A 72,089-nucleotide genomic window follows, 5' to 3' on the forward strand; every position below is an offset into this window, starting at 1 on the left:
GTAAAGTTTCATTTCTAGGTCGGTCTTTTTTTTTTTTTTTTAGATGGGGAGGAGGGCTGAGGGAGGAGGGGACCATTGATCTGTTGAGAATCTGATGGCTGCTAAGGATCTGATCTCCCCAGGAAAAAATACAGAGACATACATTTTTACGCACAATTTCAGAGGGCATGGGATCTCTATTCTGTTTCATTCTATTTTTACTTCCCTGCCCAAGATAATTTATTGCTTTTGATCCCCTTTCTGCTTCTGGAAGAATAATGTCCACCCCAGATTGTGACTTGCATTAGATTGATCCAGTTTGGCTTTCAAAAAAAAAATCAATCTTTTCAGTCTCGTCCTCACCCACTCAGCCAGTGTCCATAGGCCTCTGTCCTTAGTCTATATCTTTCTCTCTAAAGTGACCTTCTAAAATTGCTCTTGCTTCCTTACTTGACATCTCTAAATCCTGGAATCCTCAGAGATGCTGCCAGATTGTTCTCACCGGCTCAACTCTGCAAGAAGAAGTCCCTGGCTCTTAGAGATTCAGTGCACCATCCCCAACTCCACCTTTACAATTGCTCTTATGGGGTGCACACAGTAATGACATGATAATGACAATTCCGCAGTCTTTTCTCACAAATTTTAAAGCACTCAAGGCCACTCTGTGTACATTTTAATACAATAATCATTAGTTCCTTGATAGAGAGCTCGACTCTTCACTTTTTTTACCAGTAGGGAACATTTTATCACAAGCCCAGATAAAGAAGATAAAGTATGTCTTAATGGCTCCCTTCATGCATTTATTTCATTAGAGATCACTCTATTTTTGGAGCTACCAATCACGCTATTTTCATAACTTAAAAATAAGCCAAATCAGTATATTTCTTATTTCACAAGTTTATGTTTTCCCACAAAAAGACAGTATGTGAGAGCTAAAGTTCTATATATTAAATATCAAAGCCCTTTTTCATTTTCTTATTTTTATTGAGAAATAATATAAAATTACATTGTATAAACATGCTTTTATACATGACCTGTATAGAGTACTTAATTATAAATTTAATTATAAATATAGCAGAAGTCTTGTTTTTCCAGAGGTGAAGTAATTTTGAACAGTTCTAATTAATTACTGACCTGAATTTCAGGCTATATGTAGTTTATTACCAAGCACATTTTTGTGATTATTTTCTTTGTACTTAAAGAATTGTCAGGAATAATGTCTCCTAAAGTACACACCAATACAAGATATGCTTTTATGTAGGACTATTTGAAGAACTCCCAAAGTCTTCTTCATTTGAATAAACAGTAAGAAAAAAAGATTGTTGACGAAACATTCTATGAATAACTTTATTCAAAATTCTGGGAAATTTAACAATGTTAGCTGCACTATTTCTCTTAGTGTGATGAATCTTAGCAGGGCAAAGAGATGAAAAAATGGAGACAATAGAGTTAGTATCGCCAACTTGCTAACACGTCTTTCAGTACATGATTCTCATTGACAAGGATGATATGAACATGATATTTACTAGTGACATTTTATTTAGAGTCCCTCTAAACATAACACCAAAGTTCTGAAGACAAAGTCATCTGGGGACTAGCACAGCACACCAAATCAAACCTCTGAGAAGATGGGGGTGCCTACCAGCATCCACACTCTCCCATGGGGCTTTGAATACACAGCTCTCATCAAAAGCTGCTCTACATTATTTACAATAGCCAAAACATGGAAACGACCTAAGTGTCCATGGATGGATGGATGAATAGATAAAGATGTGGTACACACACACACACACACACACACACACACCATTAATAATACCACTGGAATATTATTCAGTCATAAAAAATAAGAAAATCCTACCATTCACTATAGCATGGATAAAACTTGAAGGTCTTATGCTAAGTGAAATAAATCAGACAAAGAAAGACAAATGCTGTATGATCTCATTTATATATGGAATATAATTTTTAAAAACTCCTAGAAAAAGAGATCAGATTTGTGGTTACTGGAAGCAGGAGGTGGGGGAAGGGGGAATTGGAGAAAGGTGGTCAAAATGTACAACTTTCCAGTTATAAGATAAGTACTAGGGATGTAATGTACAACATGACCATAGCTAACACTGCTGTGTAATATATAAGAAAGTTGTTAAGAGAGTAGATCCTAAGAGTTCTTACCACGAAGAGAAATTATTATTTTTAATTGTATCCATCTGAGATGATGGATGTTAACTATATCTATTGTGATAATCATTTCACAATATGTGTAAATAAAACCATCATGCTGTATACCTTAAACTTATACAGTGATGTATGTCAATTATTTCTCAATATAGCTCGGGGGGAGGGGAAGCTGCTCTGATTCTGTGTTTACCTGCTTCCCTTTGCAACTGCTCAAAAACATGGAATTGAATGTATTTTATGTATTTTTGTGTCAACAGTGCCAGTTCTTTAATGGGTGATCAGTATATGCTTCCTGAATGTATTTGACATCAATTCCTGCTCTAGTCCTCATGATTGGGATTGGTATCTTTATAAAAAGAAACCCCAGAAAGCTAGCTCATGCCTTCTGCAATGTGAGGTTACAGCAAAAAAGATAGCCATCTAGGAAGTGGGCTCTCACCAGACACCATATCTGCTGACCCTTTGATCTTGGACTTCCCAGCTTCCAGAACTATGAGAAATAAATATTTGCTGTTCATAAGCCACCCAGTTTCTGGTATTTTGTTATAGTAGCCCACATGGACTAAGAAAGTGAAAATGTTCTTAGGACTTTAAATTAGGCTATTTTAATTAACTCTTGTATTAAAGAGTTAATATGCATTAAGTATGGTTGCTCAATACACATTGAATGCCAACCTGATCAAATATACGGCTGATCCCTTTGCTTAGATTTCTTCTGAGCAGCTTTGCCTTATTAACATCTACTCATCCTTCCATCTTAATTAAGACCTGGAGTCTCAACCAAGGTCAGGAGTCTCAACCAAGGTCAGGAGTCTCCCTGATCATCCTGGGCTAGGTTTTCCTCCAAGGTGTTCCTGTAGTTTCCTGTGTCTCTGCTTCTATAGCCAAGTGAAGAGATCAACAACCCACCCAACTGGTACCGAGATAACTTCAAAGTGAAAACATCTGAGCTATAGAAGGTTTGCAAATAATTCTTATCTGAACTTCCCTTATTTGACAAGAACAGATCTTTATGAGAGTCAACTGCCGCATTCTCTCCCTCCAGGAGGTTTCCAGGCAAGAAGCCACTGGTCTTGGGCACCAGAACATCCTCCACGCCCCCATAAAAAAAAAAAAATGTGTGTAAACTAGCCTCAGCAGAACCTTCCATCCTTTGAAGCCTTTAATTCCTTCTCCCCAACCCCAGCCTTTATTAAGCTGTTCTGGGAGCTACTATCTATATAGGGTACTCATGCATGCATAATAATCTCTTCTCCTGTTAATTTTTCTATTGTCAGTTAATGTTCAGGCCCCTGACCAGTCTGACCTAAGTTGGCAGAGTAGTTTTTCTTCCCAACACATGGCTCTGTTTATTGCGAATTGGTCTTCATGTGACTCCAAGCTTGCTGAAAGCAGAGACTGTGTCTCTCTTATACTCATGGAATCCCCCAGAAGTTTCCCTAAGCCCATGCTTTGGCTTGACTATTCTTTCACTTTGTTCATACGTGAACAACAAAATAATTGGATACAGAATCCATGTACTAGTCTTTTCTTCTCCCCAAAGCTAACTGGATACTTCTCAACTGAACTAGTTGCTTGATCCTTACTGGATATACCAATTATCCTCCTTATCCACATCCCCATCTACCGTCCAGATACATTTCATGTTTCTCTACTCTTCTCTGACCACTAGAAGACTGACGGCTGTGTTTTGCCTCTGTTGACACTTCTGCTGGCTGGCTCCTGGTTGAGTTCAGCCAGTGCGAGGTAATAGTAGGAGACCAGAGGGCAAGAGGGCAAAGAAAGATCACAGTTACCTTTTTTTCCCATTCCCCCTGCTCAGTGCAGCATCTCTGGTAGCTGCGTCCTTTTGCAATTTTACAACGCACACGCAAGTCCCTTTCTCCAGGATTTCAGCTCATTAAACTCTGCTAACTCCACTTTCTCCCCTCACTCCTTCAGTCCAAAAGGCATGGACATTTCCCCACTGTTGATAATTTTTCAGTGCCTCATCTTTTTTTTTATACCTATAACTCTCTCTGTAAGTAGTGCCTTTATTAAATTCTCTTCAATGAACCATCAGAAGTGGTTCTTATTTCCTGCAGGGATCATAACTGATACAGTTGATGGGTGGTTGTTGGTTTTAGTTTGTGTGTGGCTGGGAAAGGGAGTGATGTTGAAAATGTCTAGGATTTTTACATATTCTTAATAACTGAAAATAGTTAAGGGTTGTCGATTATTTTTTGTTATGGTGTTTGCCGAAGAGTACTTTTCATACTTTTGATGCTTAGATGTTTAGACTGAGTTTCTTTGAGTAAGCCAATTTGCTTCCATTAACTCTTGATCTTTGTTTCTGGTTCACATATTCAATTCTCTCCTCTGGGAATTCTATATTCCTTGGTTGGATCTCCATGATCTTTTCACATATTCTTTATTATTTCCCTCATCACTTTAATCTTATATCCATTTTTTCCATTCTGGGAGAGTTTTGAAAAATTTTTTCTACTTCACTAATTGGTTTTCTGCAATATTTCCCTTTTATTGGCTGCTACCATCTCTTTTAAATTTGGCAGTCATGTTTGTCAAATTTGAGCAATTCTTCGTTGCTTGAGATTTTCATAATTGTTTATTTGAATTATATAAACTTAATTTTCACTTGCATCTTAATAAGAAGACACACTAGATATTTTTCAAACTAGTTTACCAAAGATGGCAGTTCTCTGAACTAGATTACCCTCTACTTTTCTTTTTTAAAAATATATTTGTAGGCAATATATTTCTCTGTTCACTCATCTTTCAGAGGGTACTCTACATGCTTCCCAGTTTTTGCTTACAATTAAGTAAAACTTGTGTTAGATTCTATCAGAGATTGGTGTGAATTTTTGTCCAAATCCTTCTTTCAGAGGAGCTTCAGGGTCTGGATTGTAAAAGTAAAGAAAAAAAGCTTCAGAAGATATCAGCAGAATCCAGTAGGGAGAAAGTCAGAAATGACCTGGATCCTGAGTTGCTGCCAGAAACTATGTTTTATTAGTCTTTATTTCTAGCACAATAACTGATTTTAAAAAAGTTTTGATGGATGGATAAATGAATGAGCTCAAAGTTCAAGAGTTTTTAAAGCTGTTATTGAAATTTCCATATTAAAAAAAAACTTTTAAATATTCATTATTTTAACACACTGTCAACTTGACAAAATTGTAGGTTTAAAGAAAAGATTAATTTAATGTTGTTAAGTCCCAAAGTGTAATTTTTATTAAAATATCGTTGTTTTCTAAGTCCCGAATCAATATTCTTTCTCTACTTGGAGAGAACAAATATGGAGACGAGTCATCCGACTTGCAAATAGGCCTTGGGAGGCACGATGGTGTCAAGAAAAGAGCAAACTGATTTGTGAGAGTATACCAAAGTCCAATTTCCACCATTCTAGCCATATGATTTGGGTATGTCATTTGAGCAGAATCTGTTTTATCTGAAAAATCAATAAAGTACCTGAAATCATAATAACCACAACCAAGATTTGTGTAGCACTTTGTGGTTAAAATGTACTTTTGTTTCCTTTTTTGAAGTAAATAAGGCAGCTTTTTCAAAGAGTAAAGAATACAAAAGACTTAAAATGGGAGAAAAAACCCAAATGATTTCTGGCTGCAATAATTTCTGGCTGAACAAAAAGAAGTGAGTGTAAATAAGAAGCTGAACTTGAGAAAGTACTAAAGTCCTTGACTTTCGTAATAATTGAACACCAGCACAGTCTACCTAAGAAGATCAAGCAGGCTCTCTCTTCCAAAAGGGCATCAAAAAAAGAAAATACATGGAGTTTTCTATGAGGAAAATGTCTGTTGAACTGCCTTTTACTCTTCAAGGCCAAGGACAAATCACATTCCTGTGAGGTCTTTCCTAATCTTCTCCCATTATTCCAATTCTCACTTCAGGAACAATTAGTTATCTTTTCTTCTGTGTTTCCATAGCACTCTATATCCAATTCAAGGACTTCCGTCGCATATAAGTTTGTTTCTATCTCCTCTGACACACTATAAAATCTTCAAGACTAGGGACCCCATCTTATTTATTGTTGCATCTACCTCAGTTCCTAAAATGATGGTAATTTCAAGATTGTAACTGAGTAAAAGGTTTAAAGAATACATAATTTTCAGTGCACACCTCCCAAAGAGTAGATAAATAAATGAAGAAATACAGGAGTAGTGCCTGTTATTTTCTGTTTCTTTTAGGATCAATCAATATTCTTATATGGGACTTTTTAAAGAAACATTATTTATTTAAATTAGTTTCAAGTATACAGTACATTATATGGGCCTTTTTGATTGGTAAGTGATATTCTTTGTGATATGTAACCTACCGTAAAGATAGAGAACCAGACTTTCAAAAATGTCCCTTTGAGAAAGCATGCAGGCTTTCTCAAATGTTTCTCAAAACATTGTCAAGTCATCAGTCTGCTGATACTTACAGTCTCCTTCCAAACATAAAACTGCAAAAAGTACTAGTTATAGCATAGGCTGAAGGAAAATTGCCTGACACATTCTAGAGTATATCAGTCTTAAACTCAGGTGACAAAACTGATGGACCAAATTCCCAAAACACTGCAATAGCATCTTATCAATGTCATCAAGCAGAGGTGACACCCATTTTTCCACATGGCTTTAAAAGAGAAACAAGAGTAACAGTTTTGATTTGCAAGAGAAATACCGACAGGAAAAAAATAAAATAAAATAAAACCAGTGACAAGGGTGATATGCCATAAGAAGGATTTCGTGATTTCTAGATTATCCTCATTTAGAATAAACATACATAACTTTGTAAAATATTCCTGTGTAATAGTGATCCAGCACACTGGTTCTTCATGACTATTAGAGTAGATTAGTAGATTAGGGTTAAACAAAATTGTATGAAAAGGTTTCTGACCTTTGAAATTTAAGTATAGTTTTATGGTGAAATAAGAGTAATATCTCTGTATAATCTCTCTATAATCTCAAAAAAAGAAGTGATTCTTTATAGAATTATTAATTCACTAATTCAATAAATGTTATTGAGAACCTGTTAAGCGCTGTTCTAGATGCCGAAATTAAAATGATGAACAAAACATACAGAACCCTGCACTCATAGAACTTGAATTCTGGTAGATGAAGCTGATATTTTAGCAATGATTGTAGATTTTCTAATTTTTTTTTTTTAATTTCAGGATCTTGTGGAAATAGTCAACATTTTGAAGAAAAGATTTTCATATTATACAAAATAAAAGTCAATAAACAGGATAATTTGTTTTAGGAGAATGAGAGACTGAAAAATATTTAAAATACAACTGAATAATATTTTAATTATGTAATTTAACACAATAGTTAAGTTCATTCTGAAAATATGGGAGTCTGGGCTATGGTTAGCATATTGTATATTAAACCATATATCTCTTTCCTTGCACTCTCCTTCCATACCTGAAACTACAAAGAGTACCAGTTAGGTCCAAGAGTACAGCATAGGTCGAATGAAAATACACACACATGACATTATATATATATACCCAGAATGCAGCACAGAGAAACAAGAAGCTTAAAAATAAAAAAAGGAAGGTAAGATATCTGGAAAATAGAATAAGAAGGTCCAACTTGTATCTAATTAGGAACCCAGAGAGAGAGAGAGAGAACAAGCAATACTTGATGTGATAATGTTGGAGAAACTTCCAGATCTGATGAAAGACATAAACTCATAAAAATAGAAGCTATGATTTAACAGAATAACTAACTAACTAACTAAATCCATACCTAGAAGCATTGTAGTAGTGAAAGTATAAAACATGGTGGTGGTTAATTTTATGTGTCAACTTGACTGGGCAAAAAGATGCTCAGATAACTGGTAAAAAATTATTTCTAAGTGTGTTTGTGAAGATATTTCCTAAAGAGATTATTATTTGAATTTGTGAACTGAATAGAGTAGATGGCTCTCCCCAATGTGTTGGGGCAGCATCCAATCTGTTGAAGTCCGAAACAGATCAAAAAGGTGGAGGAAGGGCAAATCACTCTCCTTGAGCTGAGGCATCTGTTTTCTTTTGCCCTCAGACATTTGGTGCTCTTGGTTCTTAGGCCTTCAAATTTGAACCATCACTATACTCCATCCCTGGTTCTCAGGCCTTTTGACTAACACTAAATTACACCACTAACTTTTCTGGTTCTCCAGCTAGCAGATGGCAAGTCATGGGACTTTTGAGCCTGTATAATTACCTGAGAGTATATTTATGTATCCTATTGGTTCTGTTTCTCTGGAAAACCTGACTAATAGAAATGTCAAAGAAAAATAGACAGTCTTAAAAGTAACCTAAAAGAAGAGCTAAATCAGATAAATCACTTAAAAGAGAGTGACAACTAGACAAAGCAAACTTCACAACAGCAATAATGGAAGCCAGTGACAGTGTAATTTACCTTCAAATTGAATTGTGTACTCAACTAAATTATCTTTCAAGAAAGCTATCTTTCAAAAATAAAAGTGAAATAAATATATTTCCAGACAAACAAAAACTGAGAAAGTTATCACTAGCAGCCTTTCAGTAAAAGAACTTTAAAAATTCTAAACAATACCTAACACTTGTTATAGTATTCACTATATGCCAGGTTTCTTATATTTCTTAACTAATTGATCATTAAAATAATCCTATGTGGTAGGCACTATCACTATCCACATTTTATGGAGAGGTTAAGGGCCAAGTTCTCCCAGCTAGTAAATAAAAGCTCCAGGGTTTGAGCTCAGTTTACGTCTAAATGAAGATATGTTTCAGGGCAAAGGAAAATACTACCAGAAAGGTCTGAGATACAAGAATAAATAATAGACAAGAATAATACAAGAATAAATAAAAGAAATTGGGAAATATATTGGTCAATACAAATTAATATTGTCTGTATAAAATGATAATACTAATAATAATGCTGTCTAATCTTTGAGTTTGAAAATCATATAAAAATTGATTTAACATTGCATATAAATTCAGAGGAAGTAGAGTTAAAGTGTTATAAGGTCTTATTTGTTAAAGTGATAGTAAGACATTAATTATTTTAGACTTTGTTGATTTAAGAATAGATGTTAAAGGGGTATGCATAATATCGGAAAAAAATCTGCTGTTATCACTGTGAAGTTTGTCACCTGCACACAGTTGACATCAAGGTGGCAACTAAGAGCTGATATCTGATGCTATGCATGTACCTTGGTACAGAGTTGTGTCAATAGGTAAAAAAGTTAAGCCTTATTAAAGGTCTCCTTAATCACCAATCAAGGGAGCAAAACACACAATATAAGCCCCTTTTCTAATATGCCTGTTCACAGAGAGTACATTATACTAAATGTCACAAGGCATTTTGTAGGCAGTCATTCCATTAAACGAGGGGGGGTGGACAATAAAAAAAAGAAGGAGAAGGATCATAGAAAGAGGCAAATATATAACACAAAGTAAGGTGTTAGGAACAAGTCTAAACGTACCAGGTATTGCAATTATTGCAAATGGGTAACAACTTACCAGTTAAAAGACAAATATTTTCAGACCAGACATTTAAAATAAAAGTTACATGCTACTTATAAGAAACACAAGGTCATATAAGGATAAAAAAAGATATCCCAGCAAAATGCTACCAAAAGAAAACTGAGGTAATTATACCATATCTGGGGGTGGGGGGGAGTGTTAAACAATAAGCATTACTTAAAATAAGGTCACTATGTAATGTTAATAGAATCAGTTTTTTTCACTTAGTTTCTTTTTTTAAAGATTTTTTTATTAGTTTCAAGTATACAGTACATTTATATAGGTTAGACATTTATATAGTTTATGAAACCATCCCACTGATTACTTTACCTTCCCTCTAGCTCTCTACCTAGCCATTACATTGTTGTTGACTGCATTCTCCATGCCATACTCTCCATCCCCATGACCATCTATCAACTACTAATTTGTACTTCTTTAACCCTTCGCCACTTTTTCCTAGCACCACCCCCTTCCCTCTGGCCATCACCAGATTGTCCTCTATATTTGTGAGTCTGTTTTCGATTAGGATCAATTTAATTCACTAAAAAAGTATAGCAATTTTAAATTTAAATGCACTTAATAAAATAACTGTGAATTTTATAAGTCAAAAATTGGGAGTAAGCAGGGATTGACATCAGCAAGATGGCAGACTAGAAAGCCTTGGACTCTCTCATGGACATACCAATTCAATAGTGATATATGGATCAATTCCTTTTATGAGAAATCCAGAAACTAATTGAGAGACTTTTATACCCCCACGTGAGTGTATAACCAGTCACATTGAAACAGGTAAGAAAATTGGAGACAATCTCTCACCATAATCCCTACCCCCAACACAGTATCATATGATTGAGAGGAAAGCCCTAGCTCCCAGAGGAGGGAAAGAATTGGACCAAATATTTCTATTCCAAATTTCCTAGGTGCTGCTGAGAGGCTGGCTTACTCTAGACACCTAGGAGCCACTAATAACAGAGATGGTGGTTTGGACTAGTATGGAGGTTTGAGAAGCCCACAGAAGATCTGACTGGATTTACTGGTAAAGGTCTTCTCTTATAAGAGGCCAGTCCATGAGGCATAGGAAAGTTGGTGGGCTTTTTTCTAATGTATACACAGATACCAGCACAAAAAGTTAAGAAAAAGGAAGAAACAAGGAAATATGATCTAAACAAAGGAACAAGATTAAACTCCAGAAACAGAACCTATGAAATAAAGATATAAGAATTACCTGGCATAGAATTCAAAATAACCATCATAAAAATGCTCAACAAGTTCAGGAAGACAATGCATGAACAAAGTAAGAATTTAAATAATTAGAGAAAAAATTTTAAAAGAAACAAACAAATGCTAGAGTTGAAGAATATAACTGAACTGAAAAATTCAATAAAGGGATTCAACATCAGACAAAAACAAGCAGAAGAAAGAATTAATGAACTTAAAGACAGGTTATTTGAAATTATACAGTCAGAGGGTGGGAAAGGAAAGAAAAGAAAGAAAAAACATGAAGAAAGCCTAAGGGATGATGAGAAAATATCAAGCAGACCAATTCATGTGTTATGGGTATATCAGAAGAAAAATTGAGAGGAAAAAAAGCAGAGAGCTTATTCAAAGAAATAATGGCTTAATACTTTCTAAATCTGGGAAAAGAAATGGACAATCAGATCCAAGAAGTCTAAAGAAAAAGATGAATGAAAAAAGATGAATTCAAAGGATCCCACACCAAGATACATTATAATCGAATTGTCAAAAGTCGAAGACAAAGAGAGAATTTTGAAGGCAGCAAGAAAAAAGGAATTGTCACATACAAAGTTCCATAAGACTGTCATATTTTTTCAGTAGAAACTTTGAAAGCCAGGAGACAGTGAGATGATATATTCAAAGTGCTGAAAGAAAAAATTGACAACTTATAACACTATACTTGGAAAAACTGTCCAGAAATGAAAAGATAAAGACTTCCCCCAGACAAATAAAAGCTAAGAGAGTTCATTATCACTAGACCTGTCCTACAAGAAATGTTAAAGGGATTTCTTCAGGTTGAAATGAAAGGATGGTAAACAGCAACAAATTGCATAAAAAGTTATAAAACTCACTGGTAAAAGTAAATATAGAGACAAGTATAGAATACTGCATTAATATATTTATTACTGTATAAATTAAAGCAGTACACCCCCTTTATTTCTAGCATAAAAGGTATTAAAGATACTTATTTTAAAATTATATACTTATATATAATTTAATATAGAGAGATACTTTTACATGTCTTATATTAAAGATAAAAGTATTAAAAATAACTATAACTAATAGGTATGTTAATGGCTATCCAATATAAATATTTGTAAATTGTGACATCAATAACAAAATGTGGGGGGGAGAAGTAAAAGGGTAGAGTTTCGTATGTAACTGAAGTTATTATCATTTAAAAATAGACTGTTATAACGATAAGATATTTTATGTAAGCCCCATGATAACCACAAAGAACATATGTATAGAAGCTACACAAAAAGAAAACAAGAGAGGAATCAAAGCATATCAATATAAAAAAAAATCAATGGAATACAAAAGAAAACAGCAAGAGGAAAAGAGGACAAAAGAACTATAAGACAAACAGAAAATGACAAAAGGGCAATGGTAAATCCTTTCCTGTCAATAATTACTTCAAATGTAAATGGATTAAAATCCCCAGTCAAAAGACATGGAGTGGCTGAAAGGATTTAAAAAAAATAAAATCCAAGTATATCCTGCCTAAAAGAGACTCACTTTAGATTTAACGACATATATAGAATGAAAGTGAAGGGAAGGAAAAAGATATTCCATGCAAATGGTAACCAAAAGAAAAATTGTATAGACATAAAAATAAAATAAGGCTACAATTGCTAATAAGAAAAACTCCCTATGATCTATTATTAAATAAAAATGTAGTGAAGAGTTATATATAATAAAATGAAGATTGTATAAGAAATAAGATTATACATATATATGTATAAAATGTCTTTAGACAGGAGACAATAAATAATTATTGTTCCTAGAGATTGGTATTGTGTATAGAGCAAGGAAGAAAACTTTGTTTTTTCATTTTCACCCCAAACTTTTTCTGTCAGTATTTCTTTGGCAATTAAAAAATCCCAAAATAATTTTACCCAATAATAAAGATTATCTTTACATCAAAAAAATGAAGAAAGAGAAATAGGAGGAAGAAGAAAGAAAGAAAAAAAAACAAAGAGAAAAAGAACAAACAAAAATATAACAGGCTGTTGTGTTCGTAGCATAAGCATGTTGTATAATAATAACAATAATAATTTGACCATTTACAAATTTGTGGATAACAAGTAACTGCACCAAAGCACATGTCAATGATTTGACACATTGATGTCCTTTGTAGAATTTCTAAAAATTCCTGGCCTCTGAATACCTCTCAAATCAAACCTCTAGTAGGAATGATCAAGGGAAAAAGAAATAGAGCATAAATAAACAATGAAGTAATGAGCAGACTTAATACAAATATACTACAGATTAAAAAGATAAAGAACATATGGAAACTTTATGATATTAACAAGTTCTTATAAGAATATAACTTAACCAACTCAAGAAATGAGAAAGCCAGAAATGTCTGTAACCATTAAAGAAATTGAATCAGTAGTTTAAAATCTTCCTACACAGGGAACACCAAGCCCAGATGGTTTTGCAGGCAGTTTAAGAAACTCTCAAAAAACAAGACTATTTCAATCTTATGTAAAGCCTTTCAGAGACTAGAAAAAGAGGAAATTCTTCTCAACTGGTCCTATAAAGGTAGTAAATCTTGATTACTAAAGCAAGAGAAAGATGGTATATGGAAGGAAAGCTATAGGACAATCTTAGTTGTAAACATAGTTGCAAAATTTTAAGAAAATATTAGCAAATAAACTCAACAGTATATGAAAAAATACATGATGACCAAGTTGAGTCAAAAATGCAAGGGTAGTTTAACAAGAAAATATTTAAATGAAAATTATCAAATTATGGGATTAAAGAAAAAACATAATCCTCTCATTTGATAGAGAAAAAGCATTTGATAAATTTTAACACAATAAAGGGTATCTACCGAAAATATAGTAAATATCATTATTAATGGTGACAAGTCAGAAACAGTCTCTGTAAAATCAGGAACAAGCAAGCATGCCCATTTTCAACATTTCTATTCAACACTGAATTGGAAATCCTAGATAGTATAGTAACAGGAAAAAGAAATAAAAGCAGAATGACTGGAAATGAAAAAAACAAATCCATCCTTACGTGCTGGTATGACTGTCTACACAGAAAATCCAAAAGAAGCTACAGACAAATTACTAGACTAAATAAGAAGGCTTAGCAAAGTGACTGGATATGCAATCAATGTGTAAAATTAATTGCATTGCTATAAGTACATAGAAAAATGTTTTTTTGTTTGTTTGTTTTTAAAGAGACATTTATGGTGGCAATATAATGTATAAAACATCCAGGAAGTAATCTACTAAAAACGTATAAGGCTTAATGGTGACCTTTACTAAATACTGAAATACATTAAAGAAGACTTGAATAGAACTATGAGCATGTTGATAGAGAGAAAGATTCAATGTAATAAAGATGTTAATTATCCCTCATCTATGGATTCTATATAATTCCTTCAATATGTCAACAAGGTATATTTCAGAGAAAATTGACTAACTGATTCTAAAATTATATTGAAAAATGAAGAATAAAGAATAGCCAATAAATTCCTGTAGAAGAAGGATAAAATTAAAATTTTCATTTATTGAAAGACTGTAAAGAAAGGAAAAAGCCAAGCCACAAAATGGGAGAAGATACTTGTAACACGTGTAACCAATAACATATTATTATCTTGAATAAATTCCTGTTTCTCATTACAAATCGATAAGGAAAAAAACAAACAAACTATATTCTATATAAACAATAAAAATGAGCAAAAGACATGGACAGGAATTTCACAGAAGTAGGAATAGAAATGTAAATAAACACAAAAGCTGTTCAACCTCAATGGTAATCAAGAAAAGTCACATTAATATCAAAATGAAATACAACATTATATCTACTAAATTAAGAAAAAGGAGTCTGACAAAACCAAGTTTCGATGGTGATGTGAAGCAAGCAGAAGTATTCTACGCTAAACATAGGAGAGTAAAGTGTACAGGCATTTTTGGAAAATAATTTTGCATTTCAAATGTGAGTTGAATGTGCCCATACACTATAACCCAACATTTATATTCTTATGTATATTTATCTATGAGGAACTGTTGTTTCTTATCTGGAGACATGCACAAGAATGTTTATAGCAACAAGCATCCTTCAAAAGAAAATAGTTATATTAACTGTGGTATATTCACACAAAGATATAACATTCAGAACTAAAAATAAACATTAGCTATTAAAAAAAAAAAGCTAGATAAAACTTGTCTACATAATATTGGGTAAAACAGGCAATCTATAGTACAATATCTTTTTATAAACATTGGAAAAAGCATTTTAGATGGTAAATATGTGATAAAGTTTATTTAAAAAGAAAGAAAGCAGGCACAATAATATAAATTTAAGATCAGTTACTCTAATGGGAAGATGGCATATGGAAAAAGAAAGGAGTATGAATATATATTTTAAAAAATATTAGAAATTTACTGGCTCTTAAATTGGGTAGTTATGTTCATGAGAATTTATTTTCTTAATGTTTCATAGTTTACTTACATCACATATATTCTTTTTCTGTTACCAAGAGTGGGAAGCTGCATGAGGCCCAAACAAGAACTGATTCTCTGACAGTGGTCCAGGAGAGAGGTGCCCTGAGTAGCTGACAGAGCTACTCCATTCCATCAGTAGGTTCTTATGATGAAGATGGGTGTTGTTGGCTACCTTAGCTTCATGATACCTTCTGGTAAAATCACCAACCTTCCTTCCAATGTTCTCATGCCCCCTAACAACCTTCTGATAGTAATTTAACTTCCTTTGCACTGAGAGAGTGCAAAAGACTCATAAGTATGCAGGTCAGAAGACTCACAAGTATGCAGTTCTCACCATTTATTGTCATTTCAGTGTATACATATCAGTCTCTTATGAGTCTGGTTACCATAAGACAGCATCTCTTAGGGGATCTAGGCCAATTAAGGACTCAATGACATGATGGTGTTTCTCATCATGCAGAGCCAAGGTTCAGTCTACAATCCATAGAATCTCCATCAAGGTGCTGCCACCCTGAATATCCAGTCTCCTTCCACATTCATGGTTTTTTAACTTTCTCAGATGGAATCTTGACATTCACGCATAATATGAACTTGTTCATAACAACAATAAAAAGTTTTTCTTATGTGAGATAACAGAAAAAATATTTTCTTATGTTCCTGTGTAAGATATGTAATATCTTAACTTTGGGGAATAGATAGATATATGTTTTAATTCATTTACTTTTATTGTGCACCTACCGAGAAAGCTCTTACTCTAGTCTTTGAGGTTACGAGTTTCCTGCTCTCATATGAGAACTTGTGTTCTAGTGGAGTATAACAAATAAAAAGGAATTTTCTCTACATTAAAAAATGTGCTCAAAGATATAAGAAGAAAAAGATGGTTTAATATTTTTTAGAAGTATGATAAGATTAAGATGGACTTTAAGCAACCACAAAAGAAAATGTAACAAAGTAGCATAGTAAATTAGTAGCATTAATATATATAATTATATAAATATCCAGGGTATATTTTTAGGTGATGTATTTTCTTTGAAGCGAAATCAGATTGTATAATATTACCCATACTTGTAAAATACGCATATATAATTATGTATGTGGATAGAGCAACCAGTTTAGACAAATACACACAAAATATTAAAGATCATTTCTGGGTAATGGTATTATAAGTTACTTTTAATTTAATATTCATACTTGTCTATACTCTAAATTTTTACAATAAGCATTTATTACTTTACAATGAGAAAAAATATCTTTGGCCTATTTCCAATTGAAAACAATAGAAACAACAATAACAATGTTCTCTGCTTATTTATGAAGATTTTACTTCTGACCTACTTCTAGCAGGGGTGAGACTTTTCACTGATCCACACAGGCTCTTAACCCTGGGTGACCAGTGATACACATTCACTAGATATATAGTAGGCCTCAGGTCAGTCAGTGAGTATCTTCATGTTTTTAGACCTCTTCTCTGTGTTTCATGGTCACTAGGTTGACTGATCTGCTTTCTCCTAGGAACAGGGAGCTCTTCCTTCCACAAATTTCCTGTCCCTTTGGAGAGCACTTGGCAGAATTGTCCTGGCTGGGCTGGTTTTCTAGAGCAGCTCTAAGATTGCAGTAACACTCTACCATGGGGTCTGGGGCCTGGAGGATGAAGAGAGAAGTCTGAGAACCAAATCCACATGAGCCATCATGCCCCATCTGAATTAGGGAACGTGAACATCCCCTAGAACAGTGGGTTTATTCCCTGTCAGACACAAGTGCCTTTTTTAATAACAAATATTGCATAGTACAGTAGTTCCCCCTTTATCTAAGGGGGATATAGTCCAAGACCCACAGCTGGATCTCAGACCCACAGCCTGAAATCTCACATAGTACTAAACACTACATAGACTTTTTTTCCTGTACATACAAACCTATGATAAAGTTTAATTTATAAATTAGTCAAGGAAGAGATTAAGAATAATAACGAATAAAAAATTTAGAACAATTATAACAATATAGAGGCACACCTGGGAGATACTGTAGATTCCATTCCAGACCACTGTCATAAAGTGAGAATCACAAGGAACTGAGTTGAAATCTTTTTGTGGTGGAAGGTCTTACCTTCAAATCTGTAAAAAATGCAACACCTGTGAAGTACAATAAAGCAAAACACAATAAAATGAGGTATGCCTGTACAATAATAAAAGTTATGTAATTGTGGTCTCTCTCTTTCTCTCTCTTAAAATATCTTTTGGTACTATACTCACCCTTCTTGTGATGATGTGAGATGATGCCAGAATGATGAGGTGAAGTGAAGCGAATGACATAGGTGTTATGACCCAGAGTTAGGCTACTTTAAGGGTTTCTTGAGCACAAGGACTGGGATACCATAAAAATTGATCCGATAACTAAGATGGATACTAAGTCACTAATAGGCCAGGGCAGGGAGCCTTTACAGAGTGGATACACTGGATGATTCACGTCCTGGGCGGTGCGGAGCCGGCCTCTCCAGATTTCGTCACGCTACTCAGAATAGCATGCAATTTAAACTAATGAATTGTTTATTTCTGGAATTTTTCATTTAATATTTTCGGACAGCAGTTGACTGCAGGTAATTGAAATCGTAGAAAGTGAAACCAAGGATAAGGGGTGACTACTGTATAACCGTAACTAAAGTGAAATTAAATTCATACATAATATAATTTACTACACAAATTTTTTTCACACATTCTTAAAAAAAAAAAAATTAACATCATGCCCTAAAAAAAATATAAAAGGAACCAAAGGAAAGTATTTATATAATATCCATATATAACATTACGTATACGCTTGGGCATAGTGGTGGCGTAGTCAGATTATACATAGAATCACTGTGAATGCACTAGTTATAAATAGAGACCAATAAATACATGTTGGTTTAGGACTTAAATGCCACAGTGATGCAATTTTCCAGAGTATTTAACTCTCAATTTACATGGTGGTTGTATTCCTGGAAAATCCAAGGTTTATTAAAAATATAAAAAAGAAAAAAAAAACTTTGGATGGATTTACATGTAAAATGTAGTTAGGCTCTTGGCTCAGAATAATAAAGATTCTTCACCAATATAAATGCCCACCAAAACATTTGTAAGTTGTATGAGACACAGGACAATTTTCAATTGTGTGAGACTGCCCAATGCATTGCAGCATATCTAAGGTCCCAGCCCCTTATTCCGCCCTGTCAATCATGGTGGCAATAGACCACCCTTTCTATAATTTGCCTAAGCTCCCAGGGTAAATAATGATCGGCCATCTTTGAGCTAGTCCAATGCTGTCTTAGAGATGGGGCCAGACGGTTTTCACTTCACTCCAGAAATGTGTTTAATATGGGTTAATCATGTTAGTTTAAAGGGCTCAGTATGCACTTGGCATTTTCTTTCAACATTTGAGATACACAAAACTTACATTCCAAACTTCCATTTCTGGGAATTTGTCCTTTAATTCACTCAACCAATTATATATACAAACAATGTGTAAAAAGATTACAGCACAGTTAACAGCGAATGTCTCTAGGGAAAGAGTTGGAAGATGGGGAGTGAGGTGGGGTCTTTGATTTTTTACTTTCTATCACATAGTTTTTCATTATAATGAGCATATTTCACTTTTATTAAAATAGTAGTTTTTAAATGCTATTTTTACTCAAAAATGATAATAAAGGCTGAGAATGAAATGGTCAACTTGAGTATTGAACTCATGGTTTGCTTCAGTGACCTAATCAGTTGAGCACATTAGTCCCAACGTATTATTGTGATGTCAGTAAAAGATGTCTTGGCATTAAATTATCTTTGAATCATTTCTTAATCAAATAAAATTAAATATCTATACTTTGCCTCAGTGTGCTCTTTCAAGGTTATTCCTAGACCACTTTGTTTCTCTAAGGTCTTTAAGAACAGAAATGAATTAGTTAGGGGATGCCTAGCAGAAGATGCTAGGAATTCTCCGAAGTCAGACCCTGGGGGCTGCTGTGAAAGCTGAGCACTATTACTGTTTCATATTAGGCAAAGTGTCATATCATAAATTTCACATTTCATATCAAGTTTCTCATTTTAGTATTTAAGAGATTCTCAAAGATATAAATATTCTTGAGAAATCTTTCTTATTTTCTACTTTTCTCCTGCTTTTTTTTCCCTTCAGTTTATTTTTCCTTTCCTACATCTTCCACCCACCCATTCAATAAGCTCCTTATTAACAAAACATCTATTAAAGGGATAAAGAATTAGTGAAGGGGAAAGAAAGCCTTCCTCTAGAAGGTGACAGAGGAGAGAATATTTCAGAGTATGGAAGGTGTGGCCCTGACATTAGGATTCTCCTCATAATAGATCATGATAGAAAACTGCAGAACTGAAATTTCTTTTTAAAATGACATTTACTGATGGTTCATTTCCCCCCATATGTTCTTTAATAACTTTGACACTACAAAATTGTCATGATTTCTTTTTCTAGACTCCTGTGCTGAGTCCATACATGAGATCATATCTGGCAAATTTTAACAGCTTCTAAATTAACTTCTTGCATGGGATTTCTCCCCTTAAGTTGTTCATTTGATGCCTACAAACTACACACTACATAGCAGTGAAGTTACCCTTATTTTACTCAATACCTACTATAGGAAGAATACGAGTTATGCACTTAACACTCAGCAGCCAGTTTTGAGGAAAACGATATTTTTAAAGGAATAATACATCATGCACTTTCCTGATTTTTATGTGTAAGAAAACTATGTTTCCTTGAGTTGAAAAAGTAACCCCTAGTGGGCGACAATTTGTAGCATGCAGTAGTGATGACCGCAAGGGGATCAAATGATTTACCAGCTTCAGGAGACATATCATCATGCCACCAACTAAAATTCCTTTCAATATACATGATCATCCATTACATACATCCAGTATTCTTGCTTAAAAGTCTTCAACTTGGTTATTAGCGCACTACATCCTCTTCTCTGAGCCTTAGATACAAAATCGATTCCTTCAAAGCTCTCAGATTCGTAATTTGTTTATTGCTTTCTCTTGAAACTGAGCAGAATAATTAAAATAGTCTTTGTAATTTGATATGACCAAGAAAACAGTGGACAATTACATCAGATAAATTATTAATGGTAATACAATATTTGATTGAAATTTTCCTGAAGCTTTTTCCAATGTGTTTCTACCTGTATCATCTTATTAGACATCCTTAAAGACTGTGTAAAAGAAGTTAGACAGATTAGTGTTATTCCCATCTCACAGAATAGGAAAGTGAGGTCCAGAAATACTAAGTGATTGCCCGGGTCATCAGTGCCATAGTTGGGGGTTAAATCTGTATCCCCAGATGTTTTGTTCCCAAATCTCATCTACATCCTGTCTAAATCAATAGTTCTTTAAACAAAAATTAGAAAACAATATGATACTTTCAATTCTTCAATACTGTTGAAACAATAAAGTCTGAGCTGCATCTGTTTCTTTAACATGTTTTAGATACGGCAGACAAGACAATGAACTGACAGACTAATCATATATACCATTGGCTTCTGCCAATTCTCATTTTAACTGGCAGCTGTATTTCAAGGAAAAGCTAGTGAACTGCAGGAAGTAGATAATGGAGACTTCTTGAGGTATCAGTACATCCAGACCACTGTGTAAAGCATCTGTTTAAAATGGAAGTGACAGCAGAGAAGTCACAGCTGAGCCCTGAGAAACCCTCAAAATGTGAGCACCTTATTTATGAATCAGCTGCCCACTCTCTGGTTTGAGAATTAAAGAGTGTCCGGCCATACTGTGGTCCTCTCCAGACATTTAATACAGATGCAGCTACAGTGTAGCAGTAGTGGTAGGAGAAATAAAAACAACTATCATTAATTGAGAGCCTAAGTTCCAGGCACCAGGCTGGGAGTTTTGTGTCTATTATTTCATTTTTTTTCTTTTTTAAGTTCCTACCCGAAGTTCAAAAAACCATGAAGAACACTAGGAAGGCCAGCTAAGTGACTATTTAAGAAGTACACATGATTTAGTGTTATTTTTCTATTTTTGCCATATTTTGACATTATAATACTGCTACTGCTTGCATTATTTTTTAAATGAAATATTTAGACATGTAATTTTGTAGTCTTTTTAATTATAGAGTTCTGATGACTATTTTGCAAGAGTTTAATCAAGAGGGAACAAAAGCTTTCTTAACCTGTTTTCTCATTCTCCTTATTTGCACCGCATGCTTGTTTATTATCTGTGAGAACATACTCCTCATATAGTTTGAAATGAAAGGATGATCCATCTCCTCATTACCAGTCTTCTGCTTGGTGATGAGAAACAAAACAAAACATATGAACAAAGGAAAAATGCCTTCCTGTCATTTCTCAGCCTTCCTTGCTGCTGCTCAGCTGGGATGTTAAAGACTGGGATTTAATGAAAGAAGGTGAGAAGGTGAAGGAAAAGCCCTAATGAGCATGTGTTTGGTTATATGGAAAGATTACTGAGAAGCAGCAGTGATTTTCTTTGTATCTAACGTAATGCAGTGTCCCCTTAGTTCAAAGAAGTCCATCATCCCTCCTTCCTCGCCTATTCTTTCCCTACCCTGGAAACCAACTTCTCCACCTAAAATAGATTTTGTGACGTTTAATATCTGATGGTGGAGCAAACAAGAATGTTATTTCCCATCACTACCTTATAGCTCTTGAGAAACGTGCAGAAGTGGTGCAAGAGGTTCTTTTGGTTGCTTGCATCACTGGTAGAGGATCTCATGAGCAAGCATTTTAGATCTCAAGCTCAGGATAACAGAGCCCGAGCCTGCTCTGTGGGCTTACTGACACTTGCCCTTTAGACTGGGAATAAAGAAGCAAATTCCAATCTAGCAATGCAGAGCCACTGAAAAACAAAATGTTTTAATGCTTTAAAGGAGAGTCGACAACAGCTGTCAAAACTCTACAGCAATGCTCTGAATTAAAATGAAATCATGTAGTCATAATATCATTTGAAAATGTCTTTAATCAACGAGCGTTCAGCCCTGTAGCGTGAGCATCACACCTAAAATACCAAATAAAACATGAGAGCCAAAATCATATAGAACTCCCAAAACTCTAAAAGGCAGTGATGTTGTTGCTTTACTAGTTTCCAAATCAGAAAGTCATTCATTACTCATAATTCCCAACGGACCACTCCTGTGAGGAGTGGGAAAGAGGCATGATCAACTACAACAAATAAAAAAAAAAGAAAGCTTAAAGCACAGCTCTTTTCTGACCAACAGCTATCTCAAGGAGGCAGGACGTACTTCTTTAATGTCTATGTCCAGTATAATTGTTAACATTTTGGCAGGACCAGAGATCTTTCTTTTCAAGTTGAAATATGCAGCCTTAGCTATGCTCTCATCCTCTACGTTTCACTGAGTGAATAACCTAAATTACACAGAAGAGCAGTAAATTGGCTCATCATAGCCCTGTTCTAATTTTAAAAGAATAAAGAACCAAAAAACCCAGACAGCCTCACATGTAGCAGTTCAGGGACTAGTGAAGCCCATTAAGGGGCCGCCACAGTCTTTTCCCGGAAGGTCACAGGTTCAAATTCAACCTAGGTTTGTGGTGACCAAGGGCCATTCAATGTCTTTTGTTAAATGTATGTGTGCCTTCAGCATAATGTTCCTAATAGGGATGTTGACAGCTTGCATTTGTTATTCTTGCTGCCTCTCTCAGGAGTATACTGGAAGGCCAATCACATGTGGAAACTAAATCATTTCCTCCTATATAAAGGTGATCCTTGCAAAATGTAAACTCTGAGGCATTAAAGAGCATATTGCTTTCACTCTGTCTACTGTCCACCCCTCTTCCAGCTCTGAAGGAAAAGCATAGGAGTTCAATGACTGGCCTTCTAAAACCCTGATAAGCCCAGAACAGACTAAATTTTAAAGACCTTCAAGCATATCCACAAGAATAGCATTTTCCCATAATAACTCCCTCGGTTTCAACAAAGCATTCACTTGTGGTGATAAAATGCCAGGTCACAAGTCAAATTTTGACTCCATTAAAGAGCATTATCCTTGAGTTCTAAATGGAAATGTAATACAATTCACTAGCTGTCAGGCTCCAGCTTTACCCCAACCCTGAACAACAGAATAACGGGCTAAATAGTTACAGCTACTGTAGTCACTACTTGATTAGATTCTCAGTGACTGACTCCATCCACAGGTTACTTTGGGCAGTCACTCAACAAATGGACTTTAAACCATTTGGTTGTATGTGTGCCTTCCTGGATACTGTCTTAGAATTTTTCTTGGACTTTATAGAAATCAGTGAAGAAATCCACCATCCATCAAAAGAGATTTGGGGTGACTTAGAGACACTTAAGGTAATTAGATCGCTCCTCCATATGACAAAGCAAAAGTTGGTGTGGCTGAGTTGAGGTAGATTTCTGTGGAGTTCCTTCCAAGGTCGTAAATGGTTCCCACCTTTAGTTTTGATGTTAACCACCACCGGATAAGTTGAAGAGTGGGAGAATGCTCTTTAAGGGGCACCCCCAGAATGTGTCAGTGTTGTGTATCTGAGGGAGACTAAACACATCAGCCACCTCAAGAGCACAGATCACCTGGCTACAGGGAAGGGTGGCATAACCCTTGTGAGATCCTGTTGCCGAAAAGTCCTCCAGGAGGCCGGCTTCCCAGTTGCCTAAAAGATGTCTTCATCACAGCCAGAAGAGCTGCCTGCATCCATTTTTTATGTTACTAGTAACCATTTGAACTTGTGCTACTTGGAAGTGGCAGGACTTTGAAGTAACTTCTCGTGGAGTTACCAGATCACTTGGGAAATTAGAGTCTGTAAGGTAACAACAAGGAGGGCAAAACTTTGTGAACAGTTTCTCCTGTCAAGGGGATGAGGTAAAGGTAAAGGTAAAGTCTAACAACCATGACCCCTAAAAGAAAAACAAAAAAAAAAGAAAGAACAAATGCTGAAGCTTCTCTAGCTACCTTATAAATCACTAGATGAAGCTGTCTAGATATAAGCCGAATATGGCTTCTTTGGATGTGAGTAGAACCTGCTGGAGGCTTCATTCATTCCACTTTTACCCACCTACCTATCAATTATTCTTCCATCTGTTGAGGGTCTATAAGACCTTTATTTATAACCTACTCCATCTACCTACCTGGTATAAATGATGATTTCAGCTGTGGACTCTATCTCCAATGGCCATTTCTCTGATGGGAAAATGGGAATTACTTTTTCTAACCTAAAGCAGTCTAGGAGGACTTTCAAAGACGGAAGTAGCGCTCTGCAAGAAGCCTTTCTATGATTTGGTCTGATGTCTCCAAAAGGCACTTACAGCCTTCCCTCCGCCGGAGCTCTGTACCCACCAACCATGGGCTTCCCCCCCATCAATTTCCACTCTTCCTTGAGTGGCTCGTTTTTCAGGATCCTCAGCACGTAGTTCAAATATGGGGACCAGATCTGTTACAATTGCTGTTGAGCTCTGGGCTTAGGAGAGAGGAGAGTGGAGATCGGTACTGAAGGGGGTGCGGTATAAGGAGTGGGGCAGAATTTGCCGGTTATCTGGCGAGGTGTCATAAAACGAACGCCAAGGTGGCCATGGAGAGGAGAGCTGGGAACCGAACGAAGTGCCTTCCGCGGGGCTCTAGGGGCCAAAGTGACGTGGCTTCATCAGGTGGAAACCATGTAGCCCTCTCTCGACCCAACTCAGGAGGGAATAAAGATGTCTAAATAACCACGACCGCTGCCGCCACAACCTTGCCTGGACCCGGGGGGAGTGAGGGGGCGCGTTTTCTGCTGAAGCAGCGTCTGGGGCTTGTTTGTAGGTTCGCAATTCACCGTGATAAATGTAAAGGCCAATTAAGGTTTGATCCGTGCACACGGGAAGCAGACGGCGGCTGATAGTGGAACCAATTAACGAGCATGTCCCCTAATTTTTGCCGCGGCCGCCGGGCGCACCGCGGATCCCCAGGCGCCTACGGCGGCTGCCCCGGAGCCCCGCGCGTCCCACCTCCCGGCGCTGGAGGGGGTCATCCTCCTCCAGAGAGAAGGTGCGAGGAGCGGGGCCCCAGGGCGGCTGGGAGGGGGCGCGCCAGGCAGGAAGGCGCAGAGCCAGCCGCCTACAGAGCCCAACTGTTTGCAGCCGGGGCCGGGCGGGTGGGGCGCGACCCAGTGGTCCGCGGCGGGCGGGGACGGTGCCTGGAGAAGGGACCCGGAGCGAAGCCAGGCGGTGCCCTGAGGGTGGAGGGCAGGTGGCTCCGCGGCCGCCGCCAGGTAGCAAACCGCTCGAGGGCTGCGCGACACGGTCCCAAGGTTTCGTCCGGGCTCGACTCAATGCTGCCCGCCGCGGGGGCGGCCCCGGGAAGGGATATGGGACTCGAGGCCGCACCCCCAGGCCCGGGCCTCCTCTGCCTCTCTCCTGTCGTTCCCCTTTCCCCTCCGACTCAGCCCCGCTGCCCCAGATGTGACCTCCGCGCAAGGTGTCAGTGATGCGTTCAGCCAGGGTGCGCGTGATTAATGGCCTCGAGGTCGGGGGCGGCGCAGGCACGAGCCTCCACTTGGCTTGTCCAGGGCGTGAGGGTATCCAGGAGGAGAGACAGGTCATGGCTGTTGCGGAGGGTGAGGGTGGGGGTGCCGGGACCGCAGCAGCGGAGGAGGAAAAGGAGGAAGAGAAGTAGATGACGCGAACCGGAGTAACTCGTTCCCTCTGGCCCCGGGGCCTGCGCCGAGGCGGGCCCCCAGCGCCAGCAAAGTTTGAAGCCTCGGGCGCCGCGCTCCGCAGCGCGCAGGTCCCTCCCCGCGCAGTTCCCTCGGCGGGGTCTGTGCCGCCGCTGCTGCCAGGGCAGGACAAAGGCTCATTAACACGTGATGGGACCGCGCTTCATAAATGGGACTGGAGCGAGAGGGAGCCAGAGACAGAGCGCGAGCGGAGGCAGAGGCAGGGACTGCGCGAGCTGGGAAAGGCAGCGGGTGCCCTGGCAGGCAGAGACGGGCGGCCCCACGCCGGGCCAGGCGGGGCAAGCGGGAGGACCCACTGAAGAGCCTGGGAAGGGGCGAGGCTCGCGGGCGGCGGGAGCGGAGGGGGCGCTAGTCCCAGTCCTTCTCGCGGGCGGGCGCTGCAGGGAAGGGACACCAGCGCGCTAGTAGCGCGGACCGACTGACATACTGACCGACGGACGGAGGCACACCCCGCTACACCCCACCCCGTCTCGCCGGGATTCCAGCACCGGCGCCGCCTCCCTCCCGCTACTCCTGCTGCCACCCCTTCTTTCTCCACTTCTTTTCCGCCTCCGCCTCTTCCAGGCTCCCGCGGCGCCAGTGCCTTCCCCTGGCCCGGGCGGGGCGCCACGGCTCCCTGCAGAGCTATCCGTGGAGTCAAGGGGGACGTTTCGTTCTAGCAGAGAAGCAGCCCCTGCGCTTGGCGAGAGGTGCTAAGGGAGCTTCTCCCCCGAGGACCAGGGGATGCGAAGGGTAAGACCTGGCCGACTTGCGTTTGGAAATACTTTTTCCATCTCCCGCCCGCTCGGGTACTGACCAGTGTGGTCCCCAAGTGTCCATCGTGGAGTTCTTATTCCGTGTGAGCGAATCATGCGTTGATGTTGACTTAGCTGTGTAGCCCCAGCCTGTTAACTGTGTGGTCTGTCCTACTTCTGGAGGTTTCTACCATTTACTAGTCACTGAATATGTGTGCACCTGGCTCTCTGTATGCACCGATGTCTGTTTGTGGAAAATGTGTAACTGTGCGTGTTTGAAAAACAGGCGCTTGAGTTGGTGCTTAATAGCTATAAACCTTATCAGCAATTAAGTCTTCCCAGAGAAATACATGGATCTCTGCATCAGACCTTGAAACTGTCTAAAGTAAAATATTTAATGTCATGTAAAAAAATGTATATCAAGAAATAAACTTGATATAGAAAAATATAGCTACAGGAACCACTCTCCTTTGAGGAAAAATAAATGAGTGTATAACTAATATCTGCATTTGTATGTTGATAGAACCATTTAACTCAGGACTAGCCATTAGTTGAGAAAAATAAAGTCGATGTGTTTTTAAAAGACATTTATTGCTAAGGCTCACAGTCACAAATGGATCACTTCCTGAATGCAAATGTGTTTGCTGTGATAGACATAAGAAACTGTCATTTGGTCATTTGACAGTTTAAAAGGCACACGCATGTTTCCAATTTTAGTTTTAAATAGATGAGGAAAAAAATGTAGTTAGCTATTAATCATTTTGTCTTTCTTTTTTTCCAAATAAGTGCTACTCTTGCCTTTGTTGTTGATTTCTTTATATATTAAACGTCCTTGGGCATTTAATCCAATAAGAGATTAGAACAGATTTACTGGTTTTAAAGGTGGTGAAAGATATCTCTATGGGTCCCATAACTTCTCATTTTTATTACCAAGTTAATATCTTTTGAACAATGGGGAAATGCAATTTCTTTGCGGAAACTGAGTGGACATTGAGTATCAGTGGGGTGACCACTGCCATCAATCCTTTTTGCAGAATATTGAGAAGCTCAGAGCAACCAACCTTTAAGGTTCCCCTAGGACTTTATCTGATTTAAAGTGTTGCTTTCCTAATCCCACTCTACTGACAGTTTGCAAGGGAAGATACACCGATTGATTTTTCTCAGTCCCTTTTTTCCCTGTTACTCCTCCCCTTCCCCCCTCTGTAACTCAGTTTAGAGAAATTTTATCAAAATAAAAGGCCAAGTATAGTTTCTCAAGTGAGACAAATTATTTTCTGATTATATCCATACATGAACAGTATCCACGCACCTCCAGAATTTTAAACGTTTTATACTGCAGGCAGTTATTTGTAGCCACAACAGCAGTTACCATAGTTGGGCAAGAAGCTTGAGGATGGACATGGTTTTTTAAAAACTAATCCATTTTAGGTTATCAAAAGAACTTACTATAAAAGGACTCTTTCTGTTCCAAAGATGTCTCCACTTCAGATGAGGAGAAGTCTTGGCTGAGGTATGTATCAACTGTCTGATGGGGAGAGGTCTCATTGTGTTCCTAAGTCTCCATAGGGGTAAAATGATGCCACAGCGGGGAAATGCTCAGTTCTGACCTTTCAAAAATAAAATGACTATGCTTGCATACTCGTTGTTAGGCAGGCAAATTAAATAATCATACACCTCCCCCTAGTTTTAACAGATAGCATCAGTGTATGTACTCTCTCTATATAAAGACTGTTATGCTTAGTCCCTTCAATAAACCATAGGTGATAACATTTAATTTAGTGTGTGAAGTTTTCCATTCTGGTGAAAATTCAGTCTCATGTTGGAGTAGTGCTTGGCTTTGTTTGCTATCCACTGTTTTCTGTCTTTTTCTGTTACCCTTTTCCCAGTGGACTGTGTGCCTCCCTGTCTTGCCTGTGAGATTGTTCTTCTCTAATAAGCCTAGCTGCAGGATCAGTGTGTTCTTTTTGGCATTTCAAAATGTTAAAATAGTGAAATTGTTAAATGTTACCAAGATGAAACTGCTAGGAATGAAATTCTCCAGAAGAATCACTATATTTGTGGTATATTACAGTCTAATCCAAAAGAAAACTCCTTGAATCGGTTTACCTATTTTCTCAAGAAAGAAGCAGCTCCATTGATTAGCGTTGATAAGTATTTAGTATGCAGTGTCAGCTTATTAATTACTAAGGCAAAGCCTGAAAAACTCTTTCAAAACAATTGTGTGACATTCTTCTTTGCTTTGACTCAGGATTAACATTAACCACCAGGAAATTTAGAAAGGCTCCTTGGTTGTCTTGCATATTAGTGTTTGGAATTAGAATTGGAATACTTTGCTGTATAAGAATAAACCATTATGAAATGGAACTTATAATAATAGTTTATGGTTCACTATGCTTAACAAATGTTTCTTGCCCTCCAAAACAGTTGACCTAATAAAGAAGGGTATTATTTCCCATCATTAGCTCTCCAGGAATGCTGAAAAAAAAAATCATAAATTCGAAAATCCTTAACAACACATGATGAGTAAAACAAGATTTGGTTATAGCATCTTGAATTTGGTCAGTAAGATGGAGCCTTTACTTTAGGTTGCTGCCTGTTGTTCTAGGGCGTAATTATGTTAGCTCAGTTGCATGAAGAACACAGATGAGAGCTTTCATTCTTGCAAAAAGGGATGCCGTGTCTCCACAGCGTAAGTCTGTCTCTTCTATTTTTGTACTCATCATTTTCTAATTGAACCGACAAATTAGTTAGAATGAATCCAGCATTTGGGTTTAAATTATTTATCATTCTGCTTTTGACTCTGAAACAACCTGGACCCAATATTGTTTGAAAAATTGTGCTGAGGCCAGGTTTATTGTTTGCATATCTATAATTTGAGGGACCACAAGCTCTGCTGATTTTTTTTTTCTTGACTGGTAGAGAAGTTAAAGAATAAGAGCTGATCAAAACCAATTGATGTACTTTAACTACATATTTTTCACCCCTGAATCTCCAACTCTTTCCTAATCCGGTTCTATAACAATGTTAACTTTATATTATAACTACAGGAATGTTGTTTCTGAGGGGTGGGAGGATTCAACACTTTGCCACTGAATTGCTATTAAATGTTTTGATAACCATTTAATTAGATCAGATTAACTTCATAACATATTATAGATCAACTCATATTTCTCTCAGATATTTTCTGGACTAAAATAAAAAATAGCTGTCATCCAGAATATATATATAATGTGTATATATAGTCAAATTATATACTACATAATTTTAGATGACTAGATGTATAAATACTTTTATACACAGGTATGAACAAAGTTTTTCATAGATGTATATCATGTTCAAACATATAGGGACGTTGCCTTTATATATTTGAATGCACAATTAAGGTTTTAAATAAATACTACAGATTTGGGGAAATGTCCAAATTTAGGGTGGTTGTGTAGATGGACACTGAAGACTCAAAGCAAAAGGAAGTACCTATATTGAATCAAAACAAGGCTGTTATTTTCCACTATCCAGTGGAACTCTGTTCCAGTCCCATGTGTTCTAAGAATCTTGCAAAGATGCCAGAATGGGCATAACCACATTCGGTTATAGTTTTATCATAAACACTAATTAATGGGTTTAACACAATCTTGCTAATTGTTTGTTATTTGGGGGAAGAAAATTGAAGGAAAGTTGGAAGAAAACATACAAAGTTATTACTATATCACAATGCATATTAACATGGTCATACTTGTTACATACATATAACACATTATAATACTATCACAAGTAAGTTACAGCTATAGGAAATTTTTGAGGGATGGAAAGGGAGTGTTATGTTTAGTGGCTTTCCAGTACCTCTCTTGGTACTATGCAAGTGGTTTGATGTTAGGTGAATTTTTATCTCAAACAGGCCTGCATGGATAATAGGTATGTTTTGGATTTATCAGTAATAATAGATCAAAATTATTACATAAAGTAATCAGTGATTACCTCCAGTTCATAATATAAAATATTTACCAAAAGTTTTCCTGGGTCATATTTCTGCACTGAACAAGGTACCTCATAGAAAATAAAGTACTATATTTTATTATAATAGCTTTCCTAGGATAGCTGCAATTAACAAACATATTCTTGATCTAGTTTTCTTTGATATTTTCCATTAGATTATTAATGTATAAACTCTAATTTAAGTTTCATTTGGACAGGTTAATTGCATAACCTAGTGACCATGGAATTCTTGAGGTTCACAGTTGTGTTTGTATAGATTTTTGAGGGAAGAATTGTTTACTTACCAAACCTAAGCAAGTGGGCCTGGCAGAGTCATAGTAGTTGTTTCAGAATACTACGAATTCTATTTTAGACTCAGCTGGCAAAATTTTTGCACCTGCACCTTAGGAAAGCTTTCAAAGTTTTGCTTTGTTTGTTTGTTTTTTTTGTTTTCTTTTGTTTTTTGAGTATGAGAATTGGGACTGATTATGTGGGAATTGATATTTTGTAGCTAACTCTTTTTTTAACCCATTGTGCTATTGCATTATAGTCTGTATTTTTGAATAAGATTCCTAAGTAGATTTTGCATTTTTTGAATGCAACAAGGGATATAATTTCCATTTTTCCCTAACACAGACAGCGAATCATTTTTCCCTGAGTCCAAAATTTTATTATCTAATGTCTTAAATTTCCACTCTAACTTAATTGTTTAGAGTTTAGGTTCATTGAATAGAAATTTGATATCTTCGGTTTGATTTCTTACCACCATTATCAACGCTGAATAGCATTTTAAATTATATTTTAACACTTAGAGGTAAAGGGCAGTATAGTTTCCTAAATTTGACAGTGTAATATCTATTTTTTTAAATTCCTACTAGCGAATTCCATGCTATTGCTTTTTAAAGAAAAGCAGAGGCATTTTTCAAAGATGTGCCAGGCAATCTGTTATGGTAGTTGAGTATCCTGGCAAATGCTTTCACAGACTGTGTATGTCAGTAGTATATTTAAATATAATTAAAATAAAATACAATTAGGAAATAACGTTTGTCAAGTTTATGTTTAAATGGGAGAGTTCCCCTCTTTTCTTCATTTCTTCATTCATGTTTTTAGATTTTATATTTAGAGAGATAATTGGAATCAATATGAGTTCTATAAATTAAGTTATAAGGAGTTTCACATTTAAATTGGTGATAAATTCTATTATGCTCTTAAAAAACACAAGTTTCTGCTTTCACATATGGACATTTGTACTAGAATATTTTATAACATTGATTCTATTGGCCGAGAGGCTAAAAATGATGTCTTTTTTAATATAGCAAGTGAACCAAAATCGTAGGTAGTATGGCTTTATCACTCTTGCTTGCTTTTTAACTGAGCTATATTTAAAAATAAATCAACTTGATTTATTCTTTACAAGAAAGATTTAATTTAATGCCACCATGATCTGTGTATTTGGGATTATTCTGGTGTGGGTTGTTAATTGGACCAGATTTTTAACTCATTTTAATGCATTGATACCAGAATTTGTGTTTTCTACAGCTTTTCTGTAAGTTGGGGTGATCAAGTAATATGCATGGGGAGAAAAAGGAAAACTAAACAACTTAACACATAACCAAAGTAAGCAAAAGGTTGTCCAAAGAATTATTTGCATATGTGGGAATATGACTTTGAAAAATGTATAGCTACCTTTGGAAATTATATCTAAGTTCTTACAAATTTTTAAAAAAGATATCTTTCAATGATTTTAGTCAGCTAGGAAACTAATTAAGAGTAATCTATGATCTATTTTTATTGATGAAATAATTAGAAAGGGAACAATCTGCTTAGAGTCACATAATTTAGTGCTTTGGCATAAATTTCCATATATTTATAACTTTTAGGTAGTTTTGAAAGATACTTGCCATCTATAAGCAGTGTAAATTGCGTAATTACCAGGGTAATTTGCAGTGGATCTGCATTACCTGGGCCTACTGCAAAATTTCCATTTTAGTTTCTTGTTTTCTTGGTTCATCTCCTATGATACATTATTTTATGATTTTGAAGAAGGAAGAACAGAAACAAAAACATTTCCATTTTAAAAAACTGGAATGTTAACTACTTTTACTTTTTTCCTGTTCTTTTATGCTCAGTAACTACGAGTTCCCTCAGAATGGTGTTGAAAGAAATGGCTAACAGTCAGTCCCATGAAACTTTATGTAGATTTTATCAATAGGATTAGGAGAAAATGGTGTGGCGTTCTTAATTTATATCTGCACACTGGACACTTACGTATTATATTTTGAAGCCACTTTTCTTTGCTGGACAAAATATATAACAATAAGTTTTCTAAAAAAGTGCAGAGAAGCCCTGAATTGTAGGATGAAAAACCTTGAGAGGTTCTTCATTCCTTATGCTTATTTTCAGGCTAGACTACATTATTCTGTTCCAATCAAATAGAAATGGCTTAGTTTTAAAGCTCTTCTGTGAGAGACTAATTTATCATGAGCAGGCTCCCTTAGCAATCCATTTTAATGATCTAAAAACCTATACTCATAGAATAGTCTTTCTATCTAACTTCAATTCTTCTTAAAGGTTAATTCTATTCCCCACTCCCACACCCACCCAGTTAGTCTTTTTCATAGGTCTCCATAATCTTAACAATGATTCTTAAACTACAGTGTATTAGAATCTCCTGAAGGCCTTGGTAAAACACAGATGGACCCTAGCCTTAGAGTTTCTGTTTCTGTAGGACTGAGGTGGAACCTGAGAATTTGCATTTCTCTTAAGTTTTCAGGTGATGCTGAAGCTGCTGGAGACCACCCTTTGAGAACCACTGACTATAAAATAACTCTGCATGCACTTACAAACCACTGTGGGACCTCTCAAATTGTTCTTTAAGATGTACACTGGAATTTGTCAGTTCTTACCTATCTTATTTCCTAATTCTTTACCTTCACATCATTTTTTCTGCATATTTTCAGTTACTCAGCTCCATACAAAATTGCATAATTGCATCACACAAACCCTAGGAAGGATTTGACCTTGAATGAGTACAATAGAACTACCTCATGGTTTCAATGGCATAAAAATTCTGTACTTGCATCCAATTTGCATACTTTCTTCTTAATCATAACTACATTTCCAAAGCATATTTTTCATATTTACTGAAACCTAGTTCTTCAAGTTCTGTTTGTACATAATTACTTGCATCTTGAAAGCATATTTCTCTGTTTATATCTTGCATTGTTAGTACACACTGAAAATTTTTTAGTTAACGTTTCCACTAAAGTAGATGATACATAAGTACTTAGTTTTTAAAATCATGTCTGAACGGAACGCTGGACTTACACAATAATAAAAACTTTTAAAAATTATTTCAGGGAGAAAATGATAGGAAGAAAATTGAATTGTTTAGAAAGCTACTGTTATCCTCAGTTTGTATGAGTATTTGAACAAATATTCACTTCTCGTGAAATATTCCATTTTAGCCCCTGTAATAATAGAAAATAATTTTACATTCTTTTTCATCATAGAGTTATGACTTGTGTTGCTAATTTCATATTTGAAAATTGGAAAGCCAAATGTTTCATAAAATAGAAATTGGTTGCGTTTGTTACAGTTTGTTATTAGAATTGATTTTGGGCTCCTGAGACATTCCCTTCTTACTTTTAGCATCTCTTGGCGTAAACATATCATTCGTTTTCAGTAGGACTGCTTTCTTTTACTCATTCTTAATTACTTTCCTGAGGCAGAAGGCCAAATATTCACAATTAATTTTTATTAATGTATTAAATTTTCTCAACGTCCTTATGCTCCAGAAAAGCAATTTGAAATTTAGTTTTTGTAGGCAATAGTAATAACTCATTTTAACACTTCATAATATATTTTCTTATTTATGTTTTAATTAATTTAGTTGTAAAATACATAAAATGTTGTAGCAGGAGAAGTTGCTCAACCAAAGCAAGGACCATGTCCTGAATAGAAAAACAAGTCGCTTCCTAAGGGCTTATAAAAGCCACTCCATCTAGTGGTTGAATTTTCATATAACTTCTCTTGACAAGTTTTGAAAAGACACTTGCACATGGAGAAACTCATTTGGGTAAGATCAATGCATAATAGCATGTATTTGAGGGAAGGAAAAAGTCCATTATTATCGTAATTTCATACATCGTCTTTAAAGGTCTATCATCAGTGTATAACTAGGATTCGTTCAGGGTTGTGCATATCACAAAGATCTCTTTATATATCACTGTTATGTGGCTAAACATTGCAGTTCATAATATACACCTGGGCTAAACAAGGATGATAATAAAAAGTAAATATCAGATCTTTGCCCATAATCTTCATTTGCTGTCAGTATAACTACTATTTGATACTGAGCTAAAAGATCCTGGGATACATAATTGTTGATGCTGTTTATGTAACTTTTACATTTGTGTATTTTTCTAGATGAAATTTTGTATGAGACCAAGACTCAGGTTTAATTCTCTAATAATCAACTGACTTTATGCCAAGGAAAACTATCCACAGTTAAATGCCATTCTGCTAAGATAGATCTGCCATGTTGCCCAAGCACACCAACATTCATTTAGAAAACAGGTTTTGAATACCTACCCTGTGCCAGACAGAGGACATACAAGGCCATATAAGATAGGTCCCTACAGTAAAAGTGTTCATAATCTGAAGAGTTTAGAAACAAGAAATACTGCTACAGGATGACTCATCATTACTCCAGGAAGAAAACCTCACGGCATATATAGGAGGGGATTTATACAACCCAGTAGTCTCTGTTGATGAAATATCATGTGCCTATTTCATGTATTCATATCCAATTCTAATCTGTCATCTGTGGGAGGGGAAGGGCAGATGGATGGGCTTTATTTGATGGGGTGAGGTAGAATGGAGAATCATTCTCCTTCTTCCTTGACCCATAGCCCTTACACAGGTGCAGTACAGGGATATATAATGTCTACAGTGCTAGGCACAGGGTACACACACAATAAAAATGTGTTAAGTGAAACATCTGAGGGCCTATAACTTTATATCCACCAGCCACATTTCTGTAGTCACACAGCTCTGTGCCCTTTGGGCACCAAGAGTATTCAAGAGCACTCTCTCATTGGAGCCCACTTTGATTGACAGGATTTCTTCTGTCTTGATTCTAGCCAAGATCTTAGGAACTAGCCACCATCTTCTTCCCTCTGGGTCTAAGAAAATCACACTGCTCAAGGTGGGAAGTAGAGTAATTTCAAGTGAGTTTGAATTTCTTTATATAGAGAATGAATGTGTAAAGCTTTTATTTACTGACAACAGTCCTGTCTCATTCACACCTAGAGAAGATACCCTCTTCATTCCTCACTGGTGTTGTGGAAACTGTCATTACCATCCATAGTCCTTACAACTGACTAATGAAAAACAAAAAACACTACCTGATTAAAAAAATAGTCTCAATTTTATTTATTATTTGCCAACAGTCACTACAAATAAGGTGCTAATCCAGGATTAGGATTTATAGTTTATAGTTAATTGTAATACTTTGTCCCTAAAGACATGAAGCAAGGATGATTTGCAAGTACCATGAGCATCCTTTTTGCTGTTAACAGATCATTCCTCCAGACTTTAGTTGTTCACTGTGTAAAATTATCATGCATTATTTGTTACCTCTTTTTCCCCAAATCAACTCTTCCCCCTTCCTTAGAAGTGGAAGGACAAGTATCTTATTAAATGGCTCCTGGACCTTAAAGTTAAGAGCATGGACTTTGAGTCATGCAGACCTGGTTGAGGTTTCAGCCCTCCCCCATCTCGTTGGAGACCTTGGACAAAGCATTTTACCTCTTGATTTTCTCATATGTAGAATGGAGATTGTTATAGCATCTATTTCATGTAAATATTTAACAAAAATAATATATATGCCTAGCACAATGCCTGGTATGTAAAAATTCAAATGTTTCCTATTGAAATACTTGGGAATTAGAATTTTCTCTGTTGCACATTTAAAACACCCAAATTCTTTGAGATTTGAACTGGAGAATCAAGACTTTGTTTTTAGTTGGATTAAAAGAGAAAATACTCTTTATTGAAGAATGAACAAGGAAATTGAAAAGTATGCTTAACCATTGGACACCATGTGGCACACTGAAACTATTGCTGTCCTTTGTAATGAACGTAAAAATAACCTATTTAATGAGTTCTGCATATATTATGGATCAGAATAATATATTCCTTTTGACTTTTAAGGACCAAACCTCATATGCAAGATAAAGACAATCTTATGGAGTAGTTTATATATGACCAGGCTTCTACTGAGTTGAAAACTTGGCATGTTCTGTTTCAAGGGAAGGCTGCTTCAATTATGCTTGATTACTTTCTTTACAGATTATGCAGAAAAGGTATCGCTCTATCTGAAAAAACATCAGAACAACAGAACAAAACTAAATGGTAAATGGATTTACTTGTAAAGATCAGCGACTCATTTCATTTGTATCTCTAATTTGCCTTTGTGATAGGCTCTTTGCCATAGGCATCATCACTAACTAGTGAGTGTTAATTGTAGTTTAAAGGCATCATTTCTTGAACCCTGATATTCTTTAAGTTTTAGCAAGCTTTTAAATTTTAAATAAGTAAGCATACTTCAAGTTTAATTTGAAAAGAAATACAGCCTCATACGTATCTTAATGTCTGTTTAGTTCATATTAATTGATGTATTTTTATGAAAAACTAATATTCATTTTGTTAGTAAGAATAGACCAGAGAAAATAGTGCATTTAATAACTTCTATTCTATTTTACAAAATAAATGAAAAGCTAAAGCTTTGAGAACCAATCAAGCATTACCAGCATAATGGAATTTTCTTTTAAATGTGAGAAAAGGAGCTGACATTAATACAAAGAAGAAGGATTATGTATTTTTGCCTGAATTATCAGGATAATAAAGTCAATCCCTTATTTCTTTTTGCTATAGAAGATAATGCAAAAAGTTACCAAACTACTTTAATAATTCCAAAACTCTAATGACTAGGTAAGAGTTAGAAAAGACTCAATTGTCCACTCAACTGTAGCCGAAATATTATTGATCGAGTTATGTTGTTAGCTTATGAGATCTGCCATGTGTATGAGGACATGACTTAGACATAATACAATTATAAGAGTCAACTAATAAATTCCCTACTAACTTTAGAGAAATACATTAGCAAGTTATTTTTCTTGATCAAATTAGTAGAAACCAGACAAGTTCCCAGAAATGAAAGGAAAATAACAAACAAATACAGACACTGGCACCGTCATTCTTTTGGACCATCCACAAAGTGCTTCTATGAGGTGAGCCAAGCAGAACAACATAGAACTGACAAAGAAAGTAGGGAAAAAACAGGGTTAAGGCAGGGCCTGGGACTCTGGCATTTGCTACTCTGAACTCCTATCAATTTGGAATCTATGAGTTCGACATTTCTCTTTAAAGCATTTATAAACTTAGGATATTAGAGAAGGAGCCTGCCTTGTCGGCTGATACAGTCTGTGACTGACGCTTCCAGGGGGTTTTCTGCCTTCTTGGACAGGGCAACCTGCAGGAATCAAATACTGCCTACTGTCTGTTCCCCCAGAGATACTGTACAGGCCAGAATTGCAAGAATTTTTATTCCAGATAGAACAGTGTTAATATCTAAATTATTGAAATGTCTCTCTAAAACAAAGGTCTCCAGCTGGGCAATGAAGACTAAAATAACCTGCTATTAAATTATACCGATATAGAAAAGCTGCTATTTGAAGTCTTGTTTTGAAGATTTTCTCAATGCTCACCGTAATCAGAATACAGATGTTTTATACCCTTAATGGTTATAGAAACAAATATATAGACGCTGGGTAGACTTTAAAAAAACTCCATGTTGGTTCCATATCCATTAAATTTCTTTGATGATACCATAGCTTGCTAGCTGATGTATAAGTTTGGGGGTGGTAGACAGAGAGGCAGGTATGCGTATAGAGAGACAAAAAGAACAGGTACGCGACACATTAAAATATTTTTATTTTTATTAAGAAGGCATGATTTATAGCTTAAATTATTAGAATGTTTGTTATATGAAAGCAGAATTCTACGAAAATCCCCTTAAATGTCATTCAATCATTCTTTTACTATAACTGTAATAAAAACCAACTGCTTCTTTAATAGGTATATCTACGCATCTTGCTAGAAATTTCCAATTATGATTTTCCCAGTAGCAAACAAAAACAAAATTAATGGTAGCTGTATCCCCCAAAGCTTAAACTATATTACTAATGAACTCTCAGAGAAAACTCTCGATAAAAAAAAATAAGCAGGTGGAAATTACCGTAATAATCCAAATGTAGAAATAAAGGCAAGAATTACTGAAATGCAGAGAACGGTTTCCCTGCCATGATCCCATTAACTTAAAATAGCCTGTGCACTGTGGTACTTGGACATTACTGAGATCCTTGAACTGCACAAAATCCATGTATATTTTTTAACTGTATTCTTTAATTAAAGTTGGCTTATACTAGACAGAAATTACTTTATATCTCATAACCACATCATGCTCTGGCTCATATTTTAACAAGCTAGTTTATTTTAATGAAAATTCTTGATTGCATTAAGATGGGAAATTATGATCATGTATGTGGTGATCGTAATGTAGAGTAAATCATAGGCACATGAGTTTTGCATTATGGAAATAGTCTGTGGTCCTTTTTATTTTTTCCACTTCATAGCTCTTCCAAATACTAAAATTTAAGTCCTTGAGGGCATGCCAGTAGGCAGATCCACCTTGACGGGCTGGGATAGGAAATAGTGATTGAGTAGGAGGTAGTCTTAATTACTATGTCTTGACAAAATGCTTCAATTTGTGTTTGTAAGAAGCTAGAAGACTTGAATATACAATACAAAATGGCTCTATCCTTGTTACTGTTAATACTTAAAACAGTACATAAAGTCCAAAGGCAGAAACTCCGAAGTCTGAGAGACATCAGTTCAGCTACAAACTTTTCATATTCTAGACAATTTCTATCTAATGGCCTCTATTTCCTTGTCTGTGAAATGGGAATTATAAATAAGCACCTGATAGAGTTGTCATGACGATTTAATGATAGAATATATGTAGTCTCTCAAATGCCTGCAATATAACAAATGACATTCCTGCTCCCTCAACCATGTGTATATCTTCTATTTGCATCATGCTTTAAGTGCTGAGACAGAAATAAAAATCAAATAATGTAATGTAATGCCTATAATGTAATTAAGGCAATGAATTATCTTGATACATAATTGATAATATATGGCAAAGAGCCATAGTACTAAGAAATGATAATAATTAATATTTATTAAGAGGTCAATTTTGTGCCAGGCACTATGTTAAGCGCTTTTTTAAATATTTAATTTTCAGAATAATTCTATGAATTAGAGATCTTCTTCCTCTTCCTCTGCCTTCCCATTTTACAGATGAAATACTGAGATTTTGAAAGACTAACATGGGTCTGACGCTAATCTTGGTCTGCTAATTTCTAATTCAGTGTTCCCTCCGTTGCTAGTGCCTTGACTGGTTGGAATCAGTGGGGAAAAGAAGGAGATAGGAACATCCCTGTCTTAGGTTAGAGAGATGGTGTCTCATAAAGGATAAAAGCAGCTCCAGACCCGTAGTGTCCAATATGGCAGCTACTTGCCACATGTGCCTGTTAAGCACTTGAAATGTGGCTAGTTCCACATGTTGAAATGATGATATTTTGGAAACAGTGAGTTAAATAAAATATGCTATTAAAATTAATTTCTCCTTTTACATTTTCCTTTTTACCTAGAGACTGAGAACTAAAATTGCACATGTGGCTCGCATTACATTTTCATTGGCCAACACTGCTCTAGAACTAGAACATCTGCGTTCATTCTGGCTCTGCTACCTACTAGCTGCGTGAATGGCAAATCACTTACCCTCTTTGTGACTTTTGTCTATAAAATGGAGCTAATAGCAGCACTCACCTCACACGACCAATGTGAAAATAAACAATTTGATACATATAAGAATGCCACATGCACATCATAAGCTCTCCATAAGTGCTTAAAAAGGGAAAATCAGCAAGACTTAGTTGTCTATCTGATTATAGAGGCCAAGAAGGAGGAGGCGTTCTGGGGTAAGTCCAAAGTATGAGCTTGGACGAATAGAAAGATTATTCACAATAACATGAGAAATGTGAAAACTGTAATGACTGAAGGTAATTCATTGCAGCATTATTGGTAACAGCAGGAGATGATAAACAACCTAAACCTCCATCAGTAGGAGGCTGGTCACATTCATCTGAAGGCTACTTAAGGCAGCTGCCAAATGGAGGGAGGCTTTGTGGACTAATGTGGAATTGTCTTTTAAGTGGAAAAGCAAGGTACAGAACACTGTGTTTAAAAAGAAAGTAAAGGGGGAATGAATATACGTATTTACTTGAATATGCATGGAACACTTCTGGAAGGCACAATAAGAAACTTTTTGCTTCTGAGCAGGAAAGCTAGTTGGCTGGGACATCAGAATGAGAGAGATTGACTCTCCTGTACCTTTTTTATCTTTTGAATTTTTAATAGTTTGAATAATAATATAAATAATATAAATTTCAAATAAATTAGTTTTCAATTGGGAAGTGTGAAGGAAGAGTTAGTTACTTGAGAGAAGATGGGTTGGACTGGCTCTAGGTAGCAGCTTGTAAATGTTGGCCTCGAGCTTTGGTTTTCGAGTAAAATATCCATTGAATTAATTACCTTTCTCTCCTCGAATTTTAAGAAAAGGCCAGTAAATATTATTAAATTACTGCTTTTATATACCAGTTAATAAAATTCAACTGTCACCTATTAGGTTTATGTGACTATTTCTAAGAGTTCAGCTCTCTTCCTCATCTGCTATCATGTTGTCGGCTGGTGAATCATATAAGAAAAATAGACAATATAGAAATCATAAAAAAAAATCATAAAAAAATAGACAAAATAGAAATCCCATTCTAGTTATGGTAATAAATATATTAACTCAGGATTAAATGATAAGATGCCCTGTCTCCATCCACACTAATTCTACATACTCTTGGCATAAACATCATGGGGAAGCCACCTTTAACCCCATAGACTGGCTGCTGTCACAGCATCCCATATGTCCCCAATTGTAGCTGTCACCACACTTTCTCATAATTATGGGGTCAGCTGCCTGTCTCTGCCACACCGTACTTCATGTGGTCAAGAACTCTTTCTTGATGCAGTTGTGCCCCTGGTGCCTAGTACAGTGCCTGGAACATAGTGGGTGCTCCATAATTTGTTGAATGGACAAATAAATGAATTATTAATTCAGATAGGTAGGATCTCTATATTTAGCATGTTTAAATTTGTTCCAAGATAATGACTATCTTTTTTTTCCTTCTAGTACAGTATAATATTTTTAGAAACAACAAAAAGACCATAAATAAAATATTGGTTTTATTATTTAGTTATTATATTAAATAATTATATAATTACTTTAATTATTATAGATATCACTCAGCACTTCTAATATTTTTTATGAGCCAAAGACCCCAATAGCCACATTATAAACAAACATTTACAAACAGTAAAATTTTCTGGCTGTTGATTTTGAAACAAAACAAAATTGCTTAGCTTATAATTGAAGAGCCCTTACAATTCGGCCTCTCCTCTCAGTCGTCCTTATTTCCAGTGCCATCCACATAGATGATGAGGTCTGTCTCCTGTCTTCTAGCATGCTTGTGTCACCACACCACTGATGGGGACGCTGCCAAGAAGTACTGTCTGTCATCACTCCTTTCCAGTGATAAAGATCTTGGTCTTCCCATGAGCCTCAGTGCAAGTTTGTCCTTCATGACATGACATTTTTCTTGGTTGGTGTAGACATTTTAGAAGTTCATCTCAGCCATGGCTCAGATGCAGTCAACAAAATGAGTTAGTTGCTTAGTTAAAGAAAAGGCACCCGATGCCTTTTTGTTTCCTCTTGGTGAGGAAATTTGCCTGATGGAGCCAGGACTGGAAGCTGGATTTTCCCACCATGGCCACATGCTTCTTCTGGTTCTCTGCAGTCTCTTCTAACCCCCTATACAGTCAATACAGAGGCTGCACGACTCAATCCCTGACTCCACACTTTTTTGTTCTTTAGCTGTCTTGCAAGTTCAGTCTTACCTGTGTGACAAGGTGATAATGTCTTCAAGAGCAGAGATTGTGTGACATGTTGCTTCCCCTGTCCCCCACCAGTATGTGTGTGACAGTAGAAGCCAGGTGGTAAACACTTCCTGACATGACTGTGAAATGCACACTATACCCAAGACACATTCTTCACTTGACTAATGGACCCTAGAGGTCCATACAGGATTCATACAGTGACATATCTGAAGAGCTTAAATAAGGAAAGAAATGTGTTTCTGGTACGTGCCACATCACAAACTTTCGGGTGCCTTTTCTTTAACTAAGCAACTAACTCATTTTGTTGGCTGCATTTGACAAAGATTTTACCTGTGTTCAGAGACAGGAATGAAATAACATTACATTGTATTGTTATTTTTTAAATTCTCCTGGTTTTCTCACCATTCAGCTTATTTGTTTTCCCTCTGTTAGGATTCCCTGCTGCGGGTCTCTTTCTCAGTCATTTTGAGTTTGGCCTAATCGAAGACGGAGGTTATGAAGTCGATCCTAGATGGCCTTGCAGATACTACCTTCCGCACCATCACCACAGACCTCCTGTATGTGGGCTCAAATGACATTCAGTACGAAGATATCAAAGGCGACATGGCATCCAAATTAGGGTACTTCCCACAGAAATTTCCTCTGACTTCCTTTAGGGGAAGTCCTTTCCAAGAAAAGATGACTGCAGGAGACAACCCCCAGCTGGTCCCAGCAGACCAAGTGAACATGACTGAATTTTACAATAAGTCTCTTTCATCCTACAAAGAAAATGGAGAGAACATTCAGTGTGGGGAGAACTTCATGGACATGGAGTGCTTCATGATTCTGAACCCCAGCCAGCAACTGGCCATCGCCGTGCTGTCCCTCACACTGGGCACCTTCACGGTCCTGGAAAACCTGCTGGTGCTGTGTGTCATCCTCCACTCCCGCAGTCTCCGCTGCAGGCCTTCTTACCACTTCATCGGCAGCCTGGCAGTGGCAGACCTCCTGGGGAGTGTCATTTTTGTCTACAGCTTCGTTGACTTCCACGTGTTCCACCGCAAGGATAGCCCCAATGTGTTTCTGTTCAAATTGGGCGGTGTCACGGCCTCCTTCACGGCCTCGGTGGGCAGCCTGTTCCTCACAGCCATCGACAGATACATATCTATTCACAGGCCCCTGGCCTATAAGAGAATCGTCACTAGGCCCAAGGCCGTGGTAGCATTTTGCCTGATGTGGACCATAGCGATCGTGATTGCTGTGCTGCCTCTCCTGGGCTGGAACTGCAAGAAGCTGCAATCCGTTTGCTCAGATATTTTCCCACTCATTGACGAAACCTACCTGATGTTCTGGATCGGGGTCACCAGTGTGCTGCTGCTGTTTATCGTGTACGCCTACATGTACATTCTCTGGAAGGCTCACAGCCACGCGGTCCGCATGATTCAGCGCGGCACCCAGAAGAGCATCATCATCCACACATCAGAGGACGGCAAGGTACAGGTGACTCGGCCAGATCAAGCCCGCATGGACATTAGGCTGGCCAAGACCCTGGTCCTGATCCTTGTGGTTTTAATTATCTGCTGGGGCCCTCTGCTTGCGATCATGGTGTATGACGTCTTTGGGAAGATGAACAAGCTCATTAAGACAGTGTTTGCATTCTGCAGTATGCTCTGCCTCCTAAATTCCACCGTGAACCCCATCATCTATGCTTTGAGGAGCAAGGACCTGAGACATGCTTTCCGGAGTATGTTCCCCTCGTGTGAAGGCACCGCGCAGCCTCTTGATAACAGCATGGGGGATTCGGACTGCCTGCACAAACATGCAAACAATGCAGCCAGTGTTCACAGGGCTGCAGAGAGCTGCATCAAGAGCACGGTCAAGATCGCCAAGGTGACCATGTCTGTGTCCACAGACACGTCTGCCGAGGCTGTGTGAGCCTGACGCCTCCCTAGCAGGAAAAGAAGTTCATTTTTTTTTTTTTTTTTTTTTAAAGCTCAAAATCTAGAAGAGTCTTTCATATCATCGGTTATATTTTTTAAGTTTACTATGCGCACTGAAAAAGCGATTGTCACCATGATCAGTTATCTGTTCTCTAACACTTCAATAGTGTAGGTTCTCAAACTCAGTTCTCCAGGGGTTTACAGTGAAGAAAGCTTTTTGCTTAAGTGACTGGAAGGTCCTTCAAAGTCTCAACGAAACAGGAGGGAAACCTTTGGCTACATAATTTTAAGTCTAAGTACCAATAGAAAAATGCCATCAAGTGAGTAATGCCTTTGTAACCACAACTTTCATTATAATGTGAAATGTGTTTATCCATCAGTATCAGAGATGTCCATTTTCACATCAGTTATAGTACTGAAGTAGAGCTGTTTTATAGAATGTATTGTGTCCCGTAAAATGTGTATCAGTGTTTACTATGTGTTGTTTATATTTGTCTAGTTCAGTAAAACTGAAAAGTAGAATTTTATGGAAACAATGAATATAAGCAGTGGACATATGCCAATGAGACCACTTTTTTAAAAAGTATTGCCCATGATATAACTTTAGAAACCTTAATATTTTTTCAAACATCTCTATTTAAATTTGACATTGGAAATAACCGTAAAGGTTTATTTTTCTGTTAATACAACATGAAGAATTTGAAGACTATTCAAAGTATTGAGCAGAATTCATTGACACTTAAAAATTTATTAGCTCTGCATTTTCATATGAGGACATTTATTATCTTCTGGACTATAGCTGTTCTCTTGGGTGATGGATTGCAATTAGAATAAAAGAGAGAAGGCATATTGACTTTTTTGACTGACATCTCTGACTTTCTTTAGTCTTTAGCTATTACTGGACCTCTTAAGACAGCATGTGTCAATCTTAATGTATATTGTTATCACTGTGCAATTGCTGTTTACTTGAAGAGTATTGTATTTCTATATTCCAGGTTTAAGTAGATTTCATGCCTGGGTGGCCAAACAACAGTCTTCATTTTTTTCTTAATTGAAAAGAAATATTGTCTGGATCAGTAAAATTATACTGTGAGTGTGAATATAAATGTGTGTATGTGCGTATTTCTATTCTGTAACTGTTACAGTAATGTCATAAAGTGAGAAAACTGTGACCAAGTGTAAACTGTACCACTTGCTGCACTCTTGTACATGAATTCAGTTTCTAAAATTGAGTTCATCCAAAATCTTGTTGATAAAAATACTGACCATAAACATTCAGAACCCCCACCCACCTTTAAGAGATTGGGACAAGTGTTACGAAATCGACCTTTAGGTATTCCACAAGACCAATGTTTAGCAAGGAAAAATCAGTAATGAACATTTAAGTGAAGGTCTGTATTTACAGTGTAAATGTCAGGAAATGAGAGTGTTTTGGCTTCTGAGCACCTAATCTCAATCAAGCCCATGGAACTATAAGTCCTTATAGGAAAGTGATTCTAAAACACCTTCAGTGGTAACATTTTTCAGTTATATTTGTAGGCAGTGTGATCCTAGTTTAAGGAGCAGTATACACCGCCTGCGGAAATAGGATGACCAGGTCTGGCCCATGTGGCTAAGGAGGCCTATCAGACAGAAAAGGGCAGTGAGGAGCTGACACACTCGTGATTGAAGCCTGGATGACATATGGCTGCCTCTGTGCTTCACTCAGATGCCCCTGGGGACAACCCATCACCAGCTTTGTCTGGATAGGTTTGAGCTAAGGAATAGACCTCACCTCCGCTCCTGGTTATTAAGATCTGCTAAAGCATGACAATGAGCAGGGCTTTCTTTCCTCTTACACCCTAGTCTCTTACTCCTTAATGGTGCCATGGGTGCTCTGAATTAGGCCCTTTCCTAGTAAGCATTGATGTTGCTTAAGAAACTATTTGGCTCTAACAAACTTTACTTAAAATCTTCTCCTTATGCAGATAGAACATGGCTCCTGCAGGATCCAGAGGCCTGCATTACATGAAATGAAGTGGAGAGCTATTGTTTTTCTGGTGATTTTTAGGTGTTAAATACTTACACAGCCTGTTGGGGTCTTCTTGCAGCATATGTTCTAAGGCTGAATGTAGCCTGTGGACCAAGCTGGGATACTTTTAATCATTTGTCTATACAGCTGGAATCCACCTGCTGGATCTCTTACTTTACCTCTCTGTGGTATGCAGATGAGGGCTCAGGGTGCTAGAGGATTAATAAGATCTCTTCAGAAAAAGGAGAAGAGATTATTTATTTAAAACAACAACAACAACAACAACAACTCACCACAACCTAGTTTCCATTTAAGAAAGGCCACTCTTGTCCCGCATTATTTTGACTATTAATCCACATGTCCCAGAGCTCTCCAGGCAGTACCAACTTTCTTCTTATAGCTATGAAGACCTGGTGAAGATGAAGTTCTAGTTATTGGTAGAAAAACTCCAGGATTCATATTTGAAACTGTATTTGTGTGTATGCAATGTAGATTTTATAGTGTATTGTGCTTTCAGGATCTAAATCATATATAATAAATTAAGGGACCATGGGGCTGATAGCACTAGACTTGGTGCTTAATGATATTCTAAGAAATATCTGTGAAATATTATGTATATGTTACACTACATTTTACAACATTTAAATTAGTTTGATTCACTTTGACACTTTTAACATTTCTTAACCCATTACTCAAATGTTCTCCCCGTGAATATAATCATTAGTTACCACTTATTAGTATGATTCCTTAATTAGACCATTAATTTAAATATAACTTAGATTTCAGTAAGTTTTATGAAGTTTCACTCCAAAATTATCTACTTTCCTCTGAGGGTAATATATTTGTCCTGACATTCATTTCACCATCACATATGTCTTCAGAAAGGGCCAAATTTCCAACCTGCTCAATTTCTTCAGAGTAATGATAAACATGTCAGTCCTAGACCCACAGTTTTATTTTGACAAAGAGGGAAGTTTCCAAGAACCTCTAATCTTCCATTACATATGAAATATATGTAAAAGACACATGGATCTGGGAGAAGCTGCAGACATATGTCTACATTTGAGATGATTCCCAAGTCTCCCCATCACTTTGAGTCAAGTCTATCTGGCATTTAAGTGTCGAGGAATTTTGGCCTCCTAAACTCACACTGCAGGAAATAGGGCCAACTGCCAGATGAGAGTCAGGCCCTGGATGAGTATTATCCTAGTTATTGGCCTGTCGATTAACTTCTGCCATTCCACATCTGTAAAAGAGACCACCAATATCATGCACAAAATTAGATTTCTCACAATCTAACTGTATATTTGTATGATATGTTAAAATCTCCTAAATGCTGGGCAATGGCTATTAACAATTGTCTTGCACTGGCCTTCTGATGAAATGTTAACAATGTCTGTTGTAATATATACAAAACATTTTACCTACTGATTTGGGCTGAATGTATGTAAATAGGTTTTAAAAAAAGTCAGATGTTTAAGCAGTGGCCTATAAATCAGTAATTTTCAGCTAGAAGAGTTTCTTTACATGGCTGTGGCATTCTAAAAGCTATCTTCACATAAACTTAGTGTGCTAGGCCTGCTGGGGTTTGAAGTCCCCAAGAAAGGAAGCCTTTTCTTGTAATAATATAAATCAAGATACTGGACTATCTGGATTCTTACTTCCAATGTTTCAAGTGGAAAACATAACTCTTCATTGTCTGTAAATCTAACATTATTACTTTTCCTCTTAGAAGATTATTGTATTGTTAGATGTTCGTTGAGCTGGTAACATCCTTGCAACTGCTGCAATATCTTCATTAGTAATCTGTATAATACTTTGTACACAAGTACTAGTAAGATTGTTATTCAATGTAGCTTCAGTCATTAAATTACTATAGCAAAGTAGTACTTCCGTAATATTTACAATGTATTAAGCCCTCACTATATTTTATTTATTTCAATGATGTAATTAAATTGTTATTTACAAAATCATTTGTTATAAGTTGTTGATTACAAAAAAAAAAAAGAATCCCATCATGTCTATTGTCCAAAGTTACCTGGAATCAAATAAAAATTCTAGATTATCATGAAGAACATAAAATACCTTTGAATTCTGCCTTATTTCACAGTCTGATGTTAAAACATTCAGGACTTAAGTTCTAAAAGATTGTTAAACAACTGATTATCAGCTCCTAAAAAAGAATGACAACTTTATTTGATTGGATTAATATATTCTTTTTTAACATAGGAAAAATATGTAAAAAGATATCATTTACATAATAAACGGAAAACCTGCTATGCCTTTTTAAAGCATTATTTCATTAAAGAGTTTAGTGATTTTACAGTAAATTAAACATAGCTTCTAAAAACACAATTTTTATTTGAACAATAAGAGAAAAATGTTTTAAAATTGTATAATGAAGTAAAAAAATTACAATTATAAAATGTTTGCAATCAATTTTGAAAGAAAGTCTTAAATTTTAAAATAATGAATTAACAAATATTTTAAAATAGATTTTTTAATAACTAATTAAAATTCATCATTCTGCCTCTTTTAGTAAACACTGTGGTTAACCGCATAAGCTGAATGTCTCTAACAAAAAGCAAATAATGTGTTCTTAGTTCTTAAATTTTATACTGGGGCTAGATGGGAATAAGATATTCATTTCAGTATCTTCAAATAGCATCTTGAAACTCAAAAACTGATCCCCAATCAATAATACGTGTTGCCATCTATAATGAAATATACATTTAGAGTGATGTGGAAACAAAAAACCAATTAAGGAATGCAAGAAGCTCCACAGTCTCCATAGATGGTTCAAACTGGAAAAACTATACTTTCACTTCTAGACTAACCTGTGGTCAGAATTTCACCTGGATTAGAGGTGATAACGTGGAGTTCTTGGCTCCACTGGAATATAGGAAGTAAACAATACATATCATCATTGTTTCTAAACTCTCTATTCCTGGAATGCTGGTAAGGAAAATTTGGAGTGTACATATTTGATTAGCTTAGGGGGTAATGAAATGTGGAATGTGCGTGTCTCTGAACATCTCGGAAGTACAGGTCATTGGACTGCTACTTACTGTCTTAACCACTTCAGAAGTTTCTGGGTAAGGTTAAATAATGAATATATAGGATTACAGGATACATAGTTCCCTATGACATACCCAAAGGAAAATGGTAGGAAGGAATGACAAATGGGGTAATTTAAAATAAGATTCTGGGCTTCCCAGTATTAATTACGGTACATTGTTTATTGCTTTCAGCATGGGTGCTCAAATATTTGTAGAGTAAATTAAAAATTTTTCTCTTAACACTGGAAAATAGATGACTAATGCAGCACTTAAGTTAATAATGATAATAATAATAGAATTCCTAATATCTTTAGGTAAGTATGATCCACTTAAAAATGTTCTAATGTTCCTTATCTAATATACAATCTTTTTGGCTAACATCAGAATCATTACAAATGTTAATGATACCCAGCTTTGACTTACAGAGGCTGCTATTGTGCTGGAAAGAATGCTGGAGAAGAAATGATTAGGCCCAGCATATAGTTCTGGATCAGTCACTTTCTAGATGTTTGGCCTTGGACAAGCTATAACTTCTGATTTGGTTTTCTCATCAGCAAAAATGTCAGCTCTGAAAGTATCAGTAGCATCAGATGATATAAAATGTTTTGAAGAGCTTTGAAAACTGTGGAGGACTATACCAGTGTAAAATATTAGAATTAATTCATGTTCAGATGATTCATTTTTTCTTAATTATTCAGTTAATGTCTATACCAACCCTCTAGCTAATAATTAGGAACAAAAAAGATACAGTTTGTTGTGCCTATTGAGTGGCAGGCATTACATCCGCACTTTATATTGGCAGTGTACATATATGTATATTATTTAATCCTCAAGCAACCCTATGATGTATGTATTTATTAACTTCATGTTATAGGTGAGACAAAAGTTCAGTGAGCCTCATAGTTATGGTTAGAATTCAGGCCTTCTTGATTCCGAAGCCCATATTATTCTTATTAAACCACAATGACTCCGGTCATTCATTCTTTATTCATTTAATGCCATATATCCCACATGTATTTGTTGGAAACTTCCCATGTGCTAGGAAATGCAAAGATGAAGAACTTACCAGAATGCCTAGTAAAAATAATGCCCAGAGTTCTAGTGTTTTGTAGTATATGTCCACATATGTAGGTCCAAGAGGTCAAATATCTTTCCCAAGTTTACATAGACTGTTAGCAGAAGGTTGAATCTCTGGAGTTCAAATGCAGGTCCTTTGGCTCTAAATGTTGGATGTTTCCAACACACCACATTGCAAGGGAGCATGGGGTGTGATGAGATGCATGGCTTCAACCAGGTACTTGCATTTTCCTTTCTTCATTCTCCAGAGGACAGCAATTTGAAAACTTTATCAAATGTATTCTGGATGTCAGAATAAATTAAATTCGTGTTCTTTATTACTTACCTAGTATGAATCATCACTTACCATGGGCTAAAAGAGTGGCTGAGGAGAACTTTGATTTATTTTATCCTCAGAGCTAGGTTCTACAAATATATTCCTGAATCTACCTATAGTAGTTTCTCCAGCTCTTTGGCCACTTCCTACAACAAAGTTTTAATTTAATTTTTTTTAAATTTAAAAATGTTGCTTTTTATTAAGTTGTATGTAGAACAAGACACGTAGGAAACAATACTAGTCAATGAGATGTAACTTGTTAAAATTGTAAAATACAATTTAGCAAGTATTTACTGAGAACCTACCTTGTTTTTGGCACTGATAATGATGATTAACATTTATTTCATTTATTCTGAGATGTGTTATCTCATTTAAGCCTCTCAACCAGACTGTGAAGTATTATTATTGCCTTTTGATGGACAGTAAGCTGCCCAAAGTCACATGACTAGTAAGTGGCAGAGTTCAGATTTGCTCTTAGCCACTACATTGCTGAGTTGATAGCCACAACCGATTTCTATTTAGCAAACTGTACTGTGCATTTATTCTATTCAATTCAAGCAACATTTATTGAGCATACACCGTAAGTCATCAAATTACTTAAGATCTAATGAAAGAAGGTGATACTTAAATAGATCATCTCAGTGCAATGTATTTATGCTAAAATAGAGAAGGCCATAGGAAACCAGGAAGGGCACAAGTAACTGACTTAGGAAGAAGAGGGGATACCTGAACTGAGTATTGAAGACCAAGTAGGAGCCATCCAGAAAAAGAAGAAAGGGGAAAATTAGATGTTATAGAAAGGAAAATAATAGTGGAGAGTGGGAGACAGGTGAGAGATTGAAGAGAGTGTGATGTGTACAGAGAATGACACAAAGCCTCATGTGGCTGGGACATGGTACCTATGAGAAAATGATGAGAATGAGGGCCAGGACTCAGATCCCCGAGGGCCATAGATACCAAGGAGATTCATTGTTCTTGGTGCACCTCATTTATGATTTGCAGAAGCCTGAACAGATTTATATTAATCAAAAAGATCAAAGTTCATGGGTAGGGGGAGAGAGTTGAGGTCTAAAGTCCTATCAGATGCCAAAGAGGTTTCTGCCAGAAATGCAAAAATTATTAATCAACAACCAAGTTTGAATTACCAATAAAGCTCATTCATAGCTGTACCAGTACTTAATCTGTTCCAATCTCATTAAAACGATTCTTTGATGTTGATTTGCACAAGATCCTTTTGAAAAAAATAACCCTTACAATGAGAACTTTCCAACTATGCATTTATCACAGATCCACTTTTCTGTGGCTAATGAAAATTCAAACATAGCATTGTTCCCTGAACTAAGTTATAAAAGGCTTAGTTAGGGGAACATGCAACTATTGAAATAAAATGGGTAACTTTTTTCTTCAATATGAAATGACCGAAGTCTTTCCTACAGCTTCACGTAAATGTGACCACACAATATTCACTCTTTTTTTTTGATATCTGGCTTCTTTCATTCAGCATGATTTTGAGATTTATTCATGTTGCCTGTATTAGTTAATTCATTTTTGAGGTAGATTTCCATTGTATAGATACAATACAATTTGTTTAACCATTCATGTGTTGGGTATTTACTGTTCTCCCAGCTTTTTGGCTACAAATTTACATGCATAAAAAAAAAAGAAAAAAGAAAAAACAAAATTTGGATAGCATTTTCCCTAGTTCTGCTAATTCAAACAGATTTTTACAAAGCATTGTACACATATGTAAAAGTATTCCTGCTTGGCCCAGTAGAGCACCCAGGGCTGGTGTGGGGAGCTCCATGTCCTGTTTCCTCATTAGCTGGCCACTTATTTCTCCACTTGATGACATTACTGTCACTGCTAGAAAGAACATTATTCACTAGGAACTGAAGGACATCAATTAGCTCCTAAAACAGAGCAGTCATCAGTCACACAGTGTTCCTGGTCATTGTTCACCTGGTCTGGGGCAAACCCTCCAATCTCAGGATGACAACGACAGTATTGAACGCCAGCCCTGGGGGCTTCAGCCCTCTGCTCTCTTGCCCCCTTTGTAAATAGATTATTGCTGCTCCTACTGTCTGATTTGCCTGAATGGATATAGAAATTCTTCAGGGAACAGAGATAAGGACTAAGGAGGAGAGTCTTTAAAAACTGTCCAAATCAACCCAACTCTACACCTGACCCAAGTGTAATTATTTCATACATATTGACTAACACAGATTGTTTTTCAATTAGGAGGTTGAGTCTTAAAGGTAAGGAAATAATTGAAAGCATCTTTGAGTTATGCTGTGAGTGAGGGAGTAAAGCTTTAAAATATTCTGACATTAATCTTTTCCCAAATTAATTGCATATTTCACAGTTTTTTAAAAAAATTTCACCATACATATATTCACAAAATCTACTCAAAAAATTTTTTGTGTCTGTTTAAGGGTGGGGGAGGTCTGCCATACATTTTTGTTATAGCTTTTATTACCTGCATTTACAAACCTAACAATAATTTTTCTGCTTTGTGCCTCATTCAAATATCCAATTATTCTAGAAAGGGACAGAAACCCCTTAGCTGTTCAGTTCAGCCTCTGATTGATTGTCTTGTTAAATCCCAATCTTTCTAACCTGGATGGCTATGAGCAATTTGTCTTACTCAGTCATCCAATGCAAATATTTTCAGGGATTAATCCCTTCCCATTGGTTGAGGAATTAAAGATGGAAAACCTTAGAAAATGCCCTCCGTTTCCTAACGCAGGGAAAACTCCTACATGTTTCAGCATTATTCACTAAATTTAGATAAATCCAAATATTCCATTGGATTTTTCAGAATAGGTCACGCTTACTGCAAAATGCCAACTGTCTCCTGGGGACAGCCTCCAGAGAGAGACAAGTGAGATAGTGCATGTGGCTATCACAGCAAGTGTGGCTCATCAAAGCTCTTGGCACAAGTTGCCCTTTCTAGAGACCCTTCCAAGAAGATGGGGACACATTTGTTTTCCCTAGCGTCCCTGTTTCAAGCCTGCTTGGTTGGGTCCCCAGCTCTCATAACCATTGTGATGTCCAAGTGGAAGGAGAAAAGCGGAGTTGACATGTGAGGGAGGACTGTCGGACAGTGTTTCCTTTAGCAACAATTCTGATAGTCCCAACGAATGAAAGCTTTTTGTTCTAATCACATTATGTCCAAGCAGAGGGAAATAGGAAAAGAAATATTGATTCTTAGAAAACTGATTATGAAAGTAAATTCTTTAACAAAGTGACCTCAGGAGATGCTTGCAGTAGAACAGGAGGTTTTTAAGGCTTCGTGTGCATATTAATAGACCACTCTTGGTAGTTTGACGCTAGAAACAAACAATTCTGTGGTTAACTGCAGCACCCACCGATAGAATCAGCTTCTATGGCTCTCCTTTTCTAAAAGGCACATACCTAGCTTTCTTAAGATTGAAGGACAATGAAAAGCTCTTCCAGCTCCTCTTCTAAAAATGATTATGCATGTAACCCAGATATGACTTCTCATCTTAGATGCAAAGATGAGAATAAAAACCAAAGCCAGGGAATAGTCATGAACCAAGGGACTTGGCAAAAAGGCTTAGTGCTATTATTCTCATTGCTGTCATCTCTGACAGTAAATAGTACAAACCAGTCTAAAAGCAAGCTCTTTCCTTTGTGTCCAGGGCTAGAATATTCAGAGTATACATAATGGATGTCAGGCAGTGGGCCAAGAGAAAGTAAAACTGTAGGCAAAATCAGCTTTACTATGCTTTAAACACTTAAAATTTCTTTGGCTTATTTTTCATGGCACTATATGTTTGTGCTGGAACTCTGAAGCCATCTGCACAAATGACAGCGAAGACAGAGCCATCATCTGGAAAATGGGAGCTAAAAACACTAGCTTTTGTCTAGGGATAAAAGAGCAAAGATGAGGTATAAACAGCAGAAAAGAATATTAAATTTATACATGAAAATGAGTTTATTCCAGCTTTTTAGGTCTAAATGAAAATTCTGCAGGCAAATTATTAAAGTATTTGCAAAGATACTAGATTTAGAAACTTGAAATAAAAACAAATAGTTCTTTCTTACCCAAATATACGTGAACATAATAACCAATAGATTTAGCTTTATATAAAGCAGAAACTTCTAAATCTGGCTATGTGAACTAATCCATTTGTTTTTCTGCTATAAACAGAGAATGAGTATTAAAAACTTGTAGAACTCTAATCAGGTGTGGCTCATTAAAAACCTTATGTCCAATTTATAATAAACAGTTCCTAACTTTGAAAATGGAATCAGCCAGATAGCTTCTAATCTTCCCATGAGAGAATAAGTCGGTTAATCTTCCAGGTAGTCAATGAAAAGCATCTTGGCAGACTTAGCTCTACAGGTGATTTAAGACAACTTGATATATTCAAATTCAAATTCATAAAAAAGACAAATGGTGAAGGAATTATTTCCTTGCAAAAATACTTTGCACCTGCAAAAGAGCTCATAGAAGGATGTGCCTTCAGTTGTCAGCTCCTCTGGTGAATTTCAAATGTAGCTAAATGTTCATAAGTCCAATTTATAAGAAATTTTCAAAATAGCTCTATGGTTCAAAGTGAGACGTTCCAATAGTTTAAAACTTTCCACCCATCCTACCCTCTAACCCTATACTAGCGTTTCTTGCTTTCTTCTGTATTCTGTAACCTGGAATTGTTTGCCATGGATAGAGATGGTGAACTAACATGTTCAGTTCTTCAAAGCATAGGACTCCTCTGCAAATTTGAAACTGTGTTATGGATATAGGCAAACCTCATCTATTCACAGTAGTGGTGAATGGAATAAAGTGAGCAATGAAATCCATAAATAATCCCCAGATGTCCAAATCCTTGATAGGCAAATATGAAACATTCGGTAAAGATTTTTCCATTGATGCTAACAAGTGGGAGAGGAGGCTGATTAAAATTGGATGCCTTCTCTCACTGACCTCTGTCTGTTGATAGAAACAACAGGCAGGCAAATGGTGAGAGAGCAAGTAGCACAAGGCCTAGGAGCAGAGACACTCAGCAGACTGCATAATTAACTCCTGAATAGCAAGGAGAAGATTGTAAGCAAAGCAGAAGCAAGCCAGAGGGGACTTTACTTCCATTTAGCAATGATTTCATCCATGTTCAGTGGTGCCGAGAAAACTAAACTCCTCAGCCTGCACGGTACTCTGGATTCTCTCCCAAGACTCCCAGAATGGCCTACAGCATCGGTCCGCCTTCTCGTGCAGTGGCTCTCTAAAACTGCAGAGACTCAGTGAAGCTGCGGTGCTGCAGTGGAAAGGATGCCAAGCCCAGTTCAAGGCCAGACTTGTAGCTGAGTTTGATCTTGGCTGTGCTTTGTCACTGTCCCCTCAACCCCGCTTCCTCTCCCTCCATATATGAGGCCCTACCTAACAATCCTTCTCCGGGCTGCTTAGCAGGGCCAATGGGCTAGAATTGTAGTTAAATGAGATCACTTCTGTGGCCACATCGTAAGTCTATAAATTGCTTATTGATGTAAGGTTTTATTTGTGAGGGTTTAGAAAATGAGATAGCAGTGCAAGTAATGTCAGATGGACTGTGTCTTCCCACGAACCTCCAACAGGGCTCGGTTCCTTTATTCTATTCCATCTTCTCTTACCTTCTTCCAGGAGCACTGACAGCCTGAAGGGGAGTGTGATATTTGCAGCCAGCATTGAAAAGAAAAGTGGCTAACCTCTGCTGTATAGCTGAATTGCATGGAGAATTCTTTTTAAAATATGATTCTGTCTTCTATGATCAATTTCAGTGCCACCTAGCTCTTCCCAGAGCCTCCTGGGTGACCCAGTAGCAGTCAATCTCTGTGCACAGAATTCATATATAAAGGCAAACTCTTTGCAATAGATATTACTTTTTCCCAAAGATAATATATATGCAAAAAAAACCTGAAGGTGCTAAAAATGGGGGCGGGAGAAGGATGATTCCCAGAGGATTTAGGAGTATACTTGAAACTTCTCCATGTAACTTATATCGTTATTTCAGTATTGATTTGAGATCTAATTTTGGGCATCAATTTTGGGACTATAGATTGAAAACTTTGCCTTTCAAAACAGGATTGTACTATGTTTCCCACCTCTCAAATATCGCGTTATGATGTTCTGGTATAATTGCTTAATTGCTACATTATCCTTGACTTTTTAGCTAGGCTTAAGAACTGTACAAAGATGAAATTATTTTATTCTGTCCCTTTCTTAATGGGAGTTGGTATGAATCAACTAGAATTTGATTATTCTTTGATTAATATCTTAGTCAGGCAACGAACACTTGTGTAAATCTATGGCCTATGCTGGGAGGACTACTCAAAGCACCTTGGAGTTTATATGGTTCTGTGATGATTCTTAGTACATAAGTGATCCTCTGCAGTTGAGGGTATATAATTCCTTTAGGTTTGGAATATCCTTTAGGTTCTTGCCAACATTCACTTCTCCTTCCAAAAATGACTATTTTTTACCAAGTCTCATGAGATAAGAAGTCACTTGGAAAGGTGTTAGGATAGAGAGGTGTAGGTGACAGGAGACCTCCTGCTAAGAAACAGTATTGATTCTGTGCATTTCACAGCACATGGGATTAGTCTGCACGGCAGAGAAAGAGAAGCTGTGATTTCCCCAATTAGAAATGAATTTAGATTAACAACATATGGAACTTATCAGTCATTTATACCTTAGTGTAAATGTTTTCAAATAATAGCTTCAGCTATATGTATTTTTTAAAAAACTTCTATTTCACTTCCTACGTGCTGAGCACTGTACTAAATGTGTCCTAAATCAGTATTAGCTGACCTAATAATAAGAGTACCTCACTACAATACTCAGGACAATTCTTCCCCAACTTTTAAAAAAATGTCACAGCACACACAGAAAATAATACTATACTAGAGTAAACTTCTGAAGCTGCTCATAACTAGAAATTACTACCCTCAGACCCCATCTAGCCACCCTAAGTACTGAAGAAAGAAATCATTTAACATACCTGTAACCTATATCTGACACATTTGGCTGCTAACATCTGACTTAAGGAAGCTAGCAATTACATAAGATATGGAATTTGGGAGCATAAAGTATTTGGAGGTAGTTGGAAGGCTTTGAACAACCATAGGGTAGCCAGAAGTCTTGGATTCTTTTAATCTGCCTGAATATGAAATGAGGAATTTTCTTCATCAGTTGTTAGAGTGTCACGAGTCACATTTAAAAGCCATATGATTCTGGTACTTAGGGAAGAGAGCCTATAATTTATGAAACTATATAAAACTTATGTTTTAAATAATATATGTCTACTATGTAGTTCTGATCTATTGTCAGCCTCCCCTTCGGACCATCAGCTCTTGTGGTAATTCTCCTGGGCACATCTTGATCTCATTTGTGAAGACGCCAGTAGGCTGTTTTCATAGCCTCAGTCTAAAGCCTTTTAAACTTCCAGAATTCCATCAATGAAATAAGTGCTTATTCTTCACCAGGAACTTCAATTTCTAAATGAACATTGTAGTGAGTTATTGTTTCTCAATAAAAACGGTTGAAAGATGATTTTAATGAGCTGCAATATGAGAAATTCTCTATTCTCTTAAAGTTAGTAATATGCTGTCATTCAAATATATGTCATTTTCTTCCACGTGAAAGTGTTTTCCAATGATTTATTAGTTTCACTCAATCGAATGCTTTGCCCTTTGATCTCCACAGTTCTTATTATAGGCACATTCTTCTATTTCTCAATAATAACTAGTGTTATATCAGAATATTTCATACCTGTTTTAATTGATTTAATTATTTGATCCAAGAAGCCAGAAGTCATTTACAAACAAATTGCTTTTTAAAAACCCATTAGGCAATAACCATTACCTGCCATTTACAGATATAGATACTGCTATTTACAGATGTAGATACCAGAATCACCTGAGAATTTCTCTGCTTTAAGGTCATGTACAAATATATAGTAGATCTGGGAATTAAAATCTTTTAGCCACTGTAATATCCTCCTTAAATGACAAAGGGATAGTGAGGTGGGGAAAGCGAGTGGAGACTAGTGGGAAGAGAAATAGTCCAATGGAATACTTCCAAATTAAAACAAAAGCCCCTCAATCTCACTGAATGCATATCTGAAATTGCAGAATTACTGAAGTTAAGTGCGAAGTTTAGAAAATAGAGGCTCCTCCAACTTTGATAGGTTAGACAGCAAAAGGCTGGTATGTCCTTTTGTACATACATCCAGAGACTGACTAACAGGCAATTGAGTTTATGGACATTTAGCTGATTAAGAATAGAGGTTTTGTAAGTGTCTATCAATAGACAAATGGATAAAGAAGTCGTGGCACATCTATATAATGGACTATTACTCAAACATAAAAAAGAATGAAATCTTGCCTTTTGCAGCAATGTGGATGGACCTAGAGGGCATTAAGCTAAGTGAAATAAATCAAAGGCAAATACCATATGATTTCACTTATGTGTGGAATCTTTAAAAAATGAACTAACAAAACAGAAATTCATAAATACAGAGTGCATTTTGATGGTAACCAGATGGAAAGGGGTTGGGGGATAGGTGAAATGGGAAAGGGATTAAGAGGTACAAATTGTAAGTTATAAAAACAGTCACAGGGATGTGAAGTACAGCATAGGGAATATAATCAATAATCAATAATACTGTAATAACTATGTATGGTGTCAGATGGGATTTACTGGGGTGATCACTTTGTAAGTTATATAAATGTCTAATCACTATTTTGTACACCTGAAACTAATATAATATTGTATGTCAACTGTAATTGAAAAAAATTTTAAATTAATTTAAAAAAGAAAGAGTAAAGCACCTGGAATCAGAGTGCCTGGGTTCAAACTCCAGCTTACCACTTCGTGACATTAGGTAAGTTACTTAACCTCTCTTTACTTCCAGTTTTCTCTATTTGTACCATTTTGAGAGTTCATAAGAAACTATGTATGTATAAAGGGCAATAGGTTAACCATTTGAACTCTAAAAACTAATCATTCTCATCTTTTCGTATTATCTTTGACATCTGTTCCCAAAATAGCCAGTTCCCTAAACTGAAAATCAGTTGAGGTGCCTTCTACCTTGATGACTTCCACCTGTGTCATAGGTGTTTCTTGGCTTTCGGACAACCAACCAACCCCTGCCCTTGTTTTCCCCAACGTGATCTAACCTTGGGCAAATACCAAGGATAACCTTGGACCTATGGACTCGCCACTACTCATGGCAAAATGTCATCAGGACCATTTTTTTTCAGACAAGGCAACCCTTCGTTGACCTCACAGATTGCAAGGAACTTGTCAGCTTATGATTCCCCTCTCCCCATTTTTTTTAGGCCTACAGCACCTGGTCTTTCTAGGTGGTCTCCCATCCAAGTACTAACCAGGCCCGACCCTGCTTAGCTTCCGAAGATTGGATGGGATCGGGTTTGTTCAGGGTAGCATGGCCATAGACCATCAGGACCATTTTTATAGTGGTTTCATTCCAAAACAAACTCCAGGCATGCTTACTGAATTTACATTAGAATATTAGTTTCAATATTTTGGCCACACACACAAAAGGTTTTTCAATCACATCCTTGTTCTTTATCGAAAGAAAATGTCAATGTCTCTACTTGGGAATTTACTCTAGGACCATATTCGAATGCTGCCAAACAGCCAGTCCCACCCCTACTTCTTGGCTTTAAAATGACCTGGAATCCAATCTATCCCTCCACTTCTGCCCGCCCATCAAAATGCCTTTAGTCTCTAGTGCAGAACACCAAGAGAAGCCTCCTTATATTTGATATCAACTATTTTCTTCCGCTATAGATATGTAGACGTTTAAAAAAACACTATACCCTTATTGAAGGAATGAATCTCCCCTTCTCTTTCTCCACCCTTCCCCCAGCCCAATGCTGAGTAACATGTTGCTTTTAGAGACACTACCATTAAGGGAGAGGTGTGTATTCTTGGCATACAAATGCATTCCTCTTTGTCCTTTATAAATAGTGATTATGCCTAGTTAAAAGCAGCACTATTAATGCTATTCTATAGGTACAGTATGGGTTGACCTGGTTACCTAATGACCGTAGATAACAAGATATCCATATGAAAACTTCCTCCAAATGCTAACCGACCACCTCACAAACAAATTTAGGGCATGAATATTACCTCTAGGTTAGATTCAACCTCAAAGATGCTGTGTTGACTCCCAGTGAGGTCAGCAGCTTGACTTTCCCTTGAGGTGGGGTGTCCCAGAGGCAGACCAAGAACATATCACCTGTCTATCTCTCAACAAACTGTGAAATAAAACTGTCCATTTGCTCTGGCCTGACCTAGACTTGCAGTAGCCCTGGGCAGGCTAATTATTTGGCATCCCTTGGAATACATTTTCATTAAATATGTCTTCAACATATATTAAGATAAAGGTTGAATGTCAGTCAGGAGGAGGGTCAAAAAGGAAGGCCACAGTAGTATTGTCCCAATTTATATGCTCAATCACAAAATTAAAAGCCCAGCAATTAACCGAATCTATCTTCTTTAGAAGGTACTTTATGATTGACCACTTAGGTACTTTAAGTAGCATAAAGTGGTTGGACAGTGAGCACAATCCACAGAATCATACAGACTATAATTAACTATTGATTTCTTTCTTAAGATTTTACCAAGATTTAATTTAAAAAACCAGGAGGTTTTTTAAACCTAAATTAGTCCTCTGAAAAACTCATTAAAAACTGAAGGCATACTAATAGTACCTGGAGCTAAGTAATTTTCAATAGCTCCATTCCAGGTGCTGTTAGGGTACTTACAACTACAGTGAAAAGCTCTCTCCATTAAACTTAAAGAAATAAAAGCCTAGTGCTGTGATTCTCAAACTTTAGCTTATATCACATTCATCTGCATTATTTGTTAAGGCACAGATTGCTGGGCCCCATCTAGAGTTTTCAACTAAGCAGATCTGAATAGAATCTGAGAAAAGCAGTTCTAGAAAGTTCCCAGGTGATGCTAATTAAGACAATGCATTTTTCACTGCCTCCCCTGAATATTTGTCTTCCCCTTTAGAATATACGTTTCTTGAGGGAAGTAACTGAGTCTGTCTTGTTCATTACAATAACCCTACTTCTTTACACAGTGTCTCAGACATTCGTTGACTGAATTAATACTGTAATATTTATTACTTTGCTGTTTGCTTTCTTCTCTTTCAAAATCTTCTCTATCTTAAAAAGAATAGTAATTACAATAAGGGCTAATGTTCATTAAGTGCTTAAAACATACTAGAAACTGCCTAGAAACTGTGCCTAGAAAGTGTTGATGTGCATAATTTCATTGAATTATCACAATACTCCTCTAAAGATTTTGTATTATTCTTTCCTATTTTACAATTGAAGAAACTGAGATATAGAGAGATTAAGTAACTTGCAACAGGTTACATTACCAATAAATTGCAGACCCAATATTTAAACCAGGAAGTCTGACTTCAGGTTTCTAACTACTATATCACTGTGCTTTTCTTATGTAAAAATTATCATATGATATTCATGATCTACCCCGCCTACTCTCTGCCCTTTCCTTCACCTTCACACCCAGTGGCCCAGGCATACTGTGTAGTTTTACCATGCACCTTCTACTTACAATGGCTTTCCTTCTCTGTGGGAAAACACTCGCCCATCTTTCAAGACTCAGTTCAAGCATCTCCAACTCTACAAAGCTTTTTCTGACTGTTCTCCCCCCCCAACCCCAGTAGGGAGACTTGACTAATCCCTCCTTTATACCAACATTGTCCTTTGTTCATCTATAACATTTTGTTGCTTTTTTTTCTTTTGCACTATTGTGGTCTGCCCTTGATATGAGTTCCACAAGGTCAGAGACTGCATCTTAATTGGTTTTGATATCTTCAGAACTTAATATAGATCTTCATAGTGGACATTAGCATATATTACATAAAATCCTTTATTCTCATAATATTTATCGTTATTATATAAAATAAAAATATCTGTCTGATATGTAACCTCTCATCATACAAATACATTTTTAACATTAGAAAAATTTTAATCTCTATTGTTTTTATTTCCAGAAGTTCTATTTAATTCTTTCAAAATCTATGTAGTCTCAAATTTATTATGTTCAAAATTTGGGTAGCTAGTTTTCATTTGTTTTTATGTCTTGACTCTCCTTCATGGTGATTCATTTCCTCGTGTGGTTTGTAATTTTTTAATTTGTGAACTCATCTTCTGCAAGCCTCTTTTTCCCTGGAGATCCTGATTACTCTATATGTATGTGTGTGGGGGGGTGGGAAGGTGGCAGAATAAAACACTTTTGAGTACTTTCAGATGTGTTTTTATTAGAGACTTCAAGCCATTTGATAGCCCCGAATCAGCTTCTAATGTCAATTTCATGGTTTAAGTTTTCTGTACCAACCTAGTAGAATAAATTCAGCCTCTATACCTACCTTCGGCACAATCCGGATGTGGCTTTAAATTTCTCATAAGCGACACTTCTCCCTGCCCCTCAAGGCCTTGAACAAATAGCAAGCTTTACTTCTGTTTTTCTGAGTTGGTAAGAAAAGTTTTTCTATATCTCTTTAGACAAATAGAGAAGCTCTTTAAGACTCTAGGTTTTATGCATAGAGTTCCTTTTCAGCACCCCAACCTCACACAGATCCAATTGTCTCTGGTCCCCAACCGCTGGACTCCAGGTACATGCCTGATCTGAAATCTACTTGGGCAAGTGATATCAGTTTCTATTTATTGCTCTGGTTTTGGTTTCTCTCTTAATTTCTGCCACTTAGAATTTCCTTTTCATTTGTGAACTAAGCTATATACTAAATATTTGGTAGAGAAATACATTTCCAGTACCTGAATTTCCACCCTTGTCTTCTTAGTTTTCCATGGTTGTTGAAAGCCCACTTTCAATTTTTAGAATACTTTCATACGCTTTCTCAAGTGATCCACCTAATAACTTTCAAGAAAAATTAGCCAGGTAGTAGGCCCTCTACACTAGGTGACTCTGTAGATTAAAATAGTTTAAGAAACTTACTTGAGTGCTCATGGATAATAAGTTGTCTCACCAGTTTAAAAAACTCACGTATTCTAATTTCAGTCTCATGTTATGCAAACCAAGGCCCCAGGATCCAATCAATACTTAGGGAAGGCAAAGGTGGCCTTTTGACAGGTAGTCCTAAAAATATCATCAACTTGCTCTTTTGTGGACTCTATAGCTAGGTTTATTCTTTTGGATCTCATCTTGCTCCCCTTCTCTCTCCCACATCTCCATCCTTTCTCCTAAGTATTTTGATAAATATCTATCATGCTCAAATATGTTAAGCAGTATTTTCCACCAAACTATCTTCTAACCTGTTTCTCAAACCTCGTGAATCTCCCAAAGCCTTCTTTCTCCATAAAAATCATCCCCCCTTTCCTAATCACAGTGAAGATGTTTATCTTCACCTCACATCTTTCTGCTTTAACTTCATCCCTTGTGCTCACACAATATTCTCCCACCCAGTGAATGGAGGAAATTAGAAAGATAGGTCAAATTTAAAATTCAAGAGAATGATTTAAAGACCAGGGCATCTATTGACGAATTATACGCTCATTACAGAAATTATGTACCGTTTCTGTCTTTGAGGACCCATGTTATTTTACTCTAGACTTACCATGGGGTGAAAACTACTTCCAAATGCAGTGTGCTCTGAGATGTCTGGGTCCTCTATAAAAATAACAAAGTCCACATATGGAAGACAATCATGTCGTTTACTTGGAATTGGCCTTTCAATGCATCCAATTCAGGGGCCATAGGTACCGTAAAAAAGCCAGAGTGAGGATCAGAATCCTAAATTAGAGAATTCACTTGGCTCACCTGCCTTCTTTTACTTCACATCTTTTCTCTCATTGAATCTTCTTGGTTCCTGATACATTTGGCTTTGCATCTGGCATCTTTCTTTCTTTTCCTTTTTTTCCATTTAGACTTGTTTGGATTCAGTGAGTTGCCTCCAACTGTTTTCTTTAGTCCTGACTACATTCTCTTTGGGAACACATTCTGGAAATTTTTCGACACCTTGAAAACCTCAAGAGAGAATTGAAAAATACTCTGCTAGCTAAACCTCGGAGGGCTCCATTCCCATCTTCCTCCATACAGATAGGGAGATCAAACCCTTTTAATCTTTGAACACCATTGAAATACTAATAGAATAGATAGTGCAAATTAGACATAAACCCTACACAAACATTTTATTACACATTCTGAATAAACTAAGAATAAATGTCATATCCTCATGTTAGATTGAGGGAAATTTTGCTCCTCCCCCAAAAAACTCCTACAGCCAACCAAAAGTCTTACTAGCTTCAAATTTTAACACAAGCAGAGAAAAAATAAAAATTTTACCAATGGAAATCAGAAGGATAGGCACTCCTGAGTATTAGCTTAAAACACCTTATTAATTAGTCAGGCTTTATCATCTCCTTACCTTAGGTCAGTGAATACAAAGGAGGTCTATGTAGAAGCTCTTGTTTTTCTGAGATTTCTCATTGCTGGTAAAAGATGTTTATGTCAAAATTGAATGTTTAAGGTTATCTTCTTGCTGAAGATGACACTTGTCACAGCGTGATTGCCAGCAACAAGGGAGAGTTAATGCAAATAGTTTAATATTACCATATCTAATATGCATTCCATTAGTGTCACGGTGCATTTGGGTTAACTACATTCTTTTTTGCATGTTACATCTCTGTTGTCCTTTCCTGCTCATGGGCTGCTGCACCAAAAATAATGAAAGAGTCCGCAGCTGTGATCTGAAGAAATGTTAAGATAGGAAGCTATTCTTCTAACCTATTATCATTATTCTTTTTACCAGTGAAAAGCATTCAAAATGCTTAGATTAAGCAATTGGCAATTCAACTGTTGACAATGCACAGTGTCTAGGAGCAAAGGTGACTTAGATGATTCTGCTGTCATAATTTCCCACGTGTTCTCACATAGCTCCTTCAGACAGAAGGGGTTAAGAAAACCAGGTTGGAACACAGAGGTTGTTTTTCTTCTCCTTCTGAAAATTTAACTTCTTTACGAGTTCTCTGAGTCTGGTCAGTAAATGTAGTCTGAGCACCTGATACTTGTGTGGAGAGAGAACTGGAAGGTCTCAGAACATGACAATCTCATCTGGCAAGAGTCCACTTATGTGCATCTACTGGGGGCAGTGAAGGATGTTGTTGAATGTTATAACGGCTACTCCTGAAATCAAATGCTTTCTTTGGGATATAATGTTGCTTTTTTCTGGGACTCTGCAGGGTTTCTGTGGCATTGGGCTTTGTTTGAAAATTCAAAGAATTCTCCAATGGCAAGCTCAATTGTTTTTAAAAAAATAATGAATTAAAAATCTAAGTGCTTTAGACACTTATGAAAGCAAGTCACAAATGTCCCTGGTTTGCATCTGAAAAAAAGAGGAGAGATTGAATGTTATTTTGGCATCAAGGACAGCTGTCGCCTAATGGAGTGAATTCTTTCCACAAAAAAGCTATAAGCAATGGAAAATGCCAAGGTCCATCATTGTGTTAGCAGGTTAAGATAAATAATATGTTCTAAATACTTTGTTGTGTAATTGGTTTGATTTTATTACTTTTTAAGGGCTGTTGAAATGTGCAGAGAAAAGTAACTACCTTTCTTCAGGTGTCATTGTCCTATTAGTTACATTAGTATTTCCACCACTTGGTCCCACTGATTTCCCAGAGAAGTTTTCCTCAAGTGTAATATGTTTTGTTCTTACTCATGCACTGGATATATCATCCTCATCTTAGCTGTCTCATTCACTACTGTACCAGCTTTATCAATATCTGGAAATGACATTACCCACACAACACAGTCATATTTCTGTAGTCTGCTCTGGATGTGAATGGTCAGAAACATTCTTCCTGATAAATCTCCTCAGAAAATAAGCATGGAATATATCACTTTTGCTTGGAAGGTGAAAGGAAGAGAAGAAGGTACTGAGCTGTATGTTCAAATCAAGCCTGGCTCCTGCCATAAGAAGTGAGGATGCTGTGGAAACCTGGGAAAATTACAGTCCTTGCCTAGAGCGGGAAACGTGCCTCTGAAGCTCTAGAAAGCAGGGCCTCGCTACACACTTTGCAGAGTCCAGCTCTGTTTTCTCACAAGGCAGAGAGGAAAGTCAACAACGATAGTAATAGCTGACATTTATTGAATGCTTCATACCAGGCACTCTAAGTGCTCTAAGTATATTAACCTGTCACATCCTCACAACACCTGTCTATAGATAAAGCAACTGAGGCATAAAGAAGTTTATAGACACGTGTCCAAGGCTACAGAGATGGCAACAGCACAACAGGAATTTGCGTCCAAGCAGTATGTCCATGGTCATTACTCTTCAAATCTTATTGAATTTGCATTGAATGTCATTGTCAGTACAGAACCCATAGGTACTAAAAAGAAAGAGCTAATATTTTTGAAAACACACACCAAGTACTAGATACTCTGCTAAATGGTAGTCCCTTAAAAAAAAAAAAAAAGATAAAGACTCTGGTCTCTAAGAGTAGCTAATGGAATAAACTGAGTAGAATAGAATAATATTGTCATGAGTGTTGTTGTTGTTGTTGTATGTGTACATGTGTATATGTGTGTATTTGCATGTTTAAAACAGAAAGACATGGTCCAGTTTTTGTCAGGTTTGTTGTCCAGTCGCGTCTCAACTTTTCCTTCACAATGGCTCCTTAAGTAACAGATGACAGCTGACGTTTCAATTAGTTTTACACTCATGGGGAGACTTTCTTTGTCTCCTTTCACTCAGTTTTGCGTACTTGTTTGTATACATCTTCATAAATGAGGAACATATGCCTCTTATTTAGACCCAGTTATTTTTGATCCCTGTGGATTTTTTTTTTATCATCCTTTAATCCCTTTCTATCAAAGTGTTTGTTTCCTTCTTTTCCCTTCAGCCCATCTCTTGGTGGTTGTTGCTGTTAGACAGCATTTTAGTCACTATCTTTTTCAGGCTGTGCTGTATATTTGAGCTCAGACTTCAGATCCAGGGGTTCTTCGATACAAAATCAGTCACCCAGCCATTGAATCACTGAACTGTGTCACCCCCAATCACCTGATCAGGATGAGTGACCTAAAGGTGGAAGGGGATGAGACAAGTTCAGATGAGGAATCCAAGGAAGAAAAAAATGGAGGTCTAAGGCTGGGGAAAAGAATGTATTGGAGTAAATTCACCAAGGGATCTAGGAGACTGAGAGGAGACTCTCTCAGTGGAGGTGAATGGGATGGTGGAAAGTTTCTAGTGGTGAGAGAGTCTATTACGTCCTCTTCTATGATAATAACACACACTAAGGGACCTATTTGACCCCTTTGACTTTACGTGGGTTCCTAGTAAATAGAAGGAAGAAGCAGGTACTACTGAGGAAGCAGGCCTGACTATATAATTGTAGTGACTGGTACAAAATGAAAATGGAAGTCCCCTTGTTAAAAAGTTATTAAGAATTTTAAGATCACAACAAGAAAGCAGTAAATCGAGCATGGGTCCCTGTACGACTTCACTGGTCACATACTCATGAAGACAGCCTTGCCAGGAAGCTCCTGTGAAAGAGGAGAGGGATCTTCCTGCTGGAGAACTGTTTATTTCACAATTAAGAATTGGGTTTTGCCTGTGGGCCCAATAAAGGAGAAAGTGTGTGATGATGACAGAAACATCGTTGGAGAACTGGAGGAAAAATATAAATTTTACAAGCAATTGTCAGACATTCTGTGATAAAGTGGTATGAGCAGTTAATAATCTCCCCAGCAGCAGTAAGCTATCATCTGTCTGTGTGTGTATTTGGAAGATAACTCCAAATTGAAAGATATCACCCTTGAGGCCACTAAGTTAAATTCAAAGCGAGGAAGAAAGAAAGAAATAAAAAGAAACAAACAAAGAAACAACCAAAGCAACGAAAGAAAGAGACATAATATTGAGAGACTAGAAGCAAAGGAAAAGGGAGTTGCTGGAGAAATGAGAAAGAAAGGGCATGTATGTATTTGTATCATGTGCACGTGGGTTTCGTGAGAGAGGAGGAAGAGAAAAGAGAATGGTGGAAAATGTAGATGTATAAGCAAATGGAAAATTATTATAAGTTAAGGAATCAAAACAAATATTTAACTGCAAATGATATTCTTAGGAAGAAAAATGGTTGATAAGTTGAGTGCATGGGAGCCAGCGAAGATAAGCTAGAAAGACTCTGATTAATCAACTTGGAAATACCTAAATTAGTAACTAATGAGAAACAAATTTGCTGTTTCTCTCCTCATTAATTTGTATTATGTGAAGAAAATTATATTGACAATAAACATTAGAGAACCGAACATTTTGTTAAAACAGAAAATACAACTGTATTATTAAATAAATACACAGCAGTCCCTTTCCAATTAGTTACTGTTTATGAAGTGCAATGAGATCCTGGATGAAGTGTGCTATAAAATTGTATGTTATTATAGTTCTAATTACCACTAAAATGAACACAGAAGAAAAAGGTGTCCTTGCTACACAGGAATGCATGTATGAGAAAGCTACCCTGTAAAGAAAAAAAATGGATACAGATGATTATTACCTGGTTCGAAGCATCTGAAAATCTTCTCTGGGAGGATGGCAAATGCATATGCCATTTCTGTACCTTGCTTCTCTGGGCATTGTGTCCTGGAGTCAGTTAGGGTCAGAAGAGGTCAGAGAGAACTGGCTAATAGCTGTTCACACTGGAATTTTTCTACCTCCTGCCCAGCACCAGAATGAAACTGACAGGGATTCCTCTAAATGTACCAAGGAGATAGGAAATCTTTTCAGTGTCACTGGGCTGCTGGTCATTTGGGGAGGCTCAAAAGGGAAGACCTTAGAAAGAATCTGTCCTTGGAAAGACTCCAGGTCCCCCAGGAACGGCCTCCAACAGCAGCTCTCCAAAGATGAAGCAATAAGAGAAGCAGGAGGAGTGGGGCATAGAATACAGGCACAAGCAGATGGGAGGGGCCCCTGGAGCAAGTAGACACAAAGGCATTTTTGCCTTTGGAGAAAGGTATGATTTGGGCATCGTTCTGTGTGTGTTTAAGTGTGTGTGTGTGTGTGTGTGTGTGTGTGGCAGCGCTCATGCGTTATGGGATTTTGGCAGGAATTAACATTCCTTGGAAACTTGGTCTGAGGACAACATGAGGGGAGATTTGGCCTATTCGTTTCACACACACACACACACACACACACACGCACACACGGGCGTGCGCGCGTGTACTAGAAGCAAAGAAATGAAAGCATAAAGTTGAATGTGGAGAGGGAACCAATGGGGTATTTGCAGAACAAGGAGTTCAGCAGCCGTCAGCAACTAAGACGAGGAATCGATAATCAGGACTTTTAAAAGGCTGAATAATTTTACAGCGATAGCTTTAGGGTCACAAGGCAACATCAAGTTATTGGCTCATGTGGTCTTCCCCCTAACCCTTTCTCTTTGCATTTGGGTAAAACGGCTCCCTTTTGGCTGGCCTGAGCCTGTGCTGTTTTTGCTTTAGGAAACATGGTTGCAGTGATCACGAATTGCTTCATTCTGAATGAACACTGTCAGGGCACGAGGCTGCTGAGCCAGCAGGCTGGCCTCTCTCAGGCGGCTGGGCCCAGGACTGGGCACCGCACAGTGGGCTGGCCTTTGGGTGTCCTCTGGGCATTAAGAAACAGATATGTCTCCCTAGTGCAATCTGATGTTCAAACTGAAAATGGGGAAGAGGAGGCTATTAAAAATGAAGTTGGAAGGGGGTATGGAAGAGCAAAGTAGAAATGGTGCTGAAAGGCAATTAAAGATGGGGACAGGCAGGACCACTTGATTACCCTTTAGGTCCCTTCTACTCTGAGGTTTCACAATGCTAAAATGTCCCCCAGGGAATGAGGAGGAAAATATAATAAAGCATGAGAAAAACAAAAGGAAAAAAATTGGAAAATTAAAGATAACTAATATTTAATTTGAGTGTTCCAGACACTAGGCTTAGAATTTTCCGTGATTTTTATTCTTGAATTTTTACCACAACCCCGGCATAGAGGCTCTTTAGTAATAAAGCATGACCCATGAGACAGGTACTAATCTTCTCTGCTTTTTACAGATTAGGAAACTGGTGCTAAAAGAAACCAGTCACTTGCCCCAGGATCTACAGCTGGACAAACAATCCTGAAACTGTCCTACTCGAGAGTCTTCACTTCCACGACGATGCTGCACTGTCCCCTCCAAATATGGACTGGAAAAGGAATTGAAGGGTCACATAAATTAAAGAGACCCGTGAGAAAAGGATTAGGAGGTGAATGTTCTCAATCTCAGAGTTTAGAAGAGATTGAAGATTGAGATAAAGTAAGATGTTATTCATCAGTGAGAAAGGATCCCATCATTGTTCAAAGCAAACTCTAAGGTAAAACATTTTCCAGCTTAATACCTGTCCCCTAACCCCATAGCGGAAATAACTAGCTTTGTTGAATGACATCTTTATTGAACATTAAAGGGAATATAATTGGCTGAAATCATCTCCTCACAAATTGGGAGGTGGCCATTGATGGAAATGGGGATGGTCTTTCTTTAAATACTATTCATTCTTGAGTTGTTCCCATGTGAATCTTATAGCCCCATCTTTAGGAAACTAAATTCAATGCATAGTTCATTTTCCTGGCAGTATGAAACATGCATGAAGGATGTTACTCACTTTTTATTTTTTGACGTTTGTGCTTTGCAGTGGAGCAGAAGCACTTGATAAAGTGCCTAAAGCAGAGAGGCCTTAAGCAATATTAGTTTCCTTCTTCTGCTTTTCCTCAGTCATTTTTCTGATCCAGGAG

The 72,089-nt window shown here is 37.0% G+C and overlaps 1 protein-coding gene and 1 pseudogene across 2 annotated transcripts; one reads left to right on the forward strand and one right to left on the reverse strand.

The window, feature by feature from the left end:
* The first annotated feature begins 26,670 nt into the window (after positions 1-26,670).
* CNR1 (cannabinoid receptor 1) lies at positions 26,671-48,683 on the forward strand. Of its 2 annotated transcripts, none has more exons than XM_039853114.1 (2): positions 26,671-26,785; positions 43,327-48,683. In XM_039853114.1, exon 2 carries the CDS (start codon positions 43,390-43,392, stop codon positions 44,806-44,808), a length of 1,419 nt encoding a protein of 472 aa, XP_039709048.1. In that variant the 5' UTR covers positions 26,671-26,785; positions 43,327-43,389; the 3' UTR covers positions 44,809-48,683. The 2 variants fall into 2 exon arrangements, with proteins under 2 accessions (XP_039709048.1, XP_039709049.1); XM_039853115.1 differs by lacking the exon at positions 26,671-26,785 and adding an exon at positions 28,270-28,297.
* Positions 48,684-60,614: 11,931 nt separating this feature from the next.
* On the reverse strand, positions 60,615-60,734 carry LOC120595291 (uncharacterized; annotated as a pseudogene).
* Positions 60,735-72,089: the final 11,355 nt, after the last annotated feature.

Source organism: Pteropus medius, unplaced genomic scaffold, assembly GCF_902729225.1.
Source record: "Pteropus medius unplaced genomic scaffold, Ma_sr-lr_union100, whole genome shotgun sequence".
Taxonomy (NCBI): Eukaryota; Metazoa; Chordata; class Mammalia; order Chiroptera; family Pteropodidae; genus Pteropus; species Pteropus medius.

Bases quoted from the DNA above. Each gene is read 5' to 3' on its own strand.
- CNR1 (XM_039853114.1), top strand. From the start codon at position 43,390: ATGAAGTCGATCCTAGATGGCCTTGCAGATACTACCTTCCGCACCATC.